The sequence below is a fragment of the Poecilia latipinna genome, unplaced genomic scaffold, assembly GCF_001443285.1.
Source record: "Poecilia latipinna isolate Pla-1442-1.1 unplaced genomic scaffold, P_latipinna-1.0 Scaffold1461, whole genome shotgun sequence".
Taxonomy (NCBI): Eukaryota; Metazoa; Chordata; class Actinopteri; order Cyprinodontiformes; family Poeciliidae; genus Poecilia; species Poecilia latipinna.
The window spans coordinates 157,912-230,000 of record NW_015114077.1 but is presented as its reverse complement, the minus strand read 5'-3'; the positions used below and the strand labels follow the sequence as shown (position 1 = coordinate 230,000).

The 72,089-nt window shown below is 36.4% G+C and overlaps 3 protein-coding genes across 3 annotated transcripts in view; 2 read left to right on the top strand and 1 right to left on the bottom strand.

Moving 5' to 3' along the window:
- Window positions 1–22,443, top strand: part of LOC106962804 (formin-like protein 13) — a 41,743-nt gene extending 19,300 nt beyond the window's left edge. The window contains exons 11-17 of the mRNA XM_015057426.1: window positions 4,041–4,127; window positions 8,638–8,790; window positions 12,249–12,378; window positions 12,522–12,554; window positions 12,728–12,825; window positions 14,378–14,461; window positions 21,595–22,443. Of these exons, the coding sequence (XP_014912912.1) occupies window positions 4,041–4,127; window positions 8,638–8,790; window positions 12,249–12,378; window positions 12,522–12,554; window positions 12,728–12,825; window positions 14,378–14,461; window positions 21,595–21,696 (687 nt within the window). The 3' untranslated portion in view covers window positions 21,697–22,443. The remainder of the gene's footprint in view (window positions 1–4,040; window positions 4,128–8,637; window positions 8,791–12,248; window positions 12,379–12,521; window positions 12,555–12,727; window positions 12,826–14,377; window positions 14,462–21,594) is intronic.
- Window positions 22,444–34,741: 12,298 nt separating this feature from the next.
- cbln4 (cerebellin 4 precursor) lies at window positions 34,742–46,056 on the top strand. Its single transcript, XM_015057425.1, has 3 exons — window positions 34,742–35,884; window positions 40,374–40,490; window positions 42,291–46,056. The coding sequence occupies exons 1-3, from the start codon at window positions 35,618–35,620 to the stop codon at window positions 42,486–42,488; spliced, it is 582 nt and encodes a 193-aa protein (XP_014912911.1). The 5' UTR covers window positions 34,742–35,617; the 3' UTR covers window positions 42,489–46,056.
- Window positions 46,057–70,941: 24,885 nt separating this feature from the next.
- Window positions 70,942–72,089, bottom strand: part of LOC106962796 (probable N-acetyltransferase CML3) — a 1,428-nt gene continuing 280 nt past the window's right edge. Inside the window, exon 2 of the mRNA XM_015057414.1 lies at window positions 70,942–71,709. Coding sequence (XP_014912900.1) covers window positions 70,964–71,709 — 746 coding nt within the window. The 3' untranslated portion in view covers window positions 70,942–70,963. The remainder of the gene's footprint in view (window positions 71,710–72,089) is intronic.

Sequence of the window (72,089 nt, the reverse complement as noted above, 5' to 3'; positions counted from 1 at the left end):
TTGAAGAAATATTAAACACATGACGAAAACAAGAACTGAAGGGAATGAAAATCACAGAGCTCTGTCGACATTTGGAAAGCAATCCTGCCTTCTGTCAATGAAATTGAATTAATCAGCTGATCTAGTTCTGACTGACAGTCTGCAGCAAGATTTCTCATCAGCAAAGAATCACACAACAAACATCCATGGCTAGGAAAGAACTCTATTAAGATCTTCATAACCTTATTGTTTAAAATACACTGGCTAAAACATTGGTTACAAACATATTTCTAAACTTCTGACTGTTCCAGTGAACCTTTTTTGACCACAATATGGAAGAAGAAACAATATCATTTCATGACAAACCAGGTCACAACAAGGTGATCGTCACAATATTTCTGACTAAGGAGCAAAACACTGATCAGAAAAAGATACTTGAAAAGAAACCTGAAAGTAGCAGGTGCAGATGTTTCAAATAAACAAACACAAAGTAATGTGCTGGATGCCATAACTTCTGTTTGTACTCATTTCAAAAGACTCCACCGATGAAGTTTGTTCAAGGTTTTATTTATTTTGATCAATCTATAAAAATCTGAGTGCACAGAAGAGGCAACATGTATCCTCATGGTTCAAACACCTTCATGATACAAGCAAACATATAAACGTTAATGTTAAACAAACCATGAAAGTTTTCTATATGGTAGGAATCTGCGGTTATGTTTGATGTGTTTCATTGATCCATTTCAATTCCCTTTATTCCACCAGATGAATTAATGGACACGTGTTAGCATGTCTTCATTTTTGCTTTATCTGAAGGTATGCTGACATTGCAAGTGGTTTTCTGTCAAATTTACATATTGAGGAAAAATGTTAATGTGATCATCACCTGTAACATCCATTTATTTCCATTCATATTGAATAAAGATGCAAACTTGACACAGAAACTTGAAAAAGTTAATTCCCAAAACTTTCTTATTGTAACACAGCAGATCTAATCAGGATGCCACCGTTCTGCCTTACTGAGCATTATGATTGCTATAATTAAGGCAGCAAGTACCTTTCATGTGCAGGAGCTTCTTCATGTGCTGCTCCTGCACATGAAGCGTTTTCTGTGCAAACGCTTTTTGAATCTATTCACCTGCCTCCTCATTCACACAGTGGGTGTTATGACAAGCTCCATTTGGTAATCACCTTCCAGGAAAAGAGATCATCTGGACTGCATGTGGAAGATTAGCGGAAAGACAGCAGATGATAAAGCTGCCAAGAAATATCTGACACCTGACATAAGGGCTGTCAAATGCAGAAAACAGGTTTAGTCCTCATGGAGATCTGTTCCGACTCCAATCTATGTATCTGGGTACATACAGTTTAGTTCTTATGGTTTGTAAACGGCTTTTATTTGTTAGTTCCATGCCGGAAAAACATTTTTAAAAGAAGTAGGGGAGCAATTGCAACAATAGAGGGAAGTGATGAAGTCAGAAATTGCCTTAAAATGGAGAACTTTGAAACGGCATGTTTGAATTTGTGTCAAAGTTGATTGGGAACAGGTCAGTTCTGTACCTGCCCCTTTCTACGCTATTACCTGTCCTTTGTAATGTGTGCAGTTTGGAGGTTTAAGTTTCTGTCTTAGAAAAGTGCATAAATACATCTCAAAAAGGAGATGACACCTGAAATCAGGAGAAGTTGTTGTAAAACCTCTCATGAAATTGTCTGCCTTAATGTTCACTTTTTAATAAGAACATCAAAAATCTAAGAAGAGTGGCTAAAAACAGTTCAGTTCTGTTTTTGTTGACAGCCTGGAAATCCCCTGCTTATCTTCTTTCGACAACAATAAACACAGAATTTGCTTTTGTACCAAATCATGACCACAACCTGATAAATATCTGTTTACAACATCTCTCGAAGGTATTCATACATCATTTTATTATGAAACAACCACAAACTTCAGTGTATTCTACTGGGATTTATGACAAAATATCACATAATATATTCTTGTTTGCACAGTTGTACACCAATGAACTCTGTTTACTAATAAAGTGACTTCTGAAGGCACCAGATTGAAATTAGGGGTATCATAGTGAAGGGATCTACAAAAGGGGGATGCAAACACCAAACGTTGTTTATTTTCTACAATTAAGCATTACTTTGTGTTGGTCAATCACATAAAATCACAACTAAAACACATTATCAGTCAGTCTTCTAAATCTTCTAAATCGCATTGAGTAGAAGAGATTCATGTCATCCTGTGAACAACTACAAAATTTCACATTAAATTAATGGAGAGTAATAAAAGAAACTAAGCAAATCACGTTTAATTGCTGTTGACATTTATAATATGACAAACTAATGACAAATTAAGTTGTTTCTAAATGTGTGGGTTTGTTTTATAAATTGCAAATGTAATTAAATACACTAAAATTAAAAGTGGAGTTTGTTTCAAACATGCAGATCTGTTCTCTTTGCTAACTAAGTTGCAAGTAGAACTTCAAAAGAAAAAGCAATTCTTTCGTCTGTGCAACATATTTGGTATGTAAAGAACAAACATGTCACAGTTTTAGGCCTAACATTAAATCTTTACAAAATATTCAATGTTAGGGTACGTCCCCATTCAAACTCCACTTTGCACACATCGCAAAGGACTGGTTATCTTTATAAAAGATTTAATTTCAATGAAGGAAATCTTTGTGATTTATATTGTACTGGATCATAAAATCTGGCAGAGGGAAGGTTTCCACAGTATGTTTGCTTTCACTATCTGCTAAACAACATTTTTCATACACCACAGAGTATGAAAAATAATGCAAGGAAACTTTTTCCTCTTTTCTAGCTCAAATGCATCCTCATCCAGCAGAGAAATAACCTGCAGAGTTTGTAAATTGTAAATTAAGTGTATAGTAATTAACAACTTTGTGCTGTTATAACTGAATCTGACAAAACAAGACCTCAGACAAAGTTAAACACCTGAAGGTGTGATTTGCCGACAGAATGTTTCTCATGTGTGAAAATGTTTCCATTCTGCAGATGTTTAAATACCTAGCAGCTATCTTTACAGATATGGTGAGAAGAAATTACACCTTATTTGAATTAAAAGGTTTAACATATCATGAAGTGATAAACATCTGGTCCTAAGCAAAAAAAAAAAAAATAAATAAAGTAGATTCTTCTTTTTCTGCTATAGATGTAGATTTGCTGCTGAATGCAGGATCATTGACCCATTTTGAATTGAGGTTCTGCTGTTGGAAATATGGACTCAAATTTGAGTGCAGAATACTTAATAAATAGATAATTACTTGCTTGACTTAATGGCTGAAAGATGTATAGGTTCACTGACTACAAAATAAACCCAAATCATCACTCCTCCCCTACCGTGCTTGACAAAAATGGTGCTGTTTATTGTGAGCCAACATCAATATACAGCATGGACAAATCAGCAGTCCATCACAGGGCTGCACAAAGATGGAGGTTAAATGTAAATAACGAAAAACTCACACTGATGCATACAACTCAATTATTTTAAAAGGTTGCCATTTGTTTTTTCTGACTGCACGTTGTTCAAATCAGGAATATTAAATGTTTTTTGAAAGCATAGCATGAGCAAGATAATGCTGCTTCTGCATGTGGAGGAATTCACACTTTAATATAGCTGCAGAAAAAAAAAATCCAGATGATTACATGGTTGGGATTTCCAGCTCTAATCCTAATGTCTTTCCGTAAGTATCTGTCAGACAAACTGCCCTTTGGCTTTGGGGAGATGATATGTGAGCATCAACCAGACGGTCTGACAATGTGGAGTGATTTATTAGAGGTTAGCTCAGACATAAAGGTCAAGCAGGCGGCCCAGCCAATCGTTTCAAAGTGTCAAGCTTTCCGTTTGTCTGTTAAATCAGCCTGTCAACAGACCTGCTGCACAGCAGCAATGGGCTGAAAAAACATGTGTAAATTGCTTCAGCAGCTGTTTTAGATCTGTTGGAATAATCACATGGAAATGGGTTGTCTGATGGTATGATAATTGGACTCTCTCTCCATGCACTCATTAGCCTTGCGTGTTTTCTCTGCTGCAGATGTGCAACATCTCCTACCTGAGCACGCAACTCGACCTGCTTCTGACGCTGAGAGAGCTCCCGATCAGCATGAAAGACCTGCAGCCCGTGAGTTCACTTCATCATCCAGAGTCAAATCTTTGACTACTGTAAATCCCGTTTACTCATTCCTTGACAGCTAATTCAGGTAGTGTTTAAAACATCCTATTGCATGCTGTCAGGAGGCTGATTTCTACTATATAAACAAATAAATATGCTGGTATGCGTCGATTTGTGGCATGAATTCTGCAGCAGATATAGAAATGTATTATTTTATATGCTTGTTGAAGAACAAAAACATAAAGCCAAGAGTATTTTAAAGATAAAAAAAAAAAATCAGTTAATTTACATTTTCAATAATTTGTTGAAAGTAATCCAACACAAGATATTAGAATATTGTCAGAAAGTTAAATTATTTCAGTAATTTAATAAAAAAAATTTAATAAATGACACAGACTCATTACATACACAGCTATGGATTTCAGGCGTTGTGAATTTTGATGATTGCATTTCCAGCTAATAAAAATCCAGAATTCAGATTCTTAAAGAATGTGAACATTTGACATGTAGTTGGAAGATGAAGGATTTCTAAAACGTATCCACATGTCACTTGCGTTTCTTGTTTAATGGAAACATTTCAATTGTGAACTTCACACTGAACCTCAAACAGCTTTGACTGTGATCGGTGATAAATATCATGTCTTTCTTGTTTATTGCTTGCTGAGAAGAACACAGTCAAACATGTTTTGTTTAAATTGCACACCTTAATGTCATTGTTGTTATGGCAGAACATGTTGAATTGAGGAATATTTAAGCTTTGGTATTTTTTAGTACTGATTAGCAATAATTAATAGTGCAGCATTGACAAGTTATGTCAGATATTAGCATATATATGTCAGTTTCATCATCTATCAAAAGCCAGTCTGATGGGTCATTTGTTTCCTTCAAATTAAATTATTTCTCACAAATGGAAAAAAGCAAACTGCTCTATAGTTCTCATCATCAAGATTTAATTCAGCCTCAATCAATGATAATTACACTTCAATTAAAATGGTAAAAAACAACCAGACCTTCTAATCAAGATAATCAAGACTTAAATGTAATTTTAATCAAGTTAATGTTGATTTAACAATAGTTTATTTCAGTAGGAAATAAATAAAGATGCATTCAGTCAGATTTGATTCCCCCCTTTACAGTTTACTTCATACCTTCCTCTTATTTTCCAGATCTTTGTTTTATTAAGCTACCAATAGTCATTACTGAAACAAAATCTATGACAAGAAAGAAACATCTGAAATGATGCATTCAGAATAAGTTAGCTGGGGAAGTATTAACATTTGAGAATAGATTTAGAAATCTTACCCATTCATAAAAACAAACATGTTTTCATGAGCTAGATTCCTCTTTCTGCTTGGTTCTTTCCTGCAACAGCAGTTTCTAAGGACACCTGACCCATTAAAATGTTTGGCAGATGGCTAAAAATGAGGAGCTACTGGTGAAACGGGACTCAGCTTTAAGGGTAAAATAAGCAGGAGATGCTTTAGATTCTGATCTGCACAGCAGCTGTAGGTGAAAATTAAACCGTCTTCCTCCTCAGCAAACACACACACACACACACACACACACACACACACAAAGCTCATTTATTCCCTAATGCAAACCTTAATTATGACTTTATAAATGGATACAAGTAAAACAAAAAACAGAACATCTGTGGAGGAGTTGAAATTATTACATGAAAGCTTTTCTTCTAACTTTGACTTTTATGTCTGAAGGGGTCATTTAAGTGTAAGTTTTTTTTCTGTTCACTGGTTAATAGTCTTGAAAATAGAAAGGTATGAGGGGCACTTTCAGACCCTTCTGTGATCAAAAAGAAAAGATAGATCTTAATCAAATCAGGTTCAATTGTTCTGTGGTTGGCGGAAAAGTGCTTTCAACTCAATAAAAACCCACTCTGGAGTTTTAACTGTGGGAAATGTGGAGACTTTCATTTTTGTCTGCAAACTTCTGCTCCCTAGTCAAGTAAAGACTTAAATTAATCCAGGTGGAGTGAAATAAACAGTTACAATTTCTTTATATTCTTTAAAACAAAAATCTTTTAGCCCTGTTCAATAGGAGTATACAAACATTCCTAGTTTATCATTAGTCAAAGTAATCTTTAACATTCTCATAGAGGGTTGTTGTTATTGGCATTGGGGTCCGCAGGCTGTGAAGATATTGCAGTCACACAAAAATACCTCCCAGCTCCTGCGTTTTTATTTTTTTTTATTTGACTCTCAAAAGCTTTTGTTTCTTTCTGCTCTGCTGATTCAGTCCTAATCTCCTGTCTGCTAACCGCCTGAAAATGAAGAGAAACAGCGGATAAGAGTGATGGCACTGTGATCCATTCACTGCAATACTAATTTTTCTTTGTCTTACACACAGAGACAAACATATTGTGTGCCGGGAAGATGACTCGAGAAGAAAGATTAGCAATTTCATTAAGTTTCAATTTACTCCTGGCTCCTTGCTCCTGTTGTTGTTTTCTCTCTCCTCCCTCGGATTTATTTGAGAAAGGTCACTCAATCTTAAGTATGGGATTTGCATGCATGTGCTTTGGGGAAAAATAACCCTGATCCTTAATCTTCGGTATTTCCCTGTATGTTGTGCTCAAAGTTTAGTGTCCTATTAGCTGCAAAATATTCTAAATCCCTGAATCCTCATGGACTGACGTCCATAAGCCTGAACACTAAGATGATTTACATGACACCTGTCAGAGAGAGAACAGAGTCGCCAACCAGGGGAATGCTTCTCACCTGGGATGGTTTTTTTCCCTTGTTTCCACGATGACAGGTTTTAGTCTGCATTGTGACCCAACTCCTTCTTTAAACCATTTGATGTGCCCAGTTTGATGCCAAATGTATTAGAAAATGTCAAAGGCACACAGCTTAAGCTGATGATGCGGCAGACAGTAAGGTGGCACCTGAAGCTGTGATGCACGGCACGGCAAAACCAAGTGCAACATTTTCAGGACCCGAATGGAGAAATGCATTCAGAGCCACAGGAAAGAGCAAAGCTTGAGCATCTATATTTGCTTTAATGTAGTAGTAAAATCACAGATTCAAATTAAGCAGTTCATTTACAGTATTTATATTTATGTGAATTTAAAGCAACATGGAGCAGTACTGATGCTGCTTTTTACCCATTGAAAGAAAATGCTATATAGAAAATATGAGCATCTTGATCTCTCTCTCTTTCTCAAAAAAATTAAATGTAAAACAAACGTTACATTTTATTAAAAATGACTCATCAAAAATGATTTAATTCCCTCCCTGATAATCAATGGAAATATTATTTTTGACATTACAGCAGCCAAACTCTTTGTATTACTACCAACTTATGTTTTTTTTAAATGTTTCCACCAACATTTTGATGAGTTATAATTGGCGATGAGGTCCATGTCTCTGGGATGGGAAGGCCTCTTTGCCATTACCCTAAGCTTTAACTCCCAACACTGATTCTCTATCAGGATTTTTAAGTCAAAGAGTACTTTAAATCAAAATCTATTGAAATAAATAAATAAATAAATAAATAAATAAATAAATAAATAAATAAATAAATAAATAAATAAATAGGAGTTTAACTTCAATTGTGATACATTTCAATAAAATTATTATAAATGAACTTTTTGCTAGCTTTTATCAACACTTGTCTTTAAATTAATAACAGCATGATTAAGCTTCAATAAAATAGAAAAGAAAAAAAAACATGTGTTCCACTTTTTCCTCTATTTGATACACTTTGACCTCCATACACCTTTGGAAGGTTCAATAAAAACAGCATTAGTGATTTTGCGCTGATCTGATTGTTGCTGAAGCTCAGTGGTTTTCCACAGATGGTCGAGTTCGGAGCCAATTTATACGATGTAGCTGGATATCTGCTTTCTCCTCAGTTTAATTGAGACTGTCCCAATTGTAGGCGTAGGGAGGTTACTCTTAAAATAGAAACATATGGCACGATTGTTGCTGGCTGGCATGGGCCTGAGTTGGGGAAAAAAAAAAAAAGTTTATTGAGTGGCGCAATTCCCACAACACCAACTCCCCTTTTCCTCTAATACACCGTTGGCAAAACCTAAAATCCCACTTTGATTTCTCTCCAGCATGATTTCTATCCATATTCAACAGGATCTGTTCAGAGATGGTTAAACATGGAAATCGTGTGATATTCTGGGGGGATATTTGTACTTGACACAAATGCATACCAAATAATAATCTTTCCCAACAACAAGAAGCTGATTATTCATTTTATGAGGTCAGTTGAGGTGCTGTGATAAGGCTGTTTATGCTTGTAGTGTAAAGATTTTTTGTTAACGACATTTAAAAAAAAAAACAACTCGTTTTTGGTTAAGAAGTTTTGGTGCTAAGTAAACGTGGTTTTGCAACAGAATTTGTAATAGAAACAAAACTACTGTAGCGTCTATAAAGCCTGATGCTGCTCCTACGTCTCAATGCTGTTCTATGACTAAATGAACGAGTGAGACGTAGGAGCTTGAATTACAGACAAATCACTTTAGTCTGTGCTCCTTGTGTTTTTCTTGCAGCTGATTAACCAGAAGATCAGAATGTGCAAGCAGCTGTACAACTCCAGGTCATTTGTTTTCGTGCTGGAGTACCTCCTCGCTATAGGCAATTACCTGAACGAGAACGCCGGAAAGGAAAAGGCCAAGGGATTCCGCCTCTCGTCCTTGACCAAAGTACGATTCCAACACTCTTGTCTGACCTTTGATTGAGGTTCGCCTCTGCCTAATAACTCTGCTCATTGACATACACAGCCTGGTCCCTGAGCATCTTGCCATTTTCTCTTGGCCAGGTAGGTTCAATCAGGACTGTGACTGTGTCGCTGCCTGGTTTCACTAGAGAAATCAAACTTGGCACAAAATGAGAACATGAGTGGCTTGGTGCATAAGATCATACAGCCGAGCCTGTGGATCTTTACATCAAGTAAAAGTGAATTTACTTGGTCTGGTTAGGGGTAAAAATTTCATGGTTATTACATCATGGTTTCACATTTTCACCAAGAAACCTTTGCCTGGTATTCTTACTTCCTGGAGTTATCAAAGTATGTGGATAAATGTTTCTGAAACTTAAAAAAAAAACATTACAAAAAGAAAAAAAATCTGATCTTTAACCAGTATAACAATTTGAAGAGACACCTAGAGCTCCACTACTGTTGCTCTGAAAACCTTTTTATCTTGTTTTCAAAACATCTTCAGTTTTAAACAATTTTAAAGTTTAATATGAAAATTAAAAGGTTAAAAGAGATGAAATGTTTCGATCTTTAAGAAAAAAAGTCAAAAGCACCCAAAATATGTTAAGAACAAATGGTAAGTTTCAAATGCAAGAATATTTTTTTTTCTTTGAAGCTGGAGCCTTAAAAACCAACACAGCATCCATTCTTAGCATGAAAAACTCAAAGACCCATCCCATCTCAAAAACACATCATGACAATCCTGTAGACTTTTAAGACAATATTCTAACAATATGATGAGACAAAAGTTAAACTTTTTGGAAGGTGTGCAACGTATTAGCTCTAGAATAAAACTAAAACAGGATTTCAAAATAACAATAAGCAGACAGCGAAACATGATGATGGTAATGTGATGATCTGGGACTGCCTGCTGCTTCAGAATAATATCCTGAAGAAGAACGTGGCCATAGGCTTATACAAAATCCACTTCTGATTGGCTATAGAGGAACATATTGTGTAGATTTTGGAGTGGCCTAGTCAAAGTTCAGAGTGTTATCCACCTGTGGGGTCTTGGGATGATCTTAAACTGGCTGCTCATGAAAAGAGCAGCCATGAATTAAAACAAGTCTACAAAGAGATGGGAAAATGACAATCATTGTTAGTTATGCTTAATGACATTTTTCAGTGCTCATTAGTTTTACGGGTCAAATAGTTTTTCACAGAGGACTTGGTTGTTTTGGGTAGACCTTTTATTTTGACAGCTAAAATTACTACTTAAAAACGACATTTTATATTAAATCAGGTCAAATAGTTTTTCAACACGCTGCGAACATGTAAAAACAACTGAATGTGACAAGCACAATTTTTTTATTGTGTGTTTTTGAAGTGTGTTTTTTTAGCTGAATGTGTATTTCAACAATACATATTATGATGTGGTTTTGGTGGCTAAGCCGTCTTATTACTGCAGAATTAGAGCCAAACATCAACTGATATGCTTTCAGCTCTTAAGCTTGAAGTCTTTTCTTGCCGTTTGAAGATGTTGTACTTCTTAACTGAAAGGATACATTTAAGGTTGATTTAGTTAATTTCTGCACTTTTTTTTTCTCTCTATGACAACGTGATGCCGGTGTTCTTTTTATTTAATTCGTCTGCATTTAACTTGGTCTACTGTTTGGAGTCTGACTCTGCTGGGGGAGTTTGAGGACCAGGGTTCTGGGCACAGAAGTAAAGCGTCCTCGGCTGCGTTTAATAAAGCAGAGACCTTGTGTTGCCTCAGAGGTGTTTCCAGGTCTAATTGAGAAGAGTAAACTGTTGCTGCTAAAGACAGACTCTCTTCAAATTAATGACCAGCCGCTTTCAAGAAAATGCATCGAGGTTATCTCAGATCTTTTTTTTTTTCCTGTGAGCATCAATACTTGGTGCAGGTCTTGCATATGTAGCCCTCAGAGGCCTAAGCTGGTAAACAACATAACCTAGAAAGAAAAAAAGGACAAAGTTTGTTAAAGGATAAGGGAGCTACCTCAGGAATTTCAATTATGTGCCGAACATGGCTGAATTTGCATCACCATTATTATTTTATCAGACTTACAACCATTAATTAAAAAAAGTGTAGAATTTCACAATCTATCATCTTTTTGTTTATTTATTATATGATTCACATCAAATTTGGTTCTTATTTATCAATATTAGGACACTATGGCATCTGTTTTGTTTTGTACCTCCACACTTACTGGCAAATATATGTATAAATATGTATAATTTCACACATTTTTTGCAAACCTTCAAGTATGAAGGTCATGAGTATTCACGTATTTATAATTCCCGTTGCTTTAAACTTCTACATTTCTTCTTTGACTCGATGCGATGAGCAGCAGTTTAGGAAATGAACTGTTCTTCAGTAGACATTTTAGGATTTTTTTGAAGATCAACTTGCATTTGCCTTTCTGGAATGGCATGTTCTCTTGTTTTCCCATTTTAAATTGTAATTAAGAAAAATTAGCCTTTTTTTTTACATCACATTAATACACCAGGGAAACATCCATCCATCCATCCATCCATCCATCCATCCATCCATCCATCCATCCATCCATCCATCCATCCATCCATCCATCCATCCATCCATCCATTTTCTTTACACCCTTGTCCCTTTTTGGGGTCGGGAGGGGTGCTGGTGCCAACTCCCCAGGGAAACATGAACTCATTAATTACTAAGTAAAAGTTCTGAAACACTAATCAAATGAAAGAAAAGTTTAAATAAAGAAAGATAATTACAGGCACATTCTTAGATAGAAGTTATTAAAGTTCTCTAATGTTGGATTTCTTCCATACTAAACAAATGCACTCAAAAAAGTAGATTTTTTTTTCAGTGTGATCACAATATAACCCAAATTTAAGTGCTGCATGTGTTTATATGGGCACCTTGTGTCTCACCATCTACTTCAAATCCAGTCTTATATATTAAAGCATTTTATTTCAACATAGTTCTCAAAACAACACAACAGTCTTAGAAAAATATAATGATGTTAAACACATTAGCAAATCTACAAAGAAATCAGCATTTTGCCTTGCAGTATTTTCCACTGATTGATAATTATGCAAAGACCAACAACATCATATATATATATCCCAGCTTCTGATGGGGAATTTATTTAATTATTCCACAGATGAATATTGCATTGGTTATACTTGTATCTATATTTAAATATATTTTTGAATGAATAATTTAACAGCTACTTTTTAACTTTCTGTGGTGGGTTAAAGTACAAGATTGCCCTCTAATCAAATATTTGCTTTTAAGTGTTTGAAAATGCAGTGGGATGTGCCCATCTTTGTCAATACACTGTAAATGCACACACAAAAAAAATAATAATTTCTGCAAATTATTACAGAAACAAAAAAGGAATAAAAGCCTTCAGTCAGCCGGTATGTTTTCCAACCTTCAGTCTGCCTTTTCTTTATCTCCAGCTTTCCCAGCTGCGTGGGAGGGACAAGAATTTCACCTTGCTCCATGCCCTTCTGGAGCAGATCATGTTGCAGGAACCGGGCCTGGCCACTTTTACCCAGGACTTGGCAGAATTTGAAACTGTCCCTGGAGGTATTCGCTCGTCAAGATTTGATCAAAACAGCAGCAGAAAAAAAAAATCTGTGGGGTGCTTTTGAGTTAAGGGCTGTTAAATGAAACGTACATTTATATTTAATACCACTGTTGGTGTTTTTCTGCCCCTCTCCTTTGGAAAGCTTCCATCAAAGGCTTGACCGCAGAAGTGGATGGTGAGTAGATCACATTTTACTACAATATCCAAAGACTGGTTTTCACTATGCTGAAACTGCTGTAGGTGGAGTTGTGAGAAAGCATTACATCTTCATTGTATTTCAGTATATTTTGTCAAAACATTATGATGTTTTTCCATAAGGTCTGAGCTGAGGATGTTATGTTTTTGCAGTGCTGAAGAACGAAGTGCAGAAAGTACTTCATTACAGAAAAACCATCAGGAAGAGAAACATTGCAGCTCATCACCCAAACTTCACTAAAGATCTTAAGGTAAAGTAGAAATGTCTTGTCATTTCTAGTTCCCTCTACAGTCAATAGGAAAATACTTCCATTAATGAAAAAATAAAATAAAATAAAATAGCAGGCTGTGTTAATAGCATAAATACTACAGGAAATATAGCAGGCCTCCATAATCTGAACTATAGCGGCATCATTTAGCTGTTGAATGAAAGTGGCCTGAGATTAGAGCCTTGAGGAACCTCTTGTGATTTTTGTTTGATCAGCATTATTACACATGTAATTACACATGTAATTACACTGTATATTATAAAGAGACAAAATATAAAAGTAAGAATCACATAACAGCATAAGACTGAAACAAAAACTTACACCCAAGGCCTGATACACCAGCTGCTGCAAAGTTTTATTTTAAGTAACATTCAAAGTCCCTTTTTTATTTATCATGGTTGCATTTGTATTTATTGTCTTGATATTAATATCAACACTGTGCATTCTTCTCATTTTGGTAAATCATAATCTCTTAGAGCTACACAATATTTCACTCATCTTTGCAATATCAATATTTACAGTATCTCAATTCCCAAGAACTGTTTTGGTGCAGGATCTGTTAGGCCGTTTTACATGTATAAGCATCTCAATATTTTGCAGCTCTATGTTTGTCCACACATTATGCAGCCTCACCGACATCCTCTAAAATCGACAGGTACCAAGAAATTATAGATTATTATGACTTATTCAGGAAATAAGAACAAACTGCATAGCATCTTACAATTCAAATAAGCTGCAATGGATTTCAGTCTACAAGACATTCATGTATTCATTCTTTGGGGGTGAACACAAGTTGAATTTCGTCACCAGCACAAGTTTGTATGGCTAAGAAAGGGGATAGGGAAGATTCCTGGTGAAACTTTAAAACTCCTTTGAATAATTTCTGCAGAGAGACAAAAACAAACTTGAGTATTACGGGCTGCTTCAGTCATGTGGCAGCAGACTAGACCTGCTGTCAGAAACTATACATCAGAAAAAAACAAACATCTAATTCTGTTTCTATGTATTTTTGTGCTGAGCAGGCAGCTTTGGCAATGCATCATAAGATGATGTTGATTTACATCTTTCTGACCTGCATCATATCTCTTATTCTGTAGGAGGTTATATTTTTCTTTCAGGCATAATTTGCAGGAATTTATTTTCTACTGTGTTAAATGCAAATAAATGGCTATGTGATGCTAATAGCTTCGCCCTTTTATATCATGAGAATATTTAGAAATGTTCATAAATGGGCAAAACAAATGTCAGAGTAGATGGTTATTTAAATGTAAAGTTGGAGAATATAGATAAATTTAAGTTCCTTTACTTGATGTGATGCACTGTGCTGGAGTTATTCCCACTTTTTCACATAATCTTAAAAAGAGTAAATATGTAGTTTTTGTAGTTCCTGACTTTCTATGCTAACATCTTTAAATCACTGAATTTTTATTAGATTTTCAAATTTGCTATTTTTTTTTAATCACATCAGCTTTACAATGAATAGAGGTGTGTGTGGTTTGCTCACAAACTCCTTGTGTTCTCCTCCGTATCGCAGATGGCAATAGAGAAGTACAACCTGCAACTCGAGTCGCTGACAAAGACTTGTGAGGAGATGAAGAAACTCTACTCTGTCATACTGGTAATCCCTGAGTTATTATTTCAATCTCTCTTTTGTACAGCTCCAAGGATGGATGCCCCCGCCGCCCCCCGTCCTGGTAGTTTCTAGATTGCTGTCTTCAATTATTTGTCACCTCATCTCCCCGATGCTACGCTGTCACAGCTACATATATTTCAAAGGGGGGGAAGGTTACGTCTGTAGCACCAGGTGTTCATAATGCATATTATATGGTGTTTATTGTAACTGCATTCGTGTAACGTTAAATCTACAGTACCTTGCAAAAGTGTTCATGCCCCTTGGTCTTTTTCACATTTTGACATGTTAGACTTCTGGTATTTCAATGCGATTTTTTTTGTGAGTGCATTTGCACCAGCCTCTTATTGCTTGAATCATCAGATCAAAGCAAATACTTGAATACTTTAAACGTTTTCAGCTTTGGGTGGATGTTTAGGTTGTTTGTCCTACTTTAAGGTGAGCCTGCAGCATCCCAGCCTATAGAAGGTTTTCTTCCAGCATAAACTTTTACTTTGCTTCATCCATCTTCCTATCAACTCTGACCAACTTCTGTGTCTCCACTGAAGAAAACACTTTCTTTGTCATTGTGGCTGCATCTCCCTCATGGCTTGTGCCATGCTGCAAAGGGGATTTATATAGTTTTATTTTAATAATGGCTTTCCATTGCTACTTTTCATGAAGGCCAGATTTATGGACTGTGTAGCTCTCAATTTCTGCAGCTCCTCGAGAGTCACCATCAGCTTTTTGCTCTCAAATTAATGCTCTCCTTGCCCAGCCTGCTGGGTTAGGTAGGCAATCTTTCTTGTTGGTTTGCAATTATACTATGCTTTTAACCTAACCTGGATTTAAACTTCTTCATAACTTCATCCCCACATGTCTGCTGTGTTCCTTTGTCTTCACAATGCTTTTTATTTACCACTGTTCTTCACTAACTTCTAAGGTATTTCCAGAACATTGTTTTTGGTCTTGAGCTCCACTGGATTCTATTTACTACTTTACTTGGAGACATTTAAAAGCAGAGGTGCGGTAAAAAAGTCAATTCTACACAAAACTACAATTCTGAACCTATTCCAAATGCTCAAAAATCGATTTAAAGATGCGTTTAAGTCGCTTCTATTTGTGAGTATACAACATATTGCATTATGTGTTCACTTCACCACAGTAGGAGGTTGTCTTACCCACTCTAGGTATTTTGAATAATTCTTTGATATTTATTGTTTTTTAAGAAAAAACCAGGAAGATAAGCTAACCTAGTACTGGTAATTTAAGGTAAAGAATTTTATGCACAAACTTATTTTGATCTGATTGAATAATAATTGTGCAACCATTATATAATTGTGTTTGTGTCCTATTACTTTGCAGTCTTTTCTTATTTCATTCACATCATTTAAACAGAATCTCTAAACTATTTGAATAGAAAAATTGGTTTGAATCAAAAATTGGTTCTGAATCGAATCGTGACCCTAAAAATTGGAATCAAATCGTTAGATGCTGAAAGATTCACATCTCTTTTTAAAAGCGGTGAGTTGCACTGAATTTTATGTCAATGTGTTACAGTAAAAGAGGCTAATCACACTTTTCCAATTTTTTTATACTGTATGTGTTTTAAGCCACTTCACATGTTGCTATAGTTGTGTTCAGTGGTCATTTCCAAAAAGCCTCTGTAGAGGTTATGGAGTATTTCTGATGTGAATCAGCCTCTAGAAACAGTGATATCTCATAATAAGTCTGTCTGTGAACCGCCGTCTCCTATGAACATTCATCTCAACAAGAAATCTCCCATAAAGCAAACTCCTCTGTCACATAGATCAGATTTAGTGGAATCGCTGCTCCCTTTGTAATCTTTCATCACTCCTTCTATTAAGAAGAACATTTTCTTTGCTCACTAAACCGCCACGATTAGGCTTCTACAGCTCAGTCCCACTACTGACACCTTAACTGGTGCCATGGCTTTTTCTTATAGAGTTCCCACAAAAAAACAATCAATACAAAAAGTAGCTGCAAGTTTCTCATCACTTTTGTATGTCTGAGGACAATCTATCATCATAGAGTCCACTCACCCTTCCTGCTGTATTTGAAGACTGAGATATGATGGTGCAAGATGGAGCTTTAGGCCTGCAAGGGAATTGTGTTATTATTACACCCACTGAAAGTCTCCTCTGCACTGCACACAGTTACATAGACGTGGACGCAGAGGGACTGTCAGCGTCTCTCTATGTAGCTCTTTTTATCTGCTGATGGATGAGCTTATTTGGTGGCTCTCGAACAAAATTCTGAAACCTTGGCAAGTTCAAGAAAATAGTTCAATGAGCTTCAACATGCATGTTTGCTTTTTAGGATTTAATAGTAAAAACCATGAAGTCTCAGTTCAGTACAACTAAAACTAGTTTCTGACTTTATTGAGTTATGCAACTCATCAGGAAACCTGGGCAAAATCATCCTCTGATAATTTTCTGAGTTCAGATTGCTTCTAAATCAAGGTCTGGGTCTTTCTAACAATTAGTGTTCCAGAGCCTAGAAACGACACCAGAAAAACAAAACAAAATAGAAATAAGAAAGCTGTTCCATTTTGATTTCAGGACAAGTGGTTTTCATATTTTCTTAACATTAGCCAAGAAAGTGTACAGCATATTGACTGTTTAGTTTATCTTATTAGTTTATCAAAAACAAGGACAATGTGCAAAAAAACATTAATGACAGATGCTTTGCACCAGATTTAGCTTAAGCTAGTTTCCATCTGCAGTCCCTGAGCAGATGAGCAAGTCGAATATCATAAAACATTCACTGAAAGTCTCCAAATACCCTACATACAATCACTATGCAAGGTCATAAAAATATGACATAATCAATACTTAATGCCAAACTTCTGCTCTGCAATCACTAATGCAGAGAATTATTTTTCAATGTGAACACTGCTGGTTTTCTGAGAGCCGCTTTGTGACATTACGAGAAAAGTCCTTCATGTCAGCGGAAAGCTTAAGATTTTATGGGAGTTTGTTCCATTCTGTAATACATTTGAATGAAAAAACTGCCTGTGCAAATGCTGAGGTACGTTTACTAGAAAAAAATAAATGCCAAAACAAAAAACAAAAAAAATTGTGTCCACGTTTGGTGTTTGATAATTGGTAGACCTACTTACTGCCATGCATGTGGGTTAATTATGAGTTGTCGTGACTCTTCAATTAGGTCAAATTAAAATATACAATTTTTAAAAAATGTGGTTGAGGGTGAGGGCCAGGCTTAATAAAGTTAACAGCCAGTGCTCACTTCCTTTATAACATGACAGATCTGATATGAGGACTTAATCAGTGTCATAAAGGTTCAATGGATTTTTCCAAGGTAAAGTAATCACAGAGCAAAGCTCAGAAACCACTCGGTGGATTTGGGTGCAAATATCACACTTCCTGAAAGCAAGCTTTCTGTTCTGGAAAGGTTAGCAGGTTAATATTTGCATAAACTGAGTGAAGGTTAGATGATTTAAAAGCAGCCTCCGTAGAGAGGTTCTGAGTTTGGAGGAAATGTAATTAGGCAAAAAAAAAGAAAAAAAGAAAATGGACTTAACCAGAGAAGATGTATAATGCATTTTTCCACATTTAGTTTTTGCCACAATGGGTTTATCAGGGAACTTTCATTTAGACAATAATAATCCTAGTTATTTACAAAATGCAGTTTGGAAATGGCGATTTAATTTATCATTGAAAAATCTGGACAAACTGTGTCCAGTGTTACTTTTGGCATAAAATAACAATGAATAACCACATCCATGTTATCTATTGTCACTAGCTACCATCAGACCCTCATAATCAAGAAATAAAATATCTGCCTGACAACGTGACATAGCCTCAAAGAAATCTGAAAAAGCAACACATCCTGCTTTGGTCTAAAATAAATTGTTAAATTACAAAGCAGATTACAAAAACATAAAAATATATAATTTTACAAAGACTTTCTAAAGGCTTTAGGAAAAGCGGTGAACCGCAGTGATCAGTGCTCAAACTTCACAGGTGTGGATGGTCACATATTTTTTAATTAAGACGCCACAGGAGTACCTAACAAGGCTTTTCTTTTAAATAATTTCAATGCTACTCCTGCTCAGCCACTTCATTCTTTTTCAAGCTGGGTTCAGTAACATTTGAAGCAAGTTAATGATGTGAAAGAAAATCTACAGAGTGGCAGTTTCACAAAAGCCAAATTAGCAAACTGAGCTCAGAGTAGCACTCAGCAAGCTTGTAGAAAAGAAGATGAGTAGCAGTCTGTAAGTAACATTCTTGTAGCCACCGCCTTTCCCTAATTTTTCTCAAGTAATGCTTTAAACAGGCCATTATAGCCAGTTTGTAACATCTTAATCAAAAATTGGATTTAATAAGTCTTGGCATCTTTGTGTCCCCGGCTCTGATTTACTTAAGTTGCAAACTGTTGCTAAAAATGGCTAGTTTTGCTGTAATATAACCACCTCTGATTATTTACTGTTCTATACCTAAAGACAAATTAACAGCCTGAGAAAAACTTTTTTTTTAGTTATGGAAGATAATGCTGGAACATTATTTGCCCAAGGCAGCTTTTCTGTCTATGCATTTGAATGGCAAGGTAGATATTCAATAGCAGTAGGAAAAAAATCATAAAGCAGTTGCTGAAAAAAGTAGAAAGTAAAATTAATCCAAATGGTAACAAGATATTTTTTATTTCCTTTACTCAAAACTTTTCACCCTAAAATATAATGTTTTTAAGTGCTACATGAGCATTATCTTGAATCAGTTATCCCAGTGTTATTAGTAATGGTGGCACAATAGCTGTGACATTTAAAACGTTTAACAGGTTGACCTTTAACTGAAAAATTTTCCTCAGGGAAAGAGTTATATGTTAATCACCAGGGAGAGTGACCAAAATATGGCATCGTACCTGCTGGTGTTTGAGCATCAGCATTCTGCCACTGCAGTCTTGTTATTTGAAAATTGCTGTCTAATTTCTCAGATTTTCATGCCCCTGTCACTTTAACATTTGACTTTTGCTACTGTAGCACCCTAGGAGCTTATTTGTTTTCCCATTGGCCATTAGTATTCCTGTTTCCTGTGTGCTAAAGCTGAGGATAAGGATGTGCCTAAAAGGTGGAGGGGGAAGTTCAGACCCACTTGTGAGGGAAGCACCTTTTAGTTCGGAGAATGAAGAATCTGAAACATTTTGTCACATGTCAATGCCCTTTTATAGTGAGCATAATAGTGGATATAGTCAACAGGGAGATTGGGGCAAATAAAGTAAAAAAAATTCTCAGAAATATTTTATTTATTTGATGTATTGACACTAAAAGTGACATAAAATACATAATTGAATGCAATCTCCATAAAGTGTGCTGCATTTTTAGCAGATAAACACAAGCAATGCTGTCTTTTATTTATCACATGGAGTAAATTGAGACAACCCAATTTAAATAAAATAAGGATATTGTGCTTCTTTTTCCATTTCATAAAAATATTATTTCTAGTATCCACAGACAATAGGGCTTTGATAAACGGAGAAGCTTTCACACAGCATCAAATAACTGTTTTATTATGAATGAGGGAAAAAGATAACCTGAAACATTTATTGTCTGAAAAAACAAAGACCTTATCAATTTGAAATTAGTTGTCACTTCTGCAAAATGTCTTAGCATAAATTGGTATTTGGCATCTTTGCTACCTTAAATATAGATAACTTTCTTTTTTAAGAAAAAGGAAAAATCTCCTCAAACAAATGGTGCACAACAATATTCAGAAAAAAATATTTAATTGGTTATTGTGCAGTTTAAAATACTAATCAGGAAAGGTCAAGGAAACGTGAGTCATGACGTGCATGGACTTGCTTCTTCTCTGCAGTTTTTCTAAAGAACATTGATGGGCTAATAAAAACTAAAACACAAAAATATTTGTTGTTTAAAAAAAAAAGTTAGAAGCTGTAAAAAATCTGAAAATCAGATTTTCCTTCCAGGATGTCCACAACTCCAAACATGTCTGTAGCTACAATGAACTGGTTTAGATGATTGAATATCCATGTGTTAGAATGGCCTAGTCAAAGATATGCTTGTCAAGACTTGCCAACTGATGCTCACAGATGTTCTCTATCTAATATCTTATCTAATATCTTTTCAGAAGGAAATAATCAGAAATACCTGTATTTAGATGCGAGAGACATGTGTGACTGAGTCCAAAGAAGTTAACATAATGAAAGGAGTTTCGACAAAGTGTTATACAAGAATAAGTTGTTGTTTCTCCCCCCTCCGCCCCTCCCCACAGAAATATGAAATCAGGCAGAAATATCAGGTATATGAGAAAATATTTCCTTCTTACACAGAGGAAGATAATAATTCCACTACAAATAGGTCAACAAGAACTCTGGACATAATTTAGAAACATTTATCCATTAGCACATTGTTAAAGGGCTGAACGTTAAAGGCAAAAAGGGCAACAATTTGTTTTTTATTGAGGATTATGTGTCTGACAGAGCAATGCTTTTAGAGCAGGTTCTTATTCTGAAGGAATCCCGCAGTGCTGAATGATCTTTGATATTGTTCGTACTGTTTGTGTATTTATAAAGGATGATGTCTCTGCTGCAGCTTTTCTTGAGCTTAATGCAAGACAGTCAGCATGTCAACTAAAAACATTTTCCTCTCCTTTATGAAGAGTTAATTTTTACTTTTGATTTATAAAAGTTAGTAGAGGGAAAAGTACAATAAATATCAGAGGAGCTCAGGTCTGAGCCCCAGTCTGTGCTGTTGCAACAGCATTCGATAAGTCAATTAGCAGAGTTTGCTACTGTGACCCTTTCAGGACAAAGTTTGACTTAAGAAATTCCAGTGCCGGTGACCCTTAACCACCGCGGGGTAAGTATTAATTAGGCGGTACATAACTTCCTCATTGTACGAGTGCACTCAAGAACATGAATGCATGCTGAAGCAGCGTATGAGCTAATTACATCAGAAAGCCATGAACAGAAAGAACATGCACTACCCAGACACCAAATCATTAATGAAAGTAAATGTAGTTATTAATTCTTAAACTGTTTTTGCAGACCCAAAGGTCTCATGAAGTGTAATTGCTGTCAAGCTGAATATTCAAAGAAGTAATCTTGTTATTTTCATATTTTTTTGTGTTTATTATTATGTGTAGGTTAAATTTGGAGAACCACTGGATCAGGACTCCCAGGAGCTGTTCGGGATGATCTGTCAGTTCCTCCATGACTTTCAAAGGGTGCACGCTGAAACTGCTTGAATTGAAACTGTGTTAGCATAAATTAGAGAGGCGGTTTTATTTAGTCCCATTGTGGTGAGTATGACTGATGTCAAAGCTGATTTTGTACAATTACCACCAATTTGAGTTGTTGATTGGGTAATCAAACACAAATCTATAAACCAATGCATACACTAGTAACAGTCTAATGGTCACACATATATGTACCGTCTTCTATAAAGAGTAAATGAATGGTGAAGAAGAATCAGGAGAAATATAGAAACATTATATTTTAATTTTATGACGACTTCTGCAGCATTTCAAATCATCATGAGCCGAGAAAAATGTTTCTTTGTTACAGCTTTTTTTTAAAAGAGATCCTCAAGTTCCCTTTGTGATATTTTCTATCATGTGCGCACAAGATTAAAAAGCTGTCAAAAGATGAAAATTCAAGGGCTCTGTAGCATAGTGATAGCAGAAAATAGGGAATCTTATTCAAGCCTGCCGTCGGCGTGTGAATCACTTATCAGGACATTTTGACAACGTTTGCGCAGGGATTATTGTTGGAAGGAGACCATGAGAGGGATTTTAAGAATATGTGGAGTTTTGCTGGACATTTTGAAGATGCTGAAGTTGGTCAAATACGTCTGGTAAAAACCCTCAACGATACAAGTCCAGCCGGAAGCATCTCTGCCATGAAGTCAAGTTTGTTTTCATACTTGTATGAAATGTAAGCAAAACATAGAAATGAAAGCAGTATGCCTGTAACACAAAAAATAAATAATACACAAAGAAAAGACTTGAGTATTTTTGATCCCTAAAAACAGAATTATCAACTATAATAAGTCAAGGGCACGTTGACGCCCCTCCACATTCTGCTCAGTGTCTCACCTGCTGCAGACACTCTGAAGAGTCTTACTCTGGATAAACAGGCCTTTTGACCGTCAAGCTAACAGCTTGTCAGAGTTCGGCAGATTCCAAAACAGATTAGTTGGAGGTTAAAACAACCTAATCATGAAAAATAAAAAAAATCATAGCTTTTAATGTAATTAACACTACCTCATTTTATTTTATTCAACATCTATTTCTTTTAAAAGTAATTTAAATTAAAACACAAGTTAGTCTGTCATGCATTAGCAGGAATTTTCCAAACATATTTTAGTCATTTGTCCCTATGCAGTTTTACATTGGAATGGGATTTACTCAGTTCCATCACGTCACACACACACACACACACCCCCACACACACACACACACACACACACGCATGCCCACGCTGACAACTAAGGTCAATTTAGAGGGACGATTTAATCTGACATGCATGTTTTCATATTCTCTACTCATTCACATGCAGAACAGGCAGACTTTTGAGAGAAAAAGGCTCCAGCTGAGATTTGAACAAACCATCTTCTTGCTATGAGGCAACAGTGCTTCCTGTCACTCCATGGTGCAAGTCCTTCAGGTGAAACGTACTTCAAAACAAAACAAAACACTGTTCGTATATTTTATCATGATTTTGTTTTGTTTTACGCCACATCACAATTACATTAGAAGGTTAAACAGGTCAGTTTTCAAAGGTGCTGTTTATCTTCCACAATTAACTTCTGGTATTCAGAACACATGAAGATTCAGTATTTGTCTGTACTTACTCAACGGGCAGTTTGATTATTTTATGAGGTGCAATGAAATAATCATATTGCCGTGCAATACTTCTACCCTACCCATATCATCCTCAATACCAATCTGTGCAAGCACAATACACTTTTAAAAAAATGTTTTATTCCTTCTTTATTCAACCAGGAGAAACCCACAGTTCAGAGTCTCAATTAAAGTGGTGACAGCAGCTTCAAAAACTATAAAAAAACTAATAATGAGAACAATGACATGTACTGTGATCCAGTCAAACAAACAAAATAATTGATCAAAAATCAAAATATAAAAAAATCTAAATGTCAACATCCAATATTGACAATTCTTACACAATGTTTCAGGTAGATTAGATTAACTTGTGAGAGAGAGATTATATTGACAGCATGGCACTATTCTTTAAAGTGGAAAAAAAATGCAAAAAAATCATTGGGACTAACAGCATTCTTGCAAACTTTCCTGTGTAGATAATTTACGATGGAACCTTTATGCAGACTTGTGCAGATATTCTTGTAAAGTGTAAATGTAAATCAGTTCATTGATTTCCATTTACTACATTATTATTTACTACATTATTACATGTAAGAGGTTTGCTTGATATAAATTAGTACTTCGCTTGCTACGTTTGTTTTCAATTGAGCTTTTTATTCAAATTCTTAAGATTTAAAGTATCATTTATGCATAAAATTTGGAATAAAATATTAAACTACGAGACTTTTGGTGGCAAAAAACTATTACATCCTACATCAAAGTACATCCACGAAATGCATCTACTTTGGTGACAGAGAACGGTAGTAGTTCACCTCAAATGATTTAAAAGACACCATCAGATGGGTATTTCTTTGTAGGGGATAATTCAAATATTGCTGCAGACATATCAATTAAAACTGCACCAGTTCTTTGATAGAATGAAAACTGAAAGAGTCCTGCAGTAATGGGTGTGATTATTTTGAACATTTAGTCAGGCTCAGGGATTTTTCTTCTCCTACTACCTCAAAGGAAGCTCCAAGGCTCCCAGACAGTCGGGAGCATGGTGGCTCTGCTGCAGAACCAACACAAAACTTTTCCCTATCGGACAGAACGGTCTTCCCGATGCTGGTAGAATGTGATTTACAGGCCTGATCAGAGAAAAAGAAAACCTGATGGCATAATGAGTGGAATCCTTTAATTAGAAGGAAAAGTTTGACATTTTTATTTTAGTGAGAAAATGACGACTTTAATTAAAACTCGGTGTGCAAAAACTGCCAGTTCGTTAGCAGGAAAGTCAGAAAAAATCACTAAATGTTTCTTTCACCGATATTTATCTTAAGAATTGAAAAAAGAAAAAAATGTGTTAAACTGGCATCTAGATGGCTAATTAAATGTGATTCTTCTGCTGACATGGCATCAGTTTTTTTTTCAATTCAACATAAGTGAATTATTTATTTATGAGGAAAAAAGACACTGATGAAGCAACAAAAGTAAAATTTCAACAGTTTTGTCTTTCCTTTTGCCAAAATGCAAAAACTGTTGAAAAGTAAAAGCTGGACAGACACAAAAACTTGAAATTTATACAATAATGGTTGAAAAGTTTTGGAATTTGGATAATATCAACTAGCATGAACAAGACTAACTTTCACCATCTTTAATTATTCTAAATTTGTGCAAAAAAATGTAACAAAAAGTCAAATTTTAAATATATCTTTATCGACTAAATAGGAATAATGACTGGCTATTTTCAAATGACTATAAAATAGATGCTCATGGGTCCATGGTGGATTTTCAGCAATTTGTATACATAATACACAAAATCATCTGGTGTGTAGGAAGTGTCCAAGGTTAGCAGGGGTGTGCACAGACATGTTGGAAGACAGATGCTAAAGTGGAAAAAAAGGACACCTTGTGCAGAAAATGGAAATGTGGACAGATTTTTATTTGTGCCTCCTACAGGATTTTTTAAGTCTCACAGCCACTGATAATAAACATGTAGTAAAAATCTGGAAAACATTTTAAAAGAGTATTTGACTCTGACCAAACTGTGAACATTTAGGAGCAAGACATGTAAAGCAGCAGTTTGACAACAAAGAGATACTGAAAAATGTTTTTAAGGCCTTTTCTTACTATGAGAGAATGAAAACTGTAAAGTTGTAGTCTGTGATATTTTCTAGTGGTTTTGTGATGAAACTGAAACATTAACACACAAGCTCCACAAAGACAAAGTGCAGCTCCTTTGTTCAGTGCTGAAGCCACACAGTTTTGTTCTGGGTTATATTCCTAAACACACCAGAGACACGGAGCAATAATGTTGCAAACTCCTTAGCACACATCACTCCTCATTATCTTATAGCAATTCAAATTTATGCAAAACACTTCAATTTACAGACTAAGACTGTTTAAGACATCTTTCATCTGGATCTGGTGGAGATGATTTGGGATTTTGTGGAGGCAGTCAACACAAGATCTCAAATGTCACTGAAAACATCAGCAAATGTGGTTGACTTCAGCAAATTTGAGCCTCTTGTACACTGCTTTCTCCTCATTTATCACCGTGACATATTAGATTGCATATTGATGTGAACTGTAATATTTATAGCTAAATATCACCTGATTGATATTCCTAATGTGTTACTGTTACAACCCGGCTCAGCCAGGGGAAAGGGAAGTAACATTAAAGAAACCTAGGTGGTAAGGTTTTAACAATTTAGAGGTTTATTGTTTGGTTCAACAAAATAAAGAGGGTAAAAATTAACAATAGTCAAAATGTAGGGACATACAACAAAAAAAAAGTACTAAACAAAACAAAGTACACAATCAGTTGTAAACCAAAGAACTTAACCAAACAAAAATGGACTTTCAGAACAGGGTACACAAAGCAAACTACAAATCTCTAACAGAGGTTCAAAGATCCCTCACAGGGACAACAAGAGTAACACGAGCTATCAAAGCTAACAAAGGTGATCAGAGCTAGCAGCACAAGCTTACAGCAGTGAAACACCTAACAAAGTGGCAAGCTGTCTAAACAAAAGAAACAGCCGCACCTTCTCCCAGGATGTCCTTGGTTCTTAAAGGGAGGCCTCAATAGTGATTGGTGGAGCCGGCAATTGATGACCCAATCACCGTAGGCCTCAGGATGTAGGACAGGACGAGCAGGGCCGCACCCACTTCCAGGTGGAGTCAATCTAATTAGCCACTGAAAACAACAAACAAACACAGAAAAGGCTACTGGCCGTAACAGTTACAAACAAAACACAACAGATTTCCACATCGTATTTTTGCATCTTGTCACTCTCCCTTTTCAATATCAAACCACCAATCTACAATACTCCCAGTTGGGAGATTGTTGCTCTTTTAAACATGATCTGCGTTTTGGGCTGTAGGTGATGAATGTAGGTAAAGTCTGGGGATGATTTGTCAGATATTCATTAAAGTTCAAAGCGATATTTAATCCATAAGTCATCTAACATTCAGGATTTTCTTTTTTTATTGACTCATTTCTTACCTATTTTCTCCTGCAGAAGAAAGTCATTAAACAGCAGAAAGTATACAGAGGTTATTGTTCTATAATCAGAGGAACGATTAGGCTGCACATTTGTAGAAAAACAAGGCTTTTGTTTCAGACTGTGGCTCATAACAGCGGCTTTTGTAGAGTAGAAATCTCTTTTTTAAAAGAATGTCCTGCAAATGGCAGCAGCACAGTTCTAAGTAGTCACTTAGAGAGAGACACACTCTCACTGATCAACAACAACATCAACATTAAAAATTGAAAACCTAGGTTCTAAAGCAGCTTAAAAGCAATGACACACAGATTTTTTGCCAGAATCTGTGCAGATTCTAGGAACCGTCAGTAAAAACCAGGCCTGTGACTGCTGGTAAAAAATCCCTGCAGGCCTCTGGTGGATATAAATGTTTAGCTAAGGAGGATGGAGTCCCAATACTGCCTTATAAGTAAAAAGATCCCAATGAATCAAACAGTGAATGGAAAGGTAGAAGCAGCCGAAATGAGAATACAGTGGACAGAGAGAGATTTTAAGTTTGTGATGAATCTCAGAGCCCTGTGAAACAGAATCCAAAGCAAGAAGACACTGAGAGACAGTATGAGCATATAAAACATCACCATAATCCAAGACAGACAAGAATGTTGCATCTACAATTCTTAAAGGTAACATCTTATGCAAAATTCAAATTGTGCACATTTTTAATACTTCTATTTGGGTTCTACTGTTGTATGCGTTTTACAATGGCTGCTGTTAAAGACGGAGTGTTTTTTTTTCTTAACTTACCATTCAGAAAAAAAACTTGTTTCATTCTTGTTGGTTGTGCTGGATACTCTACTTCTACTTTTCAAAGATAAACAGCTGTGTGATTGCACATTTATTTGTAGCCATTTTCACGTGTGAGTGTAAACGTTGAGTGGAGGAACGTGGCCAGCAGCTTCTTTGGATTTAAAGTGAAGACAGCTCATTCTTAAAGGAGCTCAAAATAGGGAGAACTGAGCAGACTAAAATCTCATTACCTAAAAGAAATGTAATGAACTTGTTTTGTGTATCCTACAAACCAATCCTGACCTGTTCAAGGATGCATAACAGGTCACCTTTAACAACTTTCCATGCAGGTTTTTACACTGGTAAGAGACCAAACAGCTGTGGCGTTCAGTTATTGTAAACTGCACATAGTTGCAATTTAACGCTTCTCAACAAAGTCGCTCAAACATAGCAACCCTGTTGTAATGCGTTCAACTTTGTTGTTGTGTGCAGCTGCTTCAGCCTCACATTATACTCAGTGAAGCCAGTTTTATATCATCAGTGACATTTCTTGCCAACCAGACAAGAAATGTCAAAATCAAAACCTTCAAACTCAGCTGAAACTTGCAGCTTTGCACATTGACAAGCTAAATGTCCTCTGGAAAAGTTGCCAAATAAATATTAATCTCAATGACAGGAAAAATATTTGACAGAGTCAAGACAGAACTGTAATAAATGTCAAAATTGGTGGTGGTAGTGTCATACTGAGGATATGTCTTTGCAGCCAGATGTACCTGGTATTGCAGAAAATACATACAATAGGGAATAAAGAGGTGTTTGTCTAAATTCTTAAACTTCACCTCAAAATACCTTGGTAGTCTAAACCTGGGGACATATGAATGTGCCAACAGAACAGTGTAAAAGCAACTTCTCCAAACATTCAAAAGGTAAAAGTAAACCTGGATTTATTTGGCCACAGAACATTTGTTCACTACTTTTCTGTCAATCTGATATCCAAACTCATCAATATGTAGGTTGGGTTCCGTTTATGTCTGTTAATGAAGTGCTGCATGTGCTTGAGTGTCAGCAGTTTAGTACTCCAGCCCAAGTGTTACCTCAGGGGGCTTTGGTGTTTATTTTACAAGCTTGTGTACTTTAGGTGATACATCAGAATGTGTGAAAAGATGTTTGCATTTAATCAGGCTGTTCGGAAGAGCTTCGGCAGGTTTGGGACGTCGGTGCGGTTGGAGATTTCACTTTGCAAATGAAAAGCTAGCTTCTTTTTCAGGTACACATGGCTCTGACGTCGTTAGGCTGAAATGAATACAACCCCATCCAGCTGATGTGAAAGCAATGTGTTTTCAGACAAGCCGAGGGAATGTTTACCAAACCATCACATGTCAACAGCATGGAAGAAAATCATTTTACAACTTGAAAGAAAATACAGACTCTAACAACATCCTTTTCTTCATTCTGTTAGATTTATATTTATGTGAAGCTGAAAAAATTCTGTCAAAGATTCATGTCTATGTACCAATGCAGACATACATCCACATAAACTGGATGTGATGAAAACTTTGTGAAGACTTCTGAACAACTAAAGGGTGGAAAAAATATTTTGCATGCAAACAAGTGAAGAAAGAATTTTTACTGCAGGGAAGGTTTGACTTTTATTCATACTAAAGCACTATGACATCCACTTGATAACAATGATTACCTGCATAGGTCCCTACATAATACATTTTATGATAATGCTGCTACTCTTTGATTATGTGTAAACTTAAAAGTGGCTGACTAATGCTGACTTACAGCATCAGTAAATTTCCTCAGCAAAATGTGAAAGTATCAGTGATGGTTAACCGTCGCCAACGTCACTAACTGATTGCTAATCTCTAGCTTTACATCCAGGCTCAAAACGACATGCACTACTTTGTGTTTAAGAAAATGTGAGTGTAAATGTAACTTCAGTCGTGGTGTAGAAGTGGTAACACTTTATTTGAAAGGGGGTGAATAAGACTGTCATGACACCGTCATAAACATGACATAACACATGTCATGAACATGAATAAGCCTTCATGAATGTTTATGACTGTTGTCATAAAGCGTCATTCGGTAAAACATGACACTTTTAATACAAAGTTGACATTATTCAAAATGTCTTTGTTATGACAACTTGACATTAACCAAGAAATCATTACTGATATAAATTTGTTATAAAAGTATTACTGATTTCACTTTAAAAATTAGGTAACTTTATGTTATTAAAGGTAAAGTTTAAACAGTAAGTAATGTCACTGCTCCTTTTTCTGAATTAACAATACTTACGCTACACGCTACATGCTACACAACATGAATAATATAGTACACGCAGATTAAATAATCATCTTTTCATGCCCAATTGTTTTTTTTTTGTTTTTTTTTACAATCAGCCAATAATAGGCCTTAATTTCATGTGTCTTGCTTCCTTCTGTTGGATAAAAAAATGTGAGTATTTTGTAACCCAGAGGGATTAGACAGCTGTACAAACTGATGCAGAGTTCAGCTTTGACTGGGTTTTTACTGCTGAAACTCTGAGGCTTATCATATCCTGTTTGTGTATTTATATTTATTCATTTGGGAGACGCTTTTATCCAAATGAGGATATAAAGTTACAAAGCTAACGTAAAAGCTACATAGAAAGAAGAGCACTTTGCCAGAGCTGACTGATTCTGGTACTTGCACACTTTTTCTTGGATAAGGTTACACACCACTCCTCCTGATGCAACAGTTTGATTTGTAAATCAGTCTCACAGAAGAACAAAAAATAATGAGTGCACAAAAGTATGTTATGAACTTTCTGTCTATCTTGGGCAATAGTTGTCTTGAGTGTATATTTGGTGTATATTTTAAAACTAATGTTGCCATTCAGACTAATCTTCACAAAATGAATACTGTATTCACTCAGAACTAGAAGAATAGAATATTCTATGCATCTACAAAACAAAAGAAATATGACAATATGTTTTATTGTGCCTGTGCACTTTGCTTTATTGAATGTCAGGAATGTCTTTTCTTATCTCTTTCTGGCACATGTGAAGAACAGACCATAAACCGACTTTGACTTTGATAGTTAAATAACAATGAACCTCATAAACAAGCATTAAAATAGTTAATGGAATAATTCCACTCTTGAACACCACTTCACCGTCATTGTATCATGGATCAAGTTGCTTTTAGTTAGTGGAAGTAACAGCTGTACTTTATGACTAAAACATGAGACTAGAAGATACAAACTACTCGGGAAAATTAACTATTAATTAACATTAAAATAATTATAAAGCTCATGTGCAACCTTTGAGCAAATATTTGTCTGCCAGCTGTATATTTTATACAAACACATTGGTCCCTGGTATAATGTATTATCACAGCAGATACTATGCAACACTCTAAAGCAGAACAGAAAATTCAAATTAAATACTATATGGTCATTGTCAACAGTTTTAAATGTTTTGTTTTAATTGCAAATGTTTCCTATTGATCAACTTCAAATTTATGTGAAGACATAAAGAAATAGATTTGTTTATACAATACGTCTCTTAAGAAGCGCGGTCTAACAACTATTATTTTTCTAAATTAAGTCTCATTCTAAACATGCAAGCTATCAGTACACAACTTTTTATGTGGGAAGTCAGAGGTCACCATCATTCTAACCACCCACTGAAATCACAATGATATCAATGCACAGATTTAACCTCTTTGACATGACCCAACCGGGGTCAGTGATCCAATCACTGCTGTGTGTGATAGGTCAAAATAACAGAGTGAATATAAAATATCGCTTGTTTACCTGAATTTTTATTCAGCATTAAAATATTGGGATACATGCAGAGGTTTAATTTGGCTACAGGTGGTAAAAAGAAAATGTGAGCATTTGTATCCAGGTAGCCTGCTTCTGCTTCTCTTTAGCCTGGTCTGGTATCTTATCTTATCCTGATTACTGAATTATGCTTCAGAGATGTGCTGACCATTACTGTCCTGCAGAGTCTGATATTGCTGCATAAAATGTGGAGAAAAAACATTCTCAATTCTAGCCTGATTAGCCATGTTGAGAGAATACTGGCCTAAAGATACGATGGAAAACTGAACATTTTAGGGCAGGAGAGAACATGTCAGTCAGACATAAAGGCAGTACAGCACTTATGGCACAGTTAGTCAAGATGGCTTACAGTTTCCTCTCCAAGCTGGTGCCACTTCTCACAGTGAGGTTGAAGGAGATGCAGGAAAGTGGCATTGCAAGCTTCACTGGTGGATCATATGGCATTATTTGTTAGATATTTATGTTAAATATAAATGATTAAACTGCAGAAAAAATCTGCTCTTAGGGCAATTTAATCAAAGGCTATTGACACAATGTAATACAACCTTTTGTGCAATATCCTTTAAAGCTGTAATATGCAACTTTTATAATTTTTTCTTGTGTTTGTTAAATCTATCACTATGAAAAGATTGAGCTCCTCCACCTCCTGCCTGTGCTACCAGGGCTGTCTGGAGAAATTCACTGCTCCCGTCAAAAACAACCAATCATAGGAGCATCTTAGTGCTGTCAATCAAACTAGTGAACGTGTTGCTAAATGTGCTAATAGCGGAGAAACAACTCAGAATTATAGAAAACTGTTTATCCGCTGTCATTGGTTGCCATGTTCACTAGCGACAGGCTCTGCAGACAGAAAGAAGCAGTTTCACAGCAGAGAGGAAGTGTATGGGGTGCACACAGTCATGACCAACAGCACCAAGACCCACCTGTAGGTTGTGATTGGTTGTTTCTAGTTAGCACTATGCGTACTGGAAGAAGGCAGAGGAGCTTGATTTTTGTGTGACAGTTTCAACAAAAATGTAAAACATTTTTTTAATTAAAGTTACATAATGCAGTTTTAATTTAAGCTTACGCTGAAATAATGAAGTAAGAGGCTACTTTTCACCCTGCAGACAATGTAACAAATCCTAAAGGTTGCTCAGATGTTTTTGATAAAATGTGATTTCTTCAGAGGCTTCACGCAGCATTGCAGAAAAAGAAAAGAGGTGTGAGACACCTGACCTTGGGGGTCTGGGTTACTACCAAAGCTGCTTGACTGGAATTTCAAAGAAATAAAAAGGCAGTTAAAATCTCTGTGGTGGTTTAGTGGTTGTTTTTGTGGAGCTTATGAATAGTAGGTTGAGCTTTATTCCACAGACCTTATTGCTGACTTAATAAATTCAAAGACATTCATTATTTAAAATCAAAAGTTTTCATTTAAAAAGAACTCCAGAAACTTAAAATTCTACTCTGTGATGAGTTAAAGGGAGATTTTTGATTCTTAGATGTGAGGTTCTGTGAAACCAAGATCAGTAGGAGTATCCTTCATTTGAGAAGTGAAGAAGTGTGAAGAGATGTGGAGGCCGAACAGCTGGTAAGTTGGACCTGCAGTTTATTAAAATTCTTTCCAGTTCTCTACTTGTTTGGAAACTCAGTTAACTGAGTCAAACAGAGTCAAACTCAACTGTCTCAAACAGAACAGTAGATGTTAAATATTTACAGATAAATTTATTATAACTTTACAAAACATCAGCTAAGTGTCACCTTAGCATGCCAACTGCAGCCATTCTTTTAATTGTCTTATGTTTGAAGAAGTAAAGTTTGTTTTTATTTATTTCTTTTTCAGCAAGCAAGTAGTCACCATTGTATTACGCTAAATAAGGTATTTCAGTTACCTGCTGATTATTTTATAATTATAGTTTCAGGCACAATTTTAAAAATTGAGCATTTTTAGCTTTCCCATATTTTTGTGTGGGGACGTCTAAAGACATTTTTGCCTTTTTACCTTGTGAGACCAACAACAGCACCTTGCTATCTGCATCAGACACAAACATATCTTAAATGTAGCAGGGTTTCAAGTAGAACAAGAAAGAGAAAAGGTGAGACAGCTTTTCAAAAGAGACTATCTGAGAGTGACTCATTAGTAACCATGTTAATGAGCTTGTTCATTAGGGAGCAGTTTTCTTATTTGGGTGGTGAGACAAAACTTCACAATAGACAGAGTCATGAGGTGACAACGTAGGCTCTCCTTTGCTTCAATAAAACTAGAGACAGGAACAACTCGTCTCTAGCTGCTGTATTACATATCATAACATTAAATAACTCTGACTCCTGATGGTAAAAAGAGAAACTTTGAAAGATACAGACATAATTAACTTAATATAAAGAGCAAAATGGGTAAATAAATAGATGTGTGCAGTCATCTGGGTTAGAACTTTAACTCATATTGAAAAACCCAGACAGGCATGGAAAGAAAATAAAATCTCATCTAAAAAAGAGCCCTTAACTGAGGCTCAAACCAAGATCCTTCCTGCTGTGAAGCAAGAGTAATTACAGTGATGACATGATCAGAGCTGCACAACCGTCCGTCATCACTAGACTCTCTGTGCAGCTCCTCCTGACTGTTTACTGAAATAAGGCATTACCTGAAGGAGAAGAAAACCTTATCGCTGCTGCATTTACTAAAGGAGATTATTTTTACAGTTTTAATCTGAAAATTAAATACAACTTCAGACTTGTTGAATAGTTCTTCACTCCAACAATATGAAATACTATAATGCATTCAACACAAAATGTTTAATATGTTATCGGTAATATGATCCGTCCGTCCGTCCATTCCATCCCCATTCAGAGCCACTTCCATAGCACAGCAATGATGCATTGCATTATACCATGCAGCTCTGTGACAGAATAATTATTAAGATATTAGACATGTTTGTATTTCTGTCTCACAGCAATTACAGACTTAGGTTCTCTGTCCTGTGTGGTTCTTTGTTGTCCTGGTATGAACCGGTGATGTGTCCGGGTAAAACAATCTACCACATATCCTAACAATGTTTGACTGGGATTTTTGGAACATTTTCCAACAATACTGCTTGAAACATTCAGCAGGAGCAGTTGATAAAATGTCTTTGCAAAATATATCAGCTACAATTCACCACTGTTTAGATTGAAACTAACTCTTGAAGTAACAGTAAATAAAGATCTACAGACTTTAAAACTCCAAATGAGCTGAACACTTATTTTATTTTATTGACTAGCTCTTGACCAATTAGACTTGTACACATTTGAGTTTCATGTTGTTTACAATGCAAGAAATCGAGTTTAAAACAGGGGAGAAATTCTTTCAACTTATGGAAAGTTCTGCCTTTTGAAGACATTCATAATCTGACAGTAGATTCTCTGATGTCAGGAGCCATGAAGGTTCCTTCACTGACTCCTTTGAAAAACCACAGATCCGCGCACTAACTTTGAAAAATGTCCAGTCCAGCTGCGCGCGGTGAGACTACAACGAATCACAATATTACATTGAAACTAGAGACCTAGTCTGGACAGATCTGGACAGATGCAGATGTTTTGATGAGATGCTCTTTATTGCACTCAGGCTCCCAAAGCTGAGACAGAAAGTGAAAATTACCTGGGAACAATTTCCTCGAAGATTATGTTTTTTCTCATTCTTCATCCCATGTATGTTCTTATTACTGTCAGCGGATCAGAGTGTACTTTGAGATTGTGAAGATCAAATTAATTTTGAAGAGAATGAGGAAATGTAATCTAAGCTTTGGGACATTTACGCACACATAGTTAATTATTCTCCTGCCACACGTGTGTGCGTAAAGTGGAAGTCTGAGCGCGCACAAAGGCGGAACATCACTGCGGGAGCAGCTGTTACCAGATGCGTTATTCGGAGGAGTGAGGGCTATGGACGGTTCATCGATTGATTTCACTGGAACCATTTTTCATCCAGTTTCCACGGTGGTCCACTATGGTCTCATCCACGATTCCTGAATGAATTCGAACTGAAAATGATAACATTTTTGCTTCTTTTGTTTCTGCGTAATGTGATTTAGATCTAATAAGGATTCATTGTCACTGATGTTTCGCTCAATTATGGCTCTTTTTTGGGTCCAGTAAGAGAAGCTCACAGCGTCAGACGCGTCTGCGGCGGTGAAGACCGGTGGAGGGACTGGAGAACTCGCGGCGCGCAGGAGAATTTCTCTCCCTCTCTTCAAATCGGAGCTATTACAACAGAAAAAGGAGCGCCATGGTGAACTCGCTCATACTGCTGCTCAGCTGGACGCTGATCTCCGGGGTTGTGAGAGCTCAGAATGATACGGAGCCGATCGTGCTGGAGGGAAAATGTCTGGTGGTGTGCGACTCCAACCCGACCACGGACTGGAGGTCTTCGTCCTCTCCGCTCGGCATCTCCGTGCGCGCCGCCAACTCCAAGGTGGCTTTTTCTGCAGTCCGGAGCAACAATCATGAACCGTCAGAAATGAGCAACAAAACAAGAATAATCTACTTCGATCAGGTTAAAACCTTTTTTTTTTATTGTTGTGACAATTAATCTTATTTAAAATGTGCTTAAAAACTGATGAACGCGCACTAACATCAGTTTTAATATTCTGTCAATATGTTTTCAGTCCAGTTTTACTCCTTTGGCTTTTTCGTAAAACTTGTCTCTGACGTGATGCAGGACATTAAAATATCGTTGTCGGTTTTATTGCAGCTGCACCCTGGAGTTTAGTTTGACGGTGGTCGCAGTTAACACGCAAATAATGTGGTTGCCAGCACGCAGATCCGAAAGTAACCGGATCTTGTGTCCTGTATTAGCCTGCACACACACACACACACACACACACACACACACACACACACACACACACACACACACACACCCCTGTGCTTCCTACCATCAGCGCCATGTACGCGCTTCCTACCATCAGCGCCATGTACGCGTAACGCTCACCCAGAGCCGGTTCAAGGCATGCGCGAACAAAGCTGCGGCTTAGGGCCCTCCCCCCGCCAGCAAGGGGCCCCAAAGTTTGAAATTCTCACACAATTTATAGTTTTTAAAACTTATCAATTGTTTAACTTAAAGTACAGGCTTTCTTTAAAAACTAAAAACAAATTTTTTAATGCTTGAGGATTTATTGCACGATAGTATGCAAATGATTTAGGTATTTATAAATAGAAATGTGTACAGAATTAGCAGTTAGATTGAACTTTAAATAAAAAAACAGGGCTTATTTTAAAAATAATTAAAGCCAGCAACCTGCAAGTTTTTTCTAAATAGCTGAAAAAAAACTTACTGTGACTTTATGTTTATTGTCGTAGCTCCTGGATTTCCCTAAAGATGCTCTTCATACATGGTGAAGGTTCTGCTGTGGTGTTGTAACAAAACCACCAACATCCAAACCTCATTTCATTATTATCTAACTGGAAGCACATCCTATGGAAGCATCTTGCTGTCACAAAGAAAACATTTTTTAAACGCTATCATGTTATAATAACTATATTGTACAATAATAATTATTATATTGCATATAATAAACGTGAAATTTCATCCAGAAGGTTTGCTTTTAGTGTATGGATAATGAGGCTAGTACACATGTATTAATCAGGTTTTCCTACTTCATTGATGTAAGACTTGGAGAGATACGGATGTTGCTGCCCATTGTGGATGAAATCATATAGTAGCACACTCTCAGAAGTTTTCTACACAGAATGGGACTGAACAGAAGGAAAAATCAGTCCAATCGTCTAAATGTGGTGGCTTTCCTTTTGGCCATTTAGGTTATGGGAGGCATCATGTTATATGTTTCACCACCGTAAATATGTTCAACATTTATATGTTGTGTCTCAGAGTGCAAGGAAACATTTGTTAAAATTTTGTGATCCCATTAGTGTGGAGCGAAAGTAAAAGAGCGAAGCATTTATGCAATCCTGGACCTAATTTCATGTGACCTGTCGATTCCTACAACATGGTCTCCATAGGAGTCACAACAAAGAGCTATCCTTATTATTAGCCATTCATTAAACATCACTTGCACCCCAAATTAAGCTGCTATGCCAACTTCTTTCTACTGTTGAGTACCATAAATGTAGCCAAAGCACATTACAGTCATCTGGATGAAATGATCATGTATATAGCTTTTAAAACTTTTAAAAAGTTTATAACTCAGCTCATTTGACAACATAGGAGACATGGCAACCTGACATATGAAGAGATAATTTGGGCCAGCATCCTATTTAATTCATGCTGTTATAATAAATTAATAACTAAATGAGCATGATTCATATGTTTTTCCAAGAACATTTTAAATAGCCTATTGTTCCCAATGTTATGCCTACTGAAAGAAGTAGGCAAAAGCAAAAACACAGTTTGTGATATGTTTACTTCTGTAAATGTATGAAATAATGTCGGGTGAACAACACAGATCAAACAACTCATACTCTAAGCTATAACCAATTTTACCCATATTTAATGTGTTTATGCTATCATTGTAACAATAATAAGTGTCTACACAGACTTTTGACCCACTTATTTGTTTAGAATGTATAAATACTCTCTGACAATAAAATGAATAATTAATTATAAACCAATCTGTCTGAGAAGACAGATTTACTTTCTTGAGGTTTATGACTTGTTTTGAAAGAAAAATGCCTGAAATCACCCATCATGCTTTGGCTTACCTCACATAAGAGAACATAAGATTAAAGATTCAAATACTTTTTTACTGAAGATGAAAAATCAAATTACATTCTAGAACTGTTCTGGGACATAATGCATAACTTGTTCTGGCCAAACAAAAGGCACAGTCCTCACTGTTATATCACTAAAAGCCTCTTTACTGTTATCTGTAATTATCAGAACACAAACTCCACCGTATACTTTTTAGATTCTCTTGTGGCATTTAAAAATAACAAGCAGATGCTCGTCTCTGCAGGAATCTGGAAAAATATGGTGGAAACACACAAGACAGATTCCCTAAAATGACATTTTCCCCTTGGTTTCTCCTACACTACTGGCTCTAAAATTCATTTTTGAGTTTATAGCTTCTAGGGGAAAATTGCAAAGTGATGAGTCTCCTTGAGTTTTTGCAACTGTTTTGCATTAAGTAGATGCAGGAGCAATCCGCCCATCAAGTCCAGCAGATGTGAGAAATTCAAACTTTGTATCAGTTGTTCTGTATCAGATGTGTCCACAGCTGATGAGAGAAGTAGGAAAATGGATTGATAGAAATATTCTTTACTGTTATCATTCAGATCATCAGGAAGTCCAGGTACCGACTCTTGGAGGCTTTACTCGGATTTAACTTGAAGAAAGTAATTTGAGTGTAAAAATCACAAAATGGAGTTTCTGTATCAGTAAGTGATGATTAAGACTTAACTATAGTTGAATGATGCTTCCCTTTATCTAATCCATTCAGAGATAAGGTAAATATTGATTAGATTATAAATTAAAGTACAATACTGTCATGAACTAGCTTGGATTTGCTAATATCAATATATTTCTTAAAACATACTCAAAACCACAAAAGTCAAAGTTCAGAAGAGTTAATTTACAATTCTACTGAAATAAAGTAAAAGTAATTTCACTTAGTAAGCTAAAAATTTACAGTAGACCATTCATTTATTTTGAATTTCTTCCCTACGCTCAGCAGACATAGTAACTATTGGAATATGAATATCAATGTAACAATTGCTGTATTTTAAAGAAGCAAAATGATTTTTGATGAAAATACATGCTGTTTATATGAATATACAAATTAATTACAAGGACAATCAGGCGCATCTGAATGGAGGGCATGATTTCTACCTAGATTAGATTTTGTGTGAAGTCAGGTGCACAACATGTGGCTTGTTTTAATTTTCTTCTACTTTGCCCCCATCACCACCAATATTCACTAGACAATTTTTTGGTGCAATTTGGTTCTAGTCCTTGAGATGGAGGTATTATATAGTATATAAATATTGTATTTTTATCATATTTTGCATCACTTTCGTAAGACATATTGGATTTCAGGGCAAAAGAATAGTATTTGAGGTAATTGTAGTGACAAGAAATGTCAAACTGCACCAAAAGAGACTTGACCATTTAAAAAGCTCTGCTGTGGTTGGTGACAGGCATAACTGGAAGCAGATACAGCTTATTGCCTCAGCATTCTTGGACTGTCCCTGCAGTCTCAGCATGAAAGAAGAGCCCAAACATGAAAAATCACAAAAATTACACGTACATTGGCAGCATCAAGTGTTGGGATCCCTGAAACAGTCTGCCTTCTAGTCTGAATTGCACACCGTGATCTTTTGACGTCTCTGCATAACGATCTGGTGTGTGAATTCAGCGAATCCCATGACTAGATATGAGAAGGGTTCTGATTCAGCTTATGTTGGTTTTTGAGCAGGTGCAAATCAGGAGGGTGTGAAACTGCAGGTAGGAAGAGAATTGCTGCCTACATTAATTAAAATCCACTAACCTTTTCTTTCCGTTTTGCTTTAGACACAGTGGCTCTAATGTGACTGTGTGTGCAGAAAAACCTTTTAGTGACACCATGAGACAGTTGTAAATGGTCTGCTGGAGATGCTGACGGACATATTCAGGTTACATAGATTTCAACATGTAAATGAATGAAAACATGTTTGTCTACTTTCTTATTGTCAGTAGATTATTTTGTGTATAGTACAACATGACAAAGCCTCTACATCATTTCAGGTTTATCTTGAAAAAGAGGCAATGGAAAGTGTGATGTGGCCATAAATGACAAAACAAATAAAAACCCTGGAAACCTTTGAATGCATTTTTTAATCCACCTAAGAACAGCAGTTAAATGTTTGGCAAATTGTGTCATTTCAGTGTCTGAGCCTAGGGACACTCACAGGAGAGAATCCGGCATGGTTGATAACATTTTTTATTTAATCACAAAAGCCATTTGAAATAAGGCCTTCATAGAAGTATTGAATGAATACGGACCATTGTCACAATACATACTGTTTTTGCTTTTTCCCTTTTCTCCCAGGTGCTTGTGAATATAGGAAACTACTTCACATTTGAGTCTGTCTTTCTTTCCCCAAGAAAAGGAGTCTACAGTTTTAACTTCCACGTCATTAAAGTGTACCAGAGCCAAACTATACAGGTACTGTCTTCATTTAGTTCACACGCCATTTTCTGTAAAAATGGCTAAATGTATTATAGTAATTCTTCTAAAAGATATTAGCTGACACAATTATATCAGCTTTAAAAATTGTTAATCATCAAAAGCTTTAAAAAGATGTACTCTAAATATCACTTTTAGCAATTTTACTTAGGATAAAAATGGGTGACTTTAACATTTTGTACCTATGCCATCCTCAAGGCAAGCTCAGACGATACAGAAGTAAAACAAACATATCTGATACCTTCATTTTAGGATGTTTCTTTTCAGTGGATTTGGTAATAATGCATCCATGACAAGTGGAAAAAATTAACTTATTTTATAAATGTGGTCTAGTGGAAATGCCAGCCATAGTCAAAACAACTTGAAAAGTCTGAGGTTTTTTCACTAATTGGCCAAAAGATTTGAAAAAGCTAAGCTGATAAGTGTGTATTGTACAAACGTGAGTATATTCCCCTCAGTGCCTTCATGGGACTGAAAAGAAATAAGGCTAGTTGGATAACTGAAGTGGAGCAGACAATAAAGCCTAAATATAAAATAATTCAATCAAAAATATTATACATTCATCACACCAAAGGGTTTGGACTTTGGGCAGTTTTTCATAAAAAATAAAAAAAAAGCAAGAGGAAAAAGATCAGAGCATATGTTGGAAAGATATATTTATCAGAACTTATTTTTTGGTAAATCAAACAAACAGTACTATCAGAACCAGACTAATAGAATAGGTGTTTTGTTAACCAAGATAAAAAAAATCTTTTCACCAGGCATTAGTCATATCAACCACAAGACAGCTCTGTCAGCTCAGGAAGGAGCCGATCTTACTGCAGCAGTTTTAATAGTGTTAGCAATTCACCTTGGATTTTATTGGATTTTTGCTTTTCCAATGCCCCACTGCTCCTTTAAATCTCATTAAATTGGTTTAGTAGTCTAGACCACTGGTTTCCTAATTCGGGGTTGGAACCCCACTGGGGTTTGTGAATCAGCAAGTGTGGAGTCCAGAACCCCTCTGCACCACACTGATAATAGAAAGCACACTTATGCTGTAAATGTTATATGTCAGTGTTAAATAGATAAAAGTAACATATTTGCTCATGATTATGTTTCTACTATCAGAACACTCTTGTTTAATTGACCTTATGGTATGATTAACTTGTAATGATGGTCTTTTCCACCAGTATTCTGTTTCTCACAGCTTGAAAAGTTTGGAAATCACTGGTCTAGACAAATGGCAATCAATATATACCTGTACAAAAGCAGGATTAAAGTATGTATAAAAATAGTCCCATAATAAATTGAACTATACTTATTTGAATAATCATTTAATACAAAGAAAAACAACAAATTATAGCAAACACATTTTAGACAGAGAGGAAGTTGGGTTCCTTTGTTGTTCAAGTAACCAAAAGTCTCCATCACAGAGGGAAGCACCTTGCTTCTTGAAGGTATTCCCAAGGCTGTGTTTCTGAATTCACATTTACATGTTCTTCAGAGGCAAATATATAAAAGTTTGAGGAAACATTTTTTAACTTTTTCACAAGTCCTAAACTTCTAGTATCTTAGTCTCAAACCAGCCAAAGGTGAGTGGTTTCCCTGAAGTTCATCCAGTTTGAAAAGCTCACCTGAGGATGCAGTCAAACTTCAGACTGAGGATATTATTCTATATTTACCAGTACACCCTGTCTAAACTTTAATAAATGTCTGTGTTGCAGTTTTGTGCTTGTTGTTTGTACCTTATTGTCATCCTTATTGTCATTAATTGTTACTTTCTTGTGGATTATTCAGGTTAACTTGATGCTAAACGGAAAACCAGTCATCTCTGCCTTTGCAGGGGACAAAGATGTGACTCGTGAAGCTGCCACCAATGGAGTTCTACTTTATCTTGAAAAAGAGGACAAAGTTTATCTGAAGCTGGAAAAGGGAAATCTAGTGGGCGGATGGCAATATTCAACGTTCTCTGGCTTTCTCGTTTTCCCTCTGTAGAAGAAAATAAAAAGCAAGAAAAAAGAAAGAACAATTGTAAGTCTACAGACTTCTTCATAATGTGTTGTCACAGTATAATCCAAACATTGCTGCTTCATCTGCTGGATTCAGCCAAATGACTGAGAAATGACATGAATAAAAATATCACTACATGGAAAGGAAGTGACTTTGGAAAATGCTCAGATTCTGGGGAAAAGTCAGGTTTGGATCAAAAAGACTTGAAATATTCCTAATTGCTACCACGTGTTTCTGTCACTCAAGCAGCCCCAGAGAAGAGCACTTGTAAAAGACACTGTTCAAACTTTGATTTGCTGAAATATGCTTAGGATGCTGTGATTTTCTTTGTGCCACAATTATGGAATTTAGTTTCATCTGCTTTTGTTGGTGTAAACTGTATTTGCCTTTGTTGGCTGTATCAACTACCATGACCAATGTATACATATGAGAACATGAGAGCAATGAATCTTAATTAGACCAGCAACACAAAATACTCGGCTTCTGAGTTTGTTGGAGCAGTAACTTATTTTAGAATCAGTTCAAAACATGAATGAACTAAGCCACTTCTTAGCATGCTAACAGAGGCTTAAGTTTTCTAAATGCCTACTTTTATAAATTTCTATTACTTCCTTCAATTTCAATGTTGTAGGAAGAAATGCTGCGATGCATGAAAAGGATCCAGAATCTCCTTTCCACCCATAAACACAGAAGTAGACAGAATTTCATGAGCTACCGCTCAGCTAACATGCTATTGATTTTTCATATATGTCAAAATGTTCCATAGCATGAGCAGTGTAGCTTTTACACACCGCGTACACTACATGTGTACCACCTCAACGGTGTTTTTGCAACTGCTACTCATTATTGCAACAGTGGCACAACAATTACAAACCTTTTCAGATTGTAGACAATCTGTCTGCGCTAATGAAGAATCACTCACCTCAAGCTGCCAGATGCTTGAGAAGCTGACAACTTGTACTTTATGACTAACATATATCTGTGTTCACCAACACAGATATATGTGTTGGTGAACTTGTAAAAGACAGATAAGACCAGATAAGAATGTAGTGTAGGGCAAATCCTGATCTCATCCAAGGATCAGTATTTGAGGACTTTACTGGGGAATGTAAATCCTAATTATTTGTGGAAAATTTGCCTATTTGCAGATTTTTTCACAGAGCATACTTAAAATATTCAAAAGAAATGCAACTTTGGAAGCTGAAATACTTGTGGACAATCCTACCTAACACAATATTGCATTGCATTTGTAAACCAGCCAATCCAGGAGTGCCATTCATTTTGAATGAACAGCAACCTTAATAAATGCTATATTTAACATTATAAATTCCTGGAACAAAATATATATCATACCAAGTGCTATTGCTTTATTACATAACGTGAAGTGACTAATTTGTCAAGCATAACATTATGTTGTATCGTCTATTTTAAGAAATGATTTATTTGCTTACAAGTATCAAGTTTTGTTAAAATATAAATGTTAAGGCATGGGCTGGTGTTTCTAACAGAGATTCCAAATCCACTTTTGGCATTGATTTAAATTTGACAAGACTTCCAGAGGAAGAGAAAGGATTCTGAAATAAAAGATTTATTATTAGGTCCTCAGAAATCTGATGTTCGAAAATTTTGCTGAGTCATATTGTAAATTTGTGATATGTGTGACCTTAAGAACCATAAAATGATTACAGCTGAGAAAACAAACATTGAATAAAAAGCAGAAGACAAGCAAAAATAACCAAACATCATATGTAATATTCCATCCATATCCCTCTCCCTGTCTATCCATCTGGTGTTATCCTGATTGAGCAGGTCTGTAATTAAGGTCAGGTGCCGTGTAATCCAGTTGGCAAGTGAGGCAGGCGCCTATGTTTCCACATTCCTGGCATCATAATCTAGCTCTGGGGATGATTTAATTTCCAATAAAACTTGCTTATTATGACTTTAAGTGTGCAAACAGCATCCCTTTTTACACAATCAGCTTGTGGTTCATGAGCCTTAAAGCTGAAAAGGCTGGTGAACATGCATTTAACTTGTACATTCTTGCAGCAGCCTCAGTATAACAGAACTTCTGTTGAATTTAAACATTTAAATGTTGCTACTCAGCTCAGCGTGCGATGGCTTCTCTGCAAACATAGAAGCAAATTTACTCCTTCTGTAAACTATGGAAGTCACGATTAGTCTTGTTTCAACCAGAAAAAAATCCCACTTTCTCATGTGAAATGCTGTCTTACACTAATTAAACTAATGGTTCTTAGTTCTTGTGCATTGTTCCTTTATTTTTTGTTTTTGAAAGATGAACTATCCTAAATATCACAATCATATTCTGTAAGAAGCTATAAAACAAGGAGATGGACTGTAAGGTAAAGGTGATATTTATCTTAGCAGACATCCTGATAGTTTACAGTGACACACATCAGAAACTGTTGGAGAAAATAAGACAGGTTTTAACAGCAAATCCAGAATATTCTCTGATAAAGTTCTGTCCCAAAAGGTTCTTTCCAAAGAACAAAACATTAAAGCGTTTATCAAACTCCTCAGTAGAGCTTCATGTTGGTTTGTTGATTTTAATTGTCACAGAATTGAAACAAATGAAATGTGTATCAGCTCAGTTACATTTATTTGCTGATGGGGGTGAAATTCCTTGCTAATGGTTGACAGTGCTGCTAAAACTCCTGTGGCTTCAGTGGGTGATTATTTTAATATTTATACAAGTTATTTTTTTCAGTAAATGTTTAATTGTATACATCAGTGTATTCATGTATTAAAGAATAATAACATTGAATGATGAATAAACATTGTTTTTTTTTTTATGGATTCAGATCTTCTTAAGCTTGAATGGAAAAAACATTTACACCATTAAGCTTTTTGGACATCTTTTTATTTGAAATCCACACGCTTTTTTATTTCTTTGGAACTTTATGTGCTCTACCACCAACACATACAAATGCAAGGTAAAAGGAATATTAAAACATCCAAAAACATGTGGCACAACTTCACCTGCCCTCCTTTACCTCAGATTAAATCCAGTGCAACACCAAGCAGTCAATTAAACCGCCTGCTGTGCCCCTCCTATTCACAGTTCAGTATTTGTAGATTTTTCTGTGGATCATAACTTAAAATTTTTCCCAGAAAATCTGAAAGAAGATGCAGCTTGTGAAGCTGAAAGCACCATTGTGAAGTGCCATTCATGTTCCCTGCTGCTGATTGGCTATCAGCTCATGTTGCCATGATTGCAGAATCAAAGAGGCGTGGCTTTCAACTCAGAGGGGATTTCCTCTGGGATGTTACCCCAGGGATGTTGCAAACTTCACGCATGCTGTCCAAATGCATTTAGTGCTTTTAAAAGAAAAAGTTGTTGTTAAACATCCTCAGCATCTTACTAAATGCTTTTCTTTAGGTATTACTTGTCTAATTAAGAGTGTTTTCAAACCAGATAGTGCAGTACTCGGTTTGACATGATACGTAGACATGAATATGTCACAATGTTCTCTTTTTATTCATTCTGAGTGGAATGTATGATTCCATTGTGCAAATATAACAGCTTATGTTGTCTCTTTTCATTGGATGTGCCCTTTAATCTCCTACTTATAAGATGAGGTCAGTTTCTCAGAAATATCTTGAGTGAATGTAAATAATAGCTATGAAGGCTCTGACTTTGTGAAAGCTGATGCTTTGTCCTTAGCTTATTTATATGCCAAACAGTTATTTTATCATGAAGCTTCTCATTGATTTAAAGGGTTTTATTTAATATTTGGGAATGTCTGTCAGTGTTTCAATTACACACAAGATGGTGGTGACCTAGAGTTCTCACACTGCAAAACACAAACTTAGTGGACATTACTTTATCAAATATGATGCAGATTTTGGGTAAAGAAAGCTTGTCTTAAGAGCATGCTAAGTGTGTTCAGTCAGAGCTAAAGGTCTGGTTGCTACTAGTTAAAGGAATAATATCACCATTTTTATTCAACACAATCAGATTTAAAAAGCATCTCAGCATAGCTGTGAGTGAGTCATTTGGCATTTATTAAACTGCCAGTCAGAGTTGTTTGGTGGAAAGAAGTACTGTAGTGCTGCAGAGCGCTGAGTACTAAACTATCATGAATTAAAAAAAAATAATTTTGTTCATTCATGTTACGCATGCTGCTATTTCTAGTCATGCATACAGTAATGAGAAAAAAACAACATGAACTCTTTTTGACTCTAGTACCTGGACACTGAGTCAGTCACCTAAGGTGGGGAGTGGGGCATAATTTATTTAAAGTGCAAGAAAATGCAGCAGCATCTGGACATAGTTTTCTAATGACATAAAAGTACTGTTCATACATATCAAATGTAAAATTAGTATTTCAGAATGATGCAAAATGTGGATATCCAAGCAATAAGAAACATATTTGTGGCATATAACTGACAAACATATTTTATCTTCTTCTTCCTCTAGATAATCGGGTCAAAGGTTACTGATTTTCCTATTGAACCCCTGGAGAGTAAATTAATCTCAGACTGAACTTGTTTATGTGAATAAGCCTTCATTTCATTTTAATTTGGTTTGAATGTTGTTTTTATTTCCCTTTTTTCATTTTTACTCACCGTTTATACTTTTGTTGATTTTCTCTCATGTTTATCTAAAGATATCACTATTTAAATTAATCTTTCCTTACTGACTTTCAAGATTTCTTTGGTTCACTTAGTTTGTAGACATATGCCTTTTAATTATGTTGACCTCTGAACTTTGACTGGTCCCCTGCAGTTTTTCAGCCTTCCTTTTGTAGGTTTGCTGCTGTGTTTGAGGTCATTGTCCTGCTGCGTAAACCCAGTTCTTTACAGCTTCTGCCATTGGACAGACTGTCTTACATTGAACTCGAAGGTACTTTGGTATAAAGGGGTTCAGATTTACTCAAAGACTGCAAAATAAGACCTACACCAGCTGACAGCTGATAATGAGGCTTTAGTACTGATATGCTAAGTTTACTTTTCCCTAAACATGGAGCTCTATTTTGGTCTCTTCTATGCTCAGGATATTGTTGCAGACATCTTAAAAGTTCATTCAGATTCTTTGTAATGATTTTGAGATTAGATGAGATGCAGTTTTGCAAAGCGAAATTGCTCTGCCCTTTTTGTTTAGTGTAAAGATGCTTTCTCCTTGCAACACTTCCTTCCAAACAAGCTGAACCGTGTCCCATGTTTTCCAGTTGTGCTGTCATAAACTAACATTTAATATTTTAACAGACGTGGTTTCTGAGACTGAGCTCTGGGGTTCTGATAATGTTTCTAAGGATTACACTGTTTTACCAGGAAGCTGTCACAACCAGAAACATTTGGAGCTCTCTTAAATGTTTTCCACTTGTAGAGATTTTTTTTCTGTTTAAAGACTGACTACAATTATCTAGTGAATGGCTTTATAACTTTTCCCAAATTGTTGGGCAGCATTCTTCTTCCTTGGCGTAGTACTCGGACACACATTATGCCAAAACCTCTCTATTAGAGTAAAACTACTGGAGCTCTGTTAATCAAGTGCTTTAATTAACATTAAATCTCATGAAAGCACCAAGGCTGTTCTTAGATTTCCACACACAGCTTTCTAATGTTGGATTTGTTTTTGTTTTTCCAAAAATGACAGTAAAAAAAACATGGTGTATTTCTGTTTTTTTGTTCTTATAAAACAACTACATAATGAAATAAGTTGAAGCAGGTGTATTTAATTTAAGGAGCGTTTGTTGAAACAATCCCCATCCTTATAATGACATTGCCCTTAAAGATGTATGTTTGGAGATGTTCTCAAATTAAGTCTAATTTGTTAACACGTGGTTTCAGGCAATCAAACATCCTGTTCAGGAGATGAGAAAGTTTGTATTTCTCCAAAAAAAAGTTTTTTCAGATTCCTATAAAATCAAGCCTGTGCAGAACCTCTCTTAGATTTTATGATTTATTGATTGATGATTTGAGGATGTGATATCAAAAAAAAAAAAAAAAGAACACAGAAATAATGGAAAATAACATGGAAAAAGACATGGCACCAATAAACACGTTTAATTTTGATTGACTTCATAGAGTAAAGTTTTAACATTCCTTTGAGAGCAAACATCCTGTTTTGTTCAACTGTATAAATATGTCTTAAGTTTAATAGTGTAAGAAAACCAACATTTTCTTTTTATTTGGTCAATGTTTAATACAGCTGTTTAATACAGCTGACACAAAAATTGATAAATGTGATTTTTTTTTTTATTTAGCAAAAAAAAAAATGCCCTTCATGGTTTGGTAAGATGGTCGACCTTCTTGACACAAGAAAACTTTAAGAAAATGTCTGCTTGTCAATTAATAAGTGGACATTTTGATTGATTGGTAAGATCAATCATCTTTTAGTGAACTCAATAATAACTTGCAGCCCTGATTGGAATGTAATGCAATGGCACAAAACTCAGTGTGAAGATTGAAGCCACTTCATTCAAAAAGCTGTGGCGTGCTTTGAATTTCTAAACTAATTCTGACCTTTCCACAGGTCTCTTTGAGAGCAACGTTGATGTACGTTTGGATGCATTTTGTTTTACCTTTTCAGCACTTAAAGCTGATTGTTTTCAGCTCTCGGTTTTAGTTTTACAAAGCACCATTCACTTTGATCGCATCCAGCGGGAAACAACACCTGAACGGAATAACAACTCTGCATTAACCCAACAACAAAAACATGAGCCACTTCTGAATGCACACACATTCACGTGGTTGTGTCTTTTTCTCCACAAGGACTTTTACATTATACAATACATTCTTCAGTCCTTTTATTTTCATGAGTTATTTTCTGATAATAGTTTAATCCCACCCCAAAACCAAGATCTAAACCTAGGAGTCAGGTTGTGGACCTTATTATTCTTTTCTTTCAGCTTGGACAGTTAAAAAAAAGTAATGTTCCCAAGATAATAGAACAACTTTAAGGGGTAAACATGGAGCAGGTTAAACATGAACAATGAGCTTAGACAGCAAGAAGTTAACGCAGAGTGACACTTTACTTAACTACCAATAAAAGCTGATCATTGGGCAAAGATGGCCTTTCCAAGAGCTTCTCAAATCTTCAGCAGATGATGGGATGATTGCAGACAGGTGAGGAGTCTGCAGCAGGATGGCCACGCCCTCCAGCAAAGATCCTCCATTCAGGAAAGATCACACACACAGAGATGAAACACATCCACACAGCTGGATCCATAATGGAACAGAGGAGTGTTTGGTTCTTAACCCCTACTGATGGAAGAACTGTCACTGGAAGACGGAGTAAAACATCAGTTGCTTACTCTTTCTGCATGTCTTTCTTATTACAAATATGCAAAATAAACTCTGGACTAACATTTTGAGATTAAATTTTTATAACAGAAAACAGAAACTAGATTTTCATAACTTTAACGGGTCCTGCGCAGCTTCAGAGGTCGCTGAACACACTCAAATGCAGCTTTTTGGCCCATCAGATTTCCACTTCCACTATCCTGTAATTTTACAACTCACTCATAAATAAGAATGCAAGAACATTTTAATCTCAGTTGGTAAAGTCTGTTCTGGATAATTGATTATCCAGATATTGAATCCTACATTTGGAAATTGGAAAGAAAACAGGGGGGAGATTTAACTTGTTATGAGTGAAAACAGATTTAAATGTATGTAAAGACTAAGGAATAAACTACTAGGATTTCCAGTCCGTGCTTCTACTTTGAAATATTAAGCTAATATGTGATGAAGGGGGAGATATTAGCTGTAAAATGTGCTTAAATTACAGTGGGAGCTGCTTTTTCTCTAGCCAACACCATTTGGTCCAGTGAATGAATCAAAAGGACAATCCAATTAGTATTACTTAAAAGGTGTTAATTCCTTGTAATCCTTTCCTCTGTATTACCAGCGGCAGCATTCATCTTGAATCAGTAAACAAGTGTGGAGATAAGGCAGCTTCGTGCTTCAGGTAGCAGAATATGAGAGTTACATGATTCATGAGATCAGAATCAGCCTGTTGTTACTTGGAATGGGTAAACACAGCAGCTACAATACAGAAAGAATGTGGGGGGGGGAATAGATTTTTATTGTGATTCAATATAAAAACTCAGCAAAAAGCTTTTTCTTTATAAAGCCATTCCTTATGGTTTTGCTGATGTCGTGTGTAAGATTTGAACATGCAAGATTAGATCTAATACCTGGGGCTGCTCGTGACTGAGGGCTGTATACTTTTTGGGGTGTGATTATGAATGAGGCCCCAGAGCCTGAATTTAGTGTCTCGGTTAGTTTCAAACACACTGAGCGTCTTCGTTCAGATCATTACCACACATTAAAGCAGCAGCTTTTCTGTGATAAACATTAAGCTTGTGGCAGAGTCGTCCAGCATGTGTTGCTGGAAAAGTTACCATCTCACTTGTGAAATTTAATGTCTTTATTTTCCAAAAACAGAAACTAATCCCATAGGGCGGGGGTGCCCAAAGTCGGCCCTCGAGGACCGACTTTGGATACCCCTGGCCATAGGGGATTATTACAGCCTCAATATGTAGAACACCGGAATAAAACAATAGAGACGAAACCATGACAAAAACAATCTTCAAAAACAATTTTTCTACATCAAAGAGCTCCAATCATTTTAGACTCTACCGGAGCTGTAATAATGATAATGACGATGATGCATAAGCCTAGCTGCAGTTTCTAGACTGAATTAGCAATTACAAAAATAGAGTATTATAATGAAACATTAGATGTAAAATATTCATGTGATTATCCCATCAGTGCATGGAAATGATGCTAGCCATCATTTCCATTTCTTATCACAGTTCAATTTACTGTGATAAATAAGAATAAAACCTTAATTCCAATGGAGAAAAACCTTCCAATGGGGCCATCCATTAACATTTCTGATCAGATTCCTGAACCATCTCAGCTGACTTCTTTCGATGTGGAGGACCAGTGACTCCACTCCAAATTTGCCCCTGGAGCTTCTTGCTTGATATTTAAAGCAGAACTCAGCCACCCGACCTTAACCTGTACTGGACGAATATTAAAATTCCTTCAAACTTTGGTTAGATTTAAGTTTAGGTCTCTAAAAGTCACAACTTATTATTCCACAGTAGTATGTAAGCAAAACCACACTTTTTTTTCTAAGTCTGCTTCAATAAACAATAAATCAATTAATGAGATGATAATTCTTAATTGCATGCTAGTTTACTTTCCTCCTCTCTCTTTTTTCTATTGGACTGGAGACTGGACAACACAAGGTTTGAGTCCGTGCATCAGACACCTCGCTTTTCTTTTTCTGTAGCGTAATGAGGAGTGAATTTTCACATCAGTTGCATGGTCTAATAACACAGAGAGAATGTCATTTTATTTATTATTTTTGATTGCTTTGTTAATTTTGTATATTCAAAAGTCTTCGAGTTTCAACATTAAATGTTATTTAGAAATTCCTCTATATTGTTCTTTAAGAAGGTGTATTTGCTATTGTCATTATATAAATTTTAACATCCCGCAATTTTTTTTTATTGTGACAAGACTAGCGCTATCCAAATAGCACATACAAAGCTGTTATTAAAACAGTATTATAATGACTTCAAAAGGCAAATATTTTTAATAATCAAACCCAAGAAACCTGGCAACCATCCATGGATGTTTGCCAGGAATGTGAACCTAACTCTTACTTTGTTTATACAACGATGAGATGGTTAAAATGTGCCTTGCGGGAAATGATCTTAAGCTTTCCATGTGGATGTGTCCACCAAACTCCTATGTCCCCCTCAGTAGATGGACCAGGATAGAAATCTGTCCCCACTGTTAAACAGACAAGGCAAAGCCATGCTACTCCTCCCAAATCTAGGGCTTGGCCGTTGCAGGGTTTTTTTTAAAGTTGTCTAATCGGATCATGCTCTCTGTGCACAAACCAAAAACACTCTGTAGCATCTTCCCTTGGACCTGCCACTTTCCAGTGGAGTCTCTTTTAATCAAACCATAAATTTGATAGTGTTGATAGTGTTTCATTTTCCCAGTCAGCTCGGCTAAATGATGTGTTTAATACTGGTGCATTATGCATTAGGAAGATCAAAGTATTGGTCATTAAATAATAATGTGTTTTGATCCAAAGACAAGAAATGAAAGCCAGGAGGAGAAAGCAGTTTTTCAGAGCCATTTCAAACTGAGTTGCAAACAAATTTATGCATGAAGCGACGAGGTTGCTGTGAAATTTGTACTTTTGAGTAGCCATGCTGAATATGTGAGTGCTGTATGCAAATAGGTTTGGAACAGAACGGTTGATTGTTGGGCTTAGAAATCGTAGAAGCCACGTTTTCATGCAGAGCAATTTTTCAGAGGGCCTCTGTGCTTACAACAGGCCTCGTTCTGATTTCTACACCTCAGGAAAATCTGGTTTGGTTGGGCTCAGAGGCTTCAGGTTTGGATCAGAGGGGCTGCGCTGAGTAACCGAAAGACACTGTAATAATATTTGAACTGGCTCATTAGACACATTTATAAATTTGTAATTAATGCAGCTGTCAAGATCCAGAGGGAGTGAGAGCTACAGAATGATAGATATTTTAGATATAAAAACATTTTCCATTCTTTGCAAAAAGCTCCATCTCTGTCAGATTGGATAGCGTGTCAGTTCTTGGCAGCTATTTCCAACTGGAGCTACTGTAGGTCTGGACTGCTGAATAGGCTTTTAAAAATAATAATAATAAATAATCCTTTGTAGCTTCCGAATAAACTCTAAACTCTATTCTGCAAACTTTCAGTTGAATAAAGTTTGATAACTATGTTAAAGTTTTGCTAATCGACTCCTAAGAATTCTTAAAGTAGATATTTGTGTTCATGTTTATGTTCTTAGTTGGAAGTTTGCCAGTAACTTTTTTTCAAATAAGAAATGTAGAGGAACAAATTAAAAGACGAAAAGTAGAGAGCAAGATGTAAACATAAATACAATATCTAAGGGCATTATAGAACATGCTAATTATAATGTTAAAGTTAAATTGGAGGGTTGTAGTCTTTCAAAGACAGATGTAATTTGAAGTGAAGTTAGCGATTTAGGATTAGCTTCCCTTAAATACTGTGTTGGAGTAGAGCTTTAGCATTGGCAGAACTGTTTACAGTGCTTTAGTTAGCTAGCACAACCTTTTTGTTAATGGTGCCCACCTCTGAATCAAACCACTCATTTCTTTTTTTCCCCAAACATTCAATAAAATATAATGGCATAAATGAAACCATTTCCATCTTCCATGACTCATGGACAGAGGAGTCCTCTGATAAATTCAAGGTTGTGATGTTATTTTATAAAACAAGCATGAATCTGGAACATCTAACGACAACTGGTTGCACAATATTTTATAGTGCAACCATGTTATATTAAAATGCATGCCTCAGTTTTCAGATTTTTTTTTAAGTAAAACCATATGTCCTTCTTCTGCTTCTCAATTATGCATTGCTTTGTGTTGCTCTGTCACATAAAATACCAGCAAAATAGGTTGACGATTGAGCTTCTAATGTGACAAAATCCAACAAAATTCCACAGATAAGAAAACCATTTTTCAATGTCATCATTTTTGTGGGTAGCTAAATATGTTAAGGCTTTTTTTTGTGTGTTTTTGGTAAATTCAGCTCAGTCATCAGTCACTCTGCTCTTCCTTGATGACTTGGTGATAATAACCGTGAATGACAAGCTCATCTCTCAGGATATTGTACTTTTCCTTTGACTGCATTCTTGAGGGAGATGAGATGCATTATGTACGAAAAAGCACATTAATGGTAATGTGGATGCCACAATGAAGATGAATTGCCTTTGCCTTGTCAACTGTCTTCTGTGAAACCTCAGAAAAGAGGACAGAGAGAAAGGGACGGTTACTTACTGGCAAAGGCAGTATAGGTATGACTCAAATAAAAGGTGCATTAGTGACTGTTATTGACAATAGGCATGTGAGTTGTCAACATTTTGCATCTAACAGCCAAAAAAGACCAATTTTGAGACAGCCTCGAAATGAATATTCAAGATGATGACAGCGTAAAAGCACCAATCCATCAGACAAATACGTGTTAAACATGCTTGAAGTTGAACGAGCTGCATCTGCGGCGAGGTGAAGTCTGTTAAACACCCAAGGGAAAAGAAAATTCTGCTATTTTTCTTGGATATTTGGTGGCTGTTATCCGTGTAGTTTGTTGCTGACTCATTCAGCTGATGCAGTTATACTGGTCTCAGTTTGATTTAACTGTTAGAAACCTTTATATTTGACATGTAAACAGATCAGTGTGAACCCAGACGTCTGATTGCTCTGCATGAGTGTGTTTGGACAGGGTGTCACAGACCTAATTGCTGGGCTTCTGCAGCAGGTCATTCACATGATGAGCTTGGATTACCCTTACACAGTCGGCATAATAATAGCACTTGTTCAGCTGGAGCTGATTGCAGTGATTATTTCTGCAGTGTTATTTACAAACAGATTGCCTACCTGATTGTGATTATAAAGAATCTGTGGATTGGATTAAAGACATTTGGTGCAATATGGGTTTTAATACTCATTTTGTTTGAAAGCATGACTGTATAATGCAGGGACTGAATGAAGTAAAACACAGTTCCTGAAAACATCTAGACCATAGCGATTTAGTTTTTTGCAACAGATAACATGCCAGACCAGTTTGGCTGAAGATGTGTGATTGCACACTGATGTTTCACACGTTCACAGTCAAACTTTATGGTTCAAATCTGATTCCAGAATCAGATCAAAGAACCTGATTGAAGTCAGGAGGGCAGCCCTCTATCATCAGCAGGGACAAAATCCCCTTAATTGAGATCAATTAAAGCTAACAAGAAAAAGATATGTAACAATTTTTTGATTTGTGTTTGTGAAGTGTGTGCTGCTGACCTATGGGCCAGTTCAGCCTTGATCTAAACGGGCTTTTACTTATTTACCTATTTTCAAAGGACTCCACTTTACAGCATAATCAAACATTCACAGAAATAGACGATTTGATGTTTATTTTGTAAGTACTAGTACATTGCCTGCTATGTGATTGTGTTCTGAAAATAGGTTAAAAAATGTATTTTAATACAAACTCTTTAAAATGTTGGACATCTGTTCATCTGTTATGTTTTTCACTTGTATTTGGTACTAACAGTGTTTGAAGAGCAATGAACAGGTGTGCATTTTAACCACAGGAGTCAAGTAACCAGCAAAGGTGGCAAAGCAAGCACATGTGGAGAATGCTAATGAATACAAAGCTTCATAGAGATGAAAGAGAGGTGGGGATCTGGCTGAAGGGAAGGACAGAAGGGCAGAATGGACAAAACTGAAGCAGCTGTTAGAGTTTTGCTTTAATTCGTGATCAGACGTTTTATGTTTGAAGAGCTCCAGATTTATGCTTATTTTCTAGAGATATGGCAATAAAAACCAGACATCACACTGATGAAACTGTGTAGTGTGTTCAAGGAGGTTACATGTTTTCAAATTAATAAATACGTCACTATGAACCAATGCAGTCCAGAACGCCACCATTGACATCCCAGCAGTTGGTAAAGATGGACAGGAGCTTTGTTGTCATGGTTACATTGAGGAATACAAGCAAACTTGGGGAACAACTAAATTAGGCTTCAGATATGTGCCATATCTGATGTTGGGCTTTTTTTTTTATAAGTTGTTACTTTTTATATAGATGGTTTTTACAGCTACAGGTAAAGAGCCTACAAACACTTCTTAAACATTTTTTTAAAAATATGAAAATTAATGCTTTAGCAGCAATAACACTGAAGAATATTATAAAATTATCATGAATTAATTAGTAAAAACAGAATTAGAATCAATCATTGTCCTGTTTTACGATCTAGCACTTTTTATGGCTATTGTCCTACTAACTACACAATAAATGCATATTTATTCTATGAATTTCCCTAATAAATATTTGCAGTGATTTCCTTTATTTTGTCACTTCTGACAAAACCCTCAAACACAGGACTTCTCATGTAAAACACCTTTGTTTTCATTCAGCACATAAATCTGAGTTTAGTTGTTTCTTTTCACCAGAATATAAAAACACTGCATGAATTTCTGTGCCCTCAAGAAGCTTGAGTAGATAATTAAAAAGAGTAATAGGATCATCCACCACTACTCTGTGTGCCTGGTAAGCAATGGGTCAAGCTGGTCCTGTTCTTTACCGGTCAGAACAGCTTTGCCCAGAATTTCATGACAACAGAGGTCAAGGTCTCTGGTCAGAAATCATTAAATGATTTGCCACTGGTACAATTATAGATTCCTCCCAGAGCTTGAAGTCCCTCTGCTGAATAAGAGACAGGTTGAACAGCTCTGTAAAGTGATCGCACAGTTTGTTACGCAGGTTTTATACGTATGTGCAGAACATAAACCTGACTGACTGAACACGGACTGAGCACGGCAGGCTCAGGGCAGACAGGACACTTATCCAACACTCTAAAAAATTCATTTTCACATTAGAAAATAAATAGAAATAATTCATAGCATCTACAAGCTAACTATAATCCTTCAACTCCCCACCTTGCAGCCACCTGCTCCTTCCATTGTTCAGTCCATTAATGACTTTCAAGTCAGTCCATACTGCCTTCAGATTAATATGAGAATGTTTACTCTATTTTATTTTTATATTGAAGCTTGCTCCTCCTGATCTCATTCATGCTTGAGTCTTTTATGAAGAGAAAATAGGAAAATATCACACCAGCCCTCTCATTCTGATATGTTGGTCTTTGGTTACCCACAGAGCAATATTTTTGATGCGTTTAATAGTAATGATTTCTGTACACTTATTAATCATTCTTGATAACTAAGGTTGTTTTCACACCTGATGGACTCGGTTCAATTAGGGACCAAAATTGCAACATTTGCTACACTTTCATCTGGTGCAGTTTGCTTTCACACTGCACTGTGTCAAAAGATCCAAAATAATTGAAAAACCTGTTCACTTCCTCACCTGTGGTGGTGCTGCCAAAAATCATTGAAGGAAACAACACAAAACTCTTCAAAGAAGTTCAGGCCAACTTCGTCCTTTGCAAAATGTAAACAAAAAGGGAGTAGCATCAAATTTTAGCGATTGTTGGATTTCTCTTTTGTCTAAACGACCACAAGCCATTTCTCCCTTTAGTTTTATAGACTCACACAGTTATATTGGCTCTGTTGACCCAGAATGTCCTGCACCAGTTCGCTCTCTGCTTTCGGGTTGGTCTCCAGTCTGGGTACCGCACCATAGTTCACTTCAACCAAACCGAGACCTAGGTTTTTAGGCAGACCAGAATTTGCTTTTTTGGACTTCATTACAATTGGGGTGGTGCGCATTCACACCACCCCAAATGAAACAGACTTTCAAGATAAATGAACTACAGTTCAATTTAGGCAGACTAAATAAGGCTGATGTAAATGCACCCTAAGAAATCTTCTGGTTTGGACAAAATGAATACTGTGGTGGAATCGATTCTCTTTTAGCAAACAAGAATCCTACCAACAATAACAAAAATGTCTCTTCATATACTGGTTTCGTCTTAGTAAAATAATAAACATGGAGGCCAATAACTGTCACAGTGGCCAGTTTTCCTGAGGAAGTATTTGAACATCACTTCTGCCTCAGTGAAGCCTATGAATCCTTTACTTTTCACCACTGACACAGTAAGATTGATGAGACTCACTGACTTGACTGACTGCTGCTGCAGAGGACCTCAGCTGTCTGCAGACTGACGGTAGGAAAAAGCGCAGCCATGTGAATGTAAACCCTGAAAGCCTCAGACAGAATGCTGAGGCTCCTTACGGCTCAGGAAATTTGATGATACAGAGATCCTGTGTTTAAGCCATTTCCATTTGCTGAGAGCGAGGACATCATTCAAACCTTTCATTTACTGCTGGAAATGCTTGAAAATGTAGAATTAGCACTCACACCTTCAAAGTAAAGGAAAACAAACAAAGTTGCAAGCAGGAAGATTGATCAAAAGGATCGTCAGTGAATTCTACACTGATGGGAAAATAAGTTGTTAATTGGGACAAAACTTAAACGGCAAATCACAAAAACAGGTTTCAGTCACGTGCATCCATCTCTAATTGTAGACATGAAGTGTTTGGAAACAACAGATGCTGCCAGTGTTTATACATTTTTGTAAAAGAGAAAATTATGTTGCCAGAGCGTTGACAAGTTTTAGGAGAAATTCTGTCCTTTTCATCTCAGGGGCACAACAAAAATGCATTTAGTGACTTTTCAGCATCTTTTTATTACACATCTCCAGCTGTGATTGTTTACTGACGAAGAAAACATTGAAATAGTCCATAATATAACCTCCAACACTGGTTTCCACTAGAAACTGTACTTAAATGGCAGTTTGGTGTGGAAATTACATGTCTCTTTTATTACTGTTTGAGGCTGTGCTAAATATAAAGAGAGCTGGGCAAAAAGAGGCAGAAAGGCTGTGGCTATCAAAATTCAGCAAAAGTGGTTTCAGGAGAAATTCTCTTCAATAAATGTATAGTAACAGCTACACAGTGCCATTCAAGCATATTCATTCCCCTTGAGCACTTCAACAATTTGTCACATTACAACAACTAACTTCACTGTAGTTCATTAGAGTTAAATATAATGCACCGGAATAAAGTGGTGCATATTTGTGAAGTGGAGCGAAACAGTCAGGATTCTCAAAAAAAGTGAAAACTGCGTCGTATATTTCCAGAATCATCTTTCACTTCAGTGACAGCTGCAGGTCCTTTGGGGTAAGTCTCTACCAGCTTTTGGACTTTTAGAGACAGACATTTTTGCCAATTCCTCTTTGCAGTATCCAATATGGTTGGAGAGCATCTGTGAACATATTTTTCACGTTTTGCCACAATTTCTCTAATGGAATTAGCTCTGGACTTTGTGATGCTGTTTGTTCCACCAATATTCTCTAACCTTTGTGTGCCTTTATGTTTCTGTTTGACAATTAAAGATTAAAAATAATTACATGTAATATTATAGCTTTATTATACAGGTGAAAAAGTTCACAGACTATAAATGCAGGGTTTGTTGCTCTTGTTCTTGTTGAGACGTGTTGTAAATTTCCTCCTCATTGAGATATTTATGAGATTAGATAAAAGTGTTTTGGGTTCACTATGGGTCTCAGTGACTTTTAATTTACAACTAAAACACCAACCCAGATAAGACATCACAATAGCTTTCTGTTTACCAGTATGTGTTGCACTGAAATTTGGTAGCGTAGCCTAGATGTAGACATTTTGTCTGACTGGGTATTTTGGGGAGAAATAAAAGACAATGTTTTTGAATTCAATTTGATTGAATCAGATTAAGTAAAAAATTAAAATAATGCACTCAGCCCACAGTATTAGTTGAAAGTAGTGCCAGCAGTATTAATTTCTATTTAACAAAAAATTGATAATTCATAAAACAAGTCTAAGTTTAATTGCATTTAAAAGAAATCAAATTTGGAAAAGGAATAAAAATTGTTTGAGATGTCATTGATGTTGCGGTGTTGAGAGTTGAGAACAATTTGTTGGAAAATACACAACAAATAACATCAAACTTCATTATTCTATTGGCTTTGTATAAAATGCATCATTAGCTGTGGCAGTGAAACATATCAGCATGATGCAGCCACCACCATGCTTGACGGCAGGTTTGAAAGCCTCACCATGACTCATTCAAACATACTTGTGATCATTGTTGATAAACAGCTCAATACTGAGTAAGCCCAGGTTATTTCAAATTTGCAATAAATGTCTGTGGATGTTGTACCAGTCCGTGGTGGTCCTTTTATATGCTGTAGTTCCCTGTGGTGTTTTTATTGCAAAAACAATGCATACACTGAATTCTTGTTAAAAAAATTCTACTGTTTATTATATAATAATTCCACCTAAGGAAAGAACAAATAATCCACTTAATTGTGAGTGGATCTAAACTTCTGATTGGAGTTCAAAACCTTAATTTATAAGATAATAAATTAGGAATTCACCTGAGCAAAGAAATCTGCTCGTTTTCTACTCTTCCCAGATCCCAACAACACAAGCTGTAACATCACCATCATTACATAGCTCAGCAAAGTTTTGCCAGTTAGGAGCAGAATAAAACATCAGTCTGTCATGGAGAAATCCAAGCAAATTTAAGATGCAGGCATGATTAGGCCTGTGTGGTTTGTGCGTTTGACCCCGAGGAGGTGATGTGACTGATGAGGCCCCTCATGTGGTTCTTACTCTGGTCTTATCAGCTTCTTTTCTGCCCATGAATCAGACAACAGGATGACAATACAGCACAGGAACCCTGGTGTGTACCAGCAACTAAAGCTGAAAAAGATGGAAACTTTATGGCAACTTAGTGGGGATTTTCAAATATTGTCCAACAACAATTAAATCTCCTGAGAAAGGAGCGAACGGATGTGCTCATTTATGGAATCTAAGCTAGCCGCTAGCAGACATCTCCATTTCTGTGCAGCACGCAGAATTAATAAACATCCATCTGTCTACCCTTCCTCTGCAGCCGACGTTCAAGCTTCTGGGCTGTAGCAAGTTGTAACTGGGTAAAAGTAGTTTTGAACCAGAGCCACAAGGCAGGCAGCCTGGAGGTGTCGCCTGGTCAAATTTAGCGATATTAGTGGGGCTCTTCAGGCGTACAGTGGGACACAGACAGAAACAGGGCCAGCAAATGAAGGATGAAGGTTTGCCTGGATGTCTGTGTTTGTGTGTGTGGCGCAGTGGTGACAGTGAGTCTGACTGTGGGAGGATGGATGAGTGGGATTCCACCCAGTTGGAAAGAAAGACTTATTGCTGTGGTTTGGAGACAATATCTACAATCCAGGATGTTTTTGCAAACAAAACTGTAGTTTCTAAATCTTTATCATTTATTTTGCTCCATCATGTTAGTGAAACAATAAAGTGACAGAGTAGCCATTAAAAAAACAAAAAAAACAAACAGATTTTCCCCTAGGTCTTTGTTTATTGATAAATGTTAAGAGGCCATTAGGAAAAGAGACTAAGACTGCAAACATATTTTTCTTTAAAGGGGAAGTATTATGCATTTTCCAGGCACATGGTGACAGTTTTAAAGTCCTTTACAATAGTCAAGGCTGGAGTTAATCAAAACTTGTAGAAGTTGCTCAATAAAAAGTGTGCAAGCGTGTGAATAAAAGAGTGTCTGTAAAGTGCATTGTAGAACAATGAAGCAATTAAAAATGTTGTTTCACAGAAGTCAGTTCAGGAGTTTTTATTAACACAGTGTTGCTGATGTCCAAGAATCTGGAGCTGTTTTTAGATTTCCTCTGGGGGTGAAGAAGGAAAAGACGGGGTTTGTAGAAGACAAACCTTCCCCTGCTATTTAAAACTGTTCCTTCTATCTTCCATATAACTTATTTTATGTCATATTTCTGAAACGCAACGTACAACAAAAATATAAATGTAAATTTTGATGCCTTACTTTATCAACACTTTGGTGAAAATGATAGTTTTACTAGGAGTTACAGCTTTAGCATTGTTTAAACCTGCAGCTCTTCTGGCAGCAGTTGTGACAGGAAGCAAATATAAACCTTTTTGGGGGAAAAAAATTATATCTGTTCAAAATTGGAAACAAATTATGTTTTTCCAAGCAGCGTCTGCTTCACATTACCTCGGTGTTTTCACACAGACTGCCCATTCCTAATTTGTGCACCGTGATGGAGGAAGAGAGAAGAAAGCACACACATCTGCCCAATGATTGTTAGTACAGGAAGGTTCCTTGGTTGTGGTGCTGATTTCACTTCTCTGAGGACAAAAAAATCAGAATATCTCCTGGTGTTGCAGCAGTAAAATGGTGCTGTTTCATTTCTTTTATGAAGAAAAGGGATTATTTTTAGAATATCCCTCAGTGGGGTTGTATTGATTTTGAAGCAATGCAAATTCCACCATATAGAAATATATTTTGAGACAGTTTTCCGAATTTTGATAAGAGAAAGTAATTAATTTATCAGACTTTTAAAAAAGTTAAAAAAAAATCTATCCTGTGAAAAAATTGGATTTCTTGGTTTCAGTGTCAGAAATACTTCAGCATTTATGTTCAATTACTTTCAAACAAAGTAACTGTTCTGTAGAAGATTATTATGCTCAAATGAGTCCAGAAACACTTAATGAACATGCTGCAAGTGGTCAGATTATTTTATGTGAGGAAATGCTTGAAATGTATTTATCAGACAAGAGCCATTTTAAAATGGTTTCACCGTGTGGTCCATTTTGTCCACGCAGGTAAGTCTGTGTTTCATTTAGAAAGAAATCCATTTTGGAAGGAAGAATCCACCTCAAAATGATCCTCAGAGACGCCGGAGCTGCAGCAAGCACAATACACTGTTTAGATATATTTGTCAGCCTGTCCAAACATTAATACTCTACAGATACGGCTTCATGAAAAATGTAAGTTGTTTCTCTGTCTCGACCTATTAAATCCTCTATTAAGCTTCCAAAGGCAGTCAATACCAGCTTCTAAGCCATTTGGTTTACCTTAGAGGTTATGTTTCACCTTCCACATTCCACATTTGCACTCTGTTTTGTCTCACAGCTCAATACTGACGGCATGTAAAGCTGAGGAAAAAGCAAAGGTTTCCAAGAACAAGTACAGGAAATCTATTAGCATATCACGTCTTATCTTAGAACCTGTTATTAACAGAAACATTTTACATTAAAACATTACATTACTGCAAACATTCCCATTGTTTTGAAACTGCTTTTGATTTAAAAGACTTGACCATCCTCTTCATGAGACTGTTAGTGTCTTCAGTCAGAGGCTTCTTCAAGTACAGTGTAATACAGACTGCTACAGGAGATCTTTCCTGCTAAGAGTCATCTCTATGTGCAATAACTTGTTGAAGAATTTCAATTAATATGAGTTACAACAACATTTAATTCCCTTCGGGATCAACAAAGTATTTTCGAATTTTAATTTTCTTGTTTTATGTCAGGATATCTACTACCAGAGAATTTCTTTTTTTTTTTTTTTTTAACTAAACTCACCATGACTTTAAGCAGATTGGCCAACCCCGGACAATGATTGTGTGAGTTTGCAAGGTCCTGTATGGTCAAAAGCAGCATAAAGATTTAGATTACATTATGAAAATGCACACAGGACCTAAAACCTTAATTTTATTTTGGAGAAATATTCCGTGGTCTGAAGTGTTTGACACAGTAATCGTTGTTATATTTGGATGGGGGACGTTTTGCTGAACTATTCATGAGTTATTTCCCCAAAAGAGATTCACAGTTTGTGACTGCGGCCAAGAAAGCAGAGAAAGGTCAGGTCCAGACATCAGGAATTATAGCGCATTATACAAGCAGCAGCATAATCTGTGCTAATATGACAGCCACCATGTTCGCTGTTATATAACTGATAGCAGAAACTACGCTAGTGTCACTTGCTTTCTTAAGGAGAAATCGAAGGCCTTAACAGGTCTATTTCTCTCACTCAGAGCTGCAGGCTCATCACGCCTGAACGAAACGTCGTCCTCGCACAGCAACACATGCCACATATCCTCACCGCAGTGCAACATAATCTGTGTCTCACTGAATGGCCATAATAAGAAACCGTCCTCCAACTCTTGTCATGGAACTTCAGAAACCTTTAGAATAACATGCAGCTCAATCAAAGGGGGAATGTAATGTATTTTCCTTGAAAATTTGCAGTGTGGATTTTTTTTCTCTAATATAAGTGGAACCATGATTAAATTCTGCTGTATATCCATCTGTGGACGTGATTTTAATGTAGTTGTGCAGAAAATCACCCAGTTATCTCTCTTTAGCAGAAGATGACATTAATTGCAGTAGTTGCAGGTCAATTTTCTATGGTTTATTAGCTAGACAGTCTTTTTATTAACTGTTACAGAGTAATGTGAAATGTGGGAACTCCTGGGGGAGCAACAGACTTGTTGATTCTTGTCTATTTCTCACACCTCACAGACCTGCAAATGCATGTCTGCATGTATTCCTTTGTGTCCTGTTTGTGAGCAGTCTTGGCTTTTCACAAGCTCAATCATGTAGCAAACAATGCAAAACAGTACAAATACGTAACAGTATACATACTTAAATAGAAACACATTGCAATATTACTAAGGCAGTGGCTAAATGGAGTTTTTATCTGCTGTTTCTAGCTTGTATCTATAGCTAACTGTGCTGCCCAGCTTATATGGAAAGAGTATAGAGTGATGTTCTTCCTAAAGGCAATGATGCATCAACATGACTCCACATCTAAACACTTAACACAGTACAGTATATACTACTAAGTAATGAATGCAGCAATATTTTCATCAGTAAGTATACTTGCTAATGACCTAAGAAATAAAAGCAAGTAATAGTTGAAAAGACACTGTGAATAAGTATTGTACACACTTACAGAAATGGATTCCAAATTTCATAGCCTTTTCTGAGCAACACATTCATTGCTCAGAAATTTTGACCCATTATTCTACGCATAATGTCTTCAACAGGTGATTGTTTTCATGCACTTCAGTTCGTTCTGTAGATTTTCAGTTAAATAATTGTGACATTCCTGGAAATCTGCACTCGCCTCATTTGTCGTTTCTAACAGGTTTCTTCCAGTTTTGCCCTCCAATCCCTGACCACACTAGTCTTTCCTAATAGTTTTGTAAGTCACTGTATTAAAGAAAATGATATAACTGGGTGCAGAGTAGTGGAGAAACAGAATCATTTGCAACTCTCAGCAACAAAAAATTAAATTGTTGGTGAATATAATGAGGACCAGGATACCTGCAGCTCCTTTTTCAATGCGAGTGAATCATTACAAATACAAATTTATACTGCAGCAGAGCCCATTACTTCACTTTTAAAACAAGTTATTTCTATTTCTAAGAGAACTTTTGTCTTGCAACATCTGTCAGACGATGCTCAGGATGTTTTATGAGTTTGTGGTCACCAGAGCTCTAACTGGGGCAGCAGACTGAGAGGAGCGAATGCCAATAGGCTGAATAAACTGATCTGCAAGGCCGGTAATGTTGTTGGGGTTGGAACTTGGCTCTTTATGTCGGAGAGTAGAAAGCTGATTAAGTTAAGAGCGATAGTGGATACGACTCCAAGTCCACTCCATGCTGGTCAGCAACAGAAGCGCAGACTCACTCATCATGTTGAACCAGTGAAAAACCCAGGAAATCGTTACTGACAATTCCTCTATGTGACAGCCCAAAGTGCATTTATCCAACTTTGGAATATTTTACTCATTGTTGTGTTTGTAAATTTTTTTTCTTTTTCACTTCATCATTGCAATCACAAGTTTCTGAAATAGGATTTGTTGTATTATGTTGTTCTGCTTTGCCTTTTAATGAGAAGAAAACCTCATGTATATTTTCTTGGCTTCCTGGGTTCATTTCTTTCATCTAATTGTTTTTTTTTCTTATGTAACAGTTTGATTCTTCATATAAACCACCCAGTGGTGTAAACAGTTTTACTCTAATGATAAAAACTTGGTTAACAATGGATTTACTCTGCAGTATTTTCACAAAATACAAAGATCTAAAAAGGCACAAAGGGGGAAAAAAACTTATTCTACATTATATGTATTGAGGTCATTGGCATCATAAGAGGTGGAAGAATTTCGAAAATCATCTGGCATTAACAGATTTTAACATCTACATTTAGGTTCCAATCCAGTTTGCTCTGGTCTCCATCATATTCTGTCTCCATGTGTTTCACTGCAGCCAAATGTTGCTTAAATTATGCAAACATGTCCCATATGATGATTATTAGTGAAAGTGTTCAAATGAATTTGATTAAAACTATTTTTCTGTAAGAAAACACCAAAAATAAGTTTTCAAAGAACAAGCTTGCGGTTGATGAAAGTTTGTTTTTGACAAGGTAAATTTAATCTTGATAAAATGAAGCTTTACAACAAAATACCAAAATATGTGAAAAAAAAAAAACACTGACCTTGACTGTTGCAATCTAACTGTATCTAAACTGAGAAGTTAAAATCTTACTTGGAGTAATTGGAAAACTTTTGTCCCATTTAAAATAATTTAATATATAAACATATTCATTCTGTCTTTTGGCTCTAAGGATCCAAACTAATAAAATAGCACTAACCAGATTTCAAATGTTTAATGCAATTCCTTTCTTCAGTGCTACCGTGTGCACAGTGCTTGCTCACTTTTCCAAGTTGGTGCTTATAAAGGACAAATTAAAACCTGATTCCCATTTTCCATCAGTTGTCACAGTTACTTGAAGTACCTTATTTAAAACTACAGTTTGTAAGTCACTGCTGTGATTGAGATGTGACTGCGATACGAGTCCCTCGGTTCATTAGCTCATCGAATATACACCAAAATCATTTTAAGCACAGGAGGATCACTCAGGAACTTTTACACCTCACTGTATCGGATTTGTAATAAAAATTGATTGTCCCATATTTCTCGTAATTACAGCAGCTGCAATCAATTTCTCAGTTGTTGTTGTGTCCAATTACTTCGTTGAACAAATCCCCACAGTCCTCTTCCACTGAAGCTGCAGCTCAGCAAACAAGGCAGAGCTTCGTCCTCTGCGACATTCAGCCACCATGCAGCTGGTTCCTGTTTAAAACACTTATCAACCACAGGGACATGCAAAAGTATTCGCACTTCTCGAACTTTTTCCACATTAATCACATTCCACCCCAACAGTTAGATGCAGTTTTTTGAGGACAAGAAGAAGTAGATAGTTTGTAAAGTGGGAGAAAGATGATGCATTCTGTTTTAAGTTGACAACCCTATAAAAATTTCAAATTAAAACAATTCCTTTCAGAACTCACCTAATCAACAAATAAAGTCCTCTAGGGTGTAATTTCATCTCAGTATATATCCAGTTCTGTAAAGGACTCAAAGGAGAACATGAGTGAACAAACAGCATTAAAACCAAGGAGCAAAGCAGGCAAGTCAGGGTAAAGTTGTGTAGTTTACATCCCAGTTAGATTAAAAACTATACTAAAGTTTTTTAATCCATTATCCAAAATAGAAGATTATGCACAACTATAAATCTGCCAAGTTGGGGTGATCCAGGTAAGGAGAAGCATCCAAGAGGATCATGGGAGGTCTGGAAGAGCAGCATATACCCACATACAGGTGGGAGAACCTGGATGGCATGAGCATGGGTTGTTCCCAGTCAATGCTAAAACAATAAAGTTTATTTTCTGCCCCCCCAAAAAAACAACAAAACAGATTTTAGAAGTATGCACTACAAAAATTAAACTCAAATGCACCGTTTTCAGATTTTAGAACAAAATTAATCATCTAACTTTTACAAAGGAAAACAAAATATTATATTTTGAAGAGTGAGGCTAGCTTAGCTTAGTGAGCCCTTTCCATATATATGGAAAATAAAGAAAGATAGGTAGCTCACTTAAATATAAAAGGACATAGTGTGAAACTAAAAATCTTAAATTTATTTTAACAGCCTGGTACAATTACAGCCCTTCTGTTGTACATGTGCTATGTGGATATTACAAAAACATCTTATTGCTTTTATAATTAAAAAAATTCTTATGTGGTTCCTGAAGAACCACATGAGTTTGGAGATCACTGTCCTAAACACACCATCAGTGACATATGGTAATGGACCTTATGGACCTTAAGCTATTTTGCAAAACGAATGGGTAAGAAAATTGTTTCTGAATACTTAAATCAAAAGAACGAAGTTTGAAAACAAATACTTTATACATTTTTCATATTTTTAACATGCATAATTTTCCGTCAACTTGTTATGATGTGTTTGTCTTGCCAAAGATCATCAATTACATATGTTGTAGTATTGTAGTATGAAGTATTGTAACAAACTAAGAAAAATCTCAATGGGCACAACTTCTATTCCCATACATATGAAATACATCAAATTACACATTCATCTAATATTTTATCTTTCATAAATATTCATGAGCATAATTTCCCACATGCTCCGACTTCCTTAGCTTGGATTCAGATGACCTATTTAACAAATTTCCACTGATTTTACTGTCAGAATCTGGTGTGTGGTCTTAACCTCTCCTCCGAAAGAGGATTATGTCCAATCATTCAATGAAATTAGGGGCAGATTTTGCATAATTTCAGCTTTTTAAATGTAGTAACAAAAGTTAGAAGAAAATGTAGACAGGAAAAGCTTTGCAATGTTTCTTGGGTTTATCAGCTAACGTAATTGGCCAGGTGTTCTTCTGCACTGAAGCTCTGGGGAATGAACCAAAAGTAACTTACTTCCTGTGGTGCGACAATGAAGATAAAATGCGATTATTCAAGGCAGTGGTGAATAACATATGATGATGAATGATCCAAACAATCTATGTTTGGCTCCAATACAGCAGCACAAAGTGAGCTGGTATCCTTAAGCAATTAATCACCATAATGTTTGCCTATTCAATAAGGATACTAAAAGAAACAGCCCTGTTTACACACAGTCGCTGCTTGTAATGTTGATTACTTGCTTTGTTATTGTCATCAAAAGTTTGCCTAAAAGATATATAAACTCTTTCTATCATAAGCAAAAACGCTTAGATCGAGATAGGACTTTGATTTATAAGATAAGGAAAAATACTTTACTGCAAGAATGCAGGAAGACACAATATTATCTCCAGCTACGCTGAAAAAAGTTCATACACACTCACACACGCACACGCACACATGCACACATTCAATACCATCCCATCACTTTTCCTCTAAGACCAGACAAAAAATGTTTTCCAACTGGATTTTTGATCTCTTCCTTTGAAGAGATTGTGCCCATTTTTTTTATTGATCTTAAGCGATCTCACACTGGGAATCCTCACTCCTATAATGACAAACCGATAGAAAAGTCTCTCAAATCAATCCCAAAGAAATTCCTAAGAAATTCTGAGATGAAGGTGTCAAAAACATTAATGTTTAAGATCAGGCAAGCTGAAAGAAACTCGAAGCTGATAAGTACTTTAAACTATCATGAGGACACCAGTGGCCTCATGAACCCATTGACTTACATGTAAGCGTTTTGGGGGTGACAGTTTAGGGGCTAAATAGACTAAATAAATTTTAAAAACAGAAAAAAACTGACTGAAGTTAGGTAATTCGTTACTTAACCATTCATGGTTTTCCTGATGTACATTGGCACAAGTTTAGCTGTGGTGATTATCATAACCACAAGATTTGTGATGCATCTTGATCTAACGTTGTCACCAGATCCAAACAGCGAGAAGCTCCTCAGTGCTGCATGGGTATGAGTGGAATTACAATTAAGCTGTCATTACCTTGAAGCCAGTTGTGCTGGTAATTGTGAGAGGATGACAACAGGTTGGCCAGCATTAACTCTCATCTTCCTTTGGCGGGTTCAGCACCTGCCTGCTGGCCACCGGCCGAATGTTTTTCTGACAGGCTCAGCAGGAATGATTGATGCCTGAAGGTCTCTGATGGTGAGTGCATCTCACTGCCAAGCTGCTCCATCCAGCCAACGTTCTCTCTTGAAACTCATTTTGGCCACACCTGTACTTGCACGCTTTGATTCTCTGTATTTATTTATTTATGTTTGCTTGTAGGCTTAATGCCTGGTAACATGTACACACTTGCAAGATAAACCAACGCTGTGTGGCACTGATAATTTTGGGGGAAATTTAATCACCTTTGGGGGATTTCTGATGTAATGTCGGATGAAAAATCTGTAACTCCATGTTGTTTACCTAATGAATCTTGGGGTGTGTCAGAACCGCTTAACATGGTCCTTCATGGTCCTGTATCCTGTTCAGAGCAAATATTATTGCCAAATGTCAACCTTTTGTTTGGTATCAAACACAGGACTCTTTTTGTGTATTTCACTGGAATGCTCTGCAGTATTGAGAAGTCTTTATCTTCTTTTTATGCCACACACATACACACACCTCACACCTTATCTCCAAAGAATTTTAAACCTTCCAATGTCCTGATACTACTGCATTTCATTGGTATTTTAAGCAAAGACTTGTAGGGTCTTAGAAGTCAGCTGGCATTAATTCCTCTGAGGCGAAGGGATTCTACCTCCCCTAGAAAGAAGCTTAAGATAAAGTTCTCCTGCTTTCAAATGAGTATTTCTCCGTTTTCACAAACATTTTATTTCATTTTCTGTACAGCTAAAGAATGACTAATTAATTCTGATTATGTTTATGTTCCATAATCACTTTAATGCTTCATATACAGTTATTTTTTTTCATTTGCAAACAATAAAGCTAATTTGACCAAGCGAAAGAGTTGACTAATTGTTTCATTGTTCTGAAGGTTTGTGGGCAATGGACTGTAATAAGAGCAGGTGTATGCATAATGTATCACAGTAAACAAAAATACAAAGAAACTGTGAATATTGATGCCGCTTTGTAGAGAAAAAGGAATATTTATTCTTCTCGTCGAAACTAAGAGTCGAGCAAGCTAACAAGTGCAACTAGCTAGCGCACACAGAAAATTGTTTGAATTAAAAATGACAAAAAACATAAGTTAGTTGTAATTTTCTTGCTTTACTGAACTGTTTGCTCAGTCTCATGTGTTGAGGTCAAACTAGTGTCCATTTCTCTTAAATTAACTTCTCCATTTCAATCACATGTATTCTTGCTAGTTTGGAGAACCAGGGATTAGCATGGGCGTTATGGTGGGACGACGTTTGAACAAAGCCTAGTTTTTGACACATAGAAATGGCCGCGGTCTGTGGCGAGCTAAGATCCATAACGAGGCGGGAGAAGCCTCTCTTCTTGCAGAAATCCAGAGCCTTCCATGTGAGCTGCGAGCCCAGGTTTCTGCGGCGCCACGCGAATGCCACGACCACGTGAGTCATCCGGGCGTAACTTCCATCTCCTGCGTCTTGAGCAAACTCTGTGCCGCTCACTCCACCGTTCAAGTCGTCAAACCTCTCGCCTTCTTCCACCCCCCTTTGGCCTGTCACCGCCACCATTCCCACCACCTTGGCCTGACCCTTGACGTCTGCCTCTGCCACCCAAAAGCCATTGTCTGGGATTTCCAGGTACCTTGCTTGAATGTCGGCCATGTCTGTGTTTAGCCTGCCCATCATGTAGCTATCGTAGATGTCATGGCAGCAGTAATAAATGAAGCCAGCCCAAAGGCTCCCAAAGAGCAATGCTTGGAAATAGGAGCTACCTCCGAGGACATAGCCGGCCATGGAAATACTGAGAGCAATCCCAACATGGTCTGGATTGCTTATTGCCTTGAAAAACGCTGGGTAAACATGTTCAAGTATCCCATCGTGAAAGAGTGACATGACCACATCTTGATCTGAGGGTTTGTATTCCCTGATGGAGAACTGGACTGAAAAAAGAAAGGGAGGGGGAGGGAAAAGAGTTTTCAGTGAGACTAATCTGCCTGTTGTTGCAATAATAAATTCCTGATGGATTTCACAATAGGCTCAGTAAGCTTACCTAACGCTTTTAAAAAATACACCCATCAATATACCTCTTACAGAATCACACAGTTTTCATTGTAATTAATGCCTTTGAGCTTTAATACAAAACCTCCATTTGCATGACAACCTGAGGAGAAACTCACAATTGAAATTATTAGCCTATTATTTCATTTTCACATTCCAAGCATGAGTCATTGTGAGATGGAATACAATTAGGTCTCAAATGCACTGCTGATAAAAATCCAATCAAGGTGAGATCTTGAGGCAACAAACAAAAGGTCTCCGG

Excerpts from the sequence above, each read along its gene's own strand:
- cbln4 (XM_015057425.1), top strand. The coding sequence starts at position 35,618 with ATGGTGAACTCGCTCATACTGCTGCTCAGCTGGACGCTGATCTCCGGG. Across the intron at positions 35,885-40,373 it reads GAATAATCTACTTCGATCAG|GTGCTTGTGAATATAGGAAA; the intron begins GTTAAAACCTTT and ends CTTTTCTCCCAG. Across the intron at positions 40,491-42,290 it reads ACCAGAGCCAAACTATACAG|GTTAACTTGATGCTAAACGG; the intron begins GTACTGTCTTCA and ends TGGATTATTCAG.